The sequence below is a fragment of the Bombina bombina genome, chromosome 2, assembly GCF_027579735.1.
Source record: "Bombina bombina isolate aBomBom1 chromosome 2, aBomBom1.pri, whole genome shotgun sequence".
Classification (NCBI taxonomy): domain Eukaryota; kingdom Metazoa; phylum Chordata; class Amphibia; order Anura; family Bombinatoridae; genus Bombina; species Bombina bombina.
Window position 1 is genome coordinate 1,402,764,321 of NC_069500.1, and position 72,089 is coordinate 1,402,836,409.

General features: G+C 38.7%; 1 protein-coding gene across 1 annotated transcript; it reads right to left on the minus strand.

Annotated features, from left to right (window-relative positions):
* Positions 1-12,062: 12,062 nt before the first annotated feature.
* Positions 12,063-52,404, minus strand: ANKRD53 (ankyrin repeat domain 53). The gene is made up of 6 exons (XM_053700338.1): positions 52,388-52,404; positions 45,587-45,734; positions 34,327-34,526; positions 28,686-28,850; positions 19,315-19,435; positions 12,063-12,764 (listed from the first exon to the last, which is right to left on the minus strand). The coding sequence occupies exons 1-6, from the start codon at positions 52,402-52,404 to the stop codon at positions 12,063-12,065; spliced, it is 1,353 nt and encodes a 450-aa protein (XP_053556313.1).
* Positions 52,405-72,089: the final 19,685 nt, after the last annotated feature.

Below are 72,089 nucleotides of genomic sequence, written 5' to 3' on the forward strand. Positions count from 1 at the left end.
ATTTTATTCCAGGGTTGACCACACAAACCTTCAGGGTCTGGGAAGCTCTAGGACTAAATGTAGTATCCAAGTTACTGGAGGGAGACGGGAGGACGATACACACATTTGCATACTTGCAGGAACGATATGCTCTACCGAGATCGCATCACTTCGCATATCTCCAGGCGAGACACTATGTAACCATGCTTCTAGGGTCTGACACTTTTTTGGGGAATGAACAGGCGATCTACCAGTTATGTAAACTATACACACAAGGGATCACATCGATCACCCCACTTTACAAAGCACTGACAAAGGCAAACAATGAGAACACACAAAAACATATTAGTGATAGATGGTCCACACTGCTAAATGACGAGGTCCCGGTTGCTCAAGTTAAACATAGTATTCAAAAGGTTCAAAAAGCCACATTGTCCATGGATCACAGGGAATCTCACACCAAGCTATTGGAAATGGCTTATATCACACCCAAACTATACAAGACTTGGGAAGCAGAATCCGTAGGGACTTGTCCGAAATGTAAACAAGCCAATGCAGATCTCCTACACATGATCTGGACATGCCCCAAGCTGGCGAGGTTCTGGGGGATGGCCCAGCACTGGATGCGATCCATTGGAGTCACAGTGGCCACTCTGACGGTTAGATCAGTTGTTTTCTTAGATTGTCAGAACTTAAACAAAACAAACACACAATTCGCGCACATGGTGATTATACAGGCTAGGAAAACTGTTCTTAAAAACTGGTTAAAATGTGAGGCCCCAACCTTAGCTCAGCTAAAGAGAGAAATACATAGACAAATGCTCTATGAGCAGGTGGACACCATGGGTGACGCCCAAAAACGCACAAAACGTTTCATGGGAAAATGGGAGGTCTATTTGCATACACTAGATCAGAATCAACAAATACAAGTGCTATACCCGATTCGTAACACTGACTACATTCTTAAAGCACAGCTAAGGGGGGAGTGGCAGCTCAACTTCGATAGTAATGCTCCATCTCGAGAAGATAGGCACTAATTCACTTAAAGCAGAGAGATATGATGACACCCCGGGGATGAGGAATAGTGTTGGAGGTAAAGTTTAGAAGGAGGATAGGCAGGATAGAAAATTAAAGTTAAAATACAAGGACGTGTGTTGGTCCAGTTCATTGTCTTTCATTGTTACTTTTTACCCTATCTTTTACTGTAATGACGTCTCTGTAATTGGAATTGATGTTCATATCTTTTTACTATGTATGTCAGATGTCAAAGTCTACTCGGTGGACTGGAATTGATGCATGTTTTTGAATAAATATAAGATTTTCAAATAAAAGATAAGAGGTGGCCTTCAAGGTCTGAGAAATTATCATATGAGCCTATCTAGGTTTAGCTTTCAACTAAGAATACCAAGATAACAAAGCAAAATTGGTGAGAAAATAAAATTGGAAAGTTGTTTAAAATGACATGCCCTACTTGAATAATGAAAGTTTATTTTGGACTTGACTGTCCCTTTAATGAATAATTCCATCTTTAATTTACAGACTTCTCAATGGGCCTCCTCCAAAAGAAACTCTCCAGATGCCAGTGCAATATTATTTTTTGCAGCATTTGTTTATTTAGACTTTATTCTCTCTGAATAAATTTATTGTGGCTGAAACAGCCCACTGGGATTAGACACTTGGTAAAAGCCCTATTGTGAAGTCCTGAAGATGCCCTGAAGATTTTCTGGCCACAAAAGCAAATTGGAGTCCGTGTCCCTCCCTGTTTTCTCACAAAGGCCTATGCAGATGTATTCTGGCTAATTTAATGACAACTACCTTTCCGAGTTGCTATGCACAAAAATACATTTGTATTAGTTTCAATACCAATATAAGCTTATTTAATGTATTCTTTATCCAAAGGTAAAACATTTTAATATATATAACTGCTGCTCTTCAATACACATGTTTTTTATTTTTTTATTTACACGTTAATGTTAACTTTATTTAGCTTTGCATTATTAATTAGTTATACACACAATATATCCTTACAATATAACTGTGCATACACATACTACTAACAATTCAGTTAAATATTACAAATAATTTGCAAAGACTTAAAGGCTACTGTGCGATCTGTGCTTGAGAGTGTGTAAATATGAGTTCACTGTGAGTACTTATTACTAGATCGTATGAGAAAAGCTAAGGTAAAAGAAGCTTCTAAGGTAATTTACCAAAAATGTATATGTTTTAAGCTTGTCCCACACAGCCAAATAGGAGATACAGCCTAATAAACAATACTCAGATTAACTGATTTTATTAAGATCACCTTATTGTTTCTAGATACATGATTTATTGTGTAGTGTTATTTTTATCTTACCTGATCATCCGCCATGCAACAAAAAAGTGCAAAAAGTGACAGACGTTCTCATGCCTCCCTCCCAAAAAAGTGATAAATATTGATTAAGGAACTTTGCAATCATGTTTTAAGATCATAATTTACATATCTTAAAATGACGTATCTGAACCTTAAAAATGCTCTTAATTTCAAAACATGAAAACCAAAACTGCATGCTTCAGCGAACTCTGTTTATATAATATAGTTTCCAATCCGTTTATTGGCTCTTTCATAAGGAATAAATGTGCCTCTGGTTTTTTTTTTCAAATTCTATCAACAAGATACATTGTAAGGGTATCAAAGTAGTGTATTAAATAAACATACTTAAACATTTTCTGTCATCCAATTAAAATAGCTGTTTTTTTGCCCCTGTAAATGCTGTTTAAATTTATACTAATATACCAGTACCGGCCTCCCAAGTATTCAGGATCCAGGGGGATTTTCATGATTTGGGAGGTCTGCCTGCTTTCCCATCTAAAGTATCTCTTGCTAGTACAAAAGTCCCAGGTTTTAGGGATGGTTCTGCCCAAGGCAAGCCCAACTCTGCTCACAACATCTCCTGATGCCACCCATGACACAAATATGATCCTGCCTTCAAAACATTAGTTGGCCACTTCCCATAAGTTCCCTCACCTCCATGACCCAGAAAGCCTCAGTGAAATGTTGAGAGGTTTGCCAGTGTCACTTGTGTATTTCTTACTAATGCTAATTGATGTATAGGTACTTCCTACTAATACTCAATGAGTATTAGCAGGAACTACCTATTAACCAGTGAGGATGCAGTTATCAGCCAATGCGAAGTAACTGGAAGTGTCTGTCAGGTAATGAGAAGTAAAAGCGAGTGTCTATCAGTAGTGATGTCACAAACCTAAAATTTTGCGTTCGCGAACGGCGAATGCAAACTTCCGAAACTGTTCGCGAACCGGCGAACCGGGCGAACCGCCATAGACTTCAATAGGCAGGCAAACTTTAGAACCAACAGGGACTCTTTCTGGCCACAATAGTGATGGAAAAGTTGTTTCAAGGGGACTAACACCTGGACTGTGGCATGCCGGAGGGGGATCCATGGCAAAACTCCCATGGAAAATTACATAGTTGATGCAGAGTCTGGTTTTAAGCCATAAAGGGCATAAATCACCTAACATTCCTAAATTGTTTGGAATAACGTGCTTTAAAACATCAGGTATGATGTTGTATCGATCAGGTAGTGTAAGGGTTACGCCCGCTTCACAGTGACAGCCAAACTCCCCGTTTAAAGGTACAGTCTACACCAGAATTTTTATTGTTTTAAAAGATAGAATCCCTTTATAACCCATTTCCCAGTTTTGCATAACTAACACATTTATAATAATATACTTTTAACCTATGTGATTATCTTGTATCTAAGCCTCTGCAAACTGCCCCTTTTTTCAGTTCTTTTGACAGACTTCAGTCTAGCCAATCAGTGCCTGCTCACAGATAACTTCTCGTGCATGAGCACAGTGTTATCTATATGAAATACGTGAACTAACACCCTGTAGTGGTGAAAAACTGTTAAAATGCAATCTGAAAGAGGTGGGCTTCAAGGTCTAAGAAATTAGCATATGAACCTCCTAGGTTAAGCTTTCAACTAAGAATACCAAGAGAACAAAGCAAAATTGGTGATAAAAGTAAATTTGAAAATTGTTTAAAATTACATGCTCTATCTTAATCCTGAAAGTTTATTTTGGCCTGTCCCTTTAACGCACTGCAAACAACCAAATTGTAACACTAATTGACAAGTTTAAAGATAGAGGATACAAAGATGAGGTTGTGAATAAGGCTGTGAGTAGGGCAAGGGAAACTGATAAGAGATCACTCCTTTCATACAAACAAAAAAACCCCAATAAAAACATTGAAAAGATTGATGTGCCTTTCATTATTGAATATAATATAGATCATGGCATTATGAGAAAGATTTTAAACAAACATTGGAACTTATTGAAAGCTGGTCCTATATTAGGGAATTTACTTCCAGATAAACCCAGAATGGTGTTTAGAAAAACTAAAAACTTTAAATCTATTCTGGCACCTAGTGCTCGCAATGGAAATAAAAGACAATGCTTCATACAAAAGAATCTGTATGGAGAAAAAATATCAGGTTTTTTTCCCCTGTTATTCCTGTAAGGCGTGCAAGCACAGTGATAAAAGAAGCATAGTAGGTGTACATAAGTCAGGAGAAGAAATTACCATTAAAGAATGCATTAGATGTTCTACTAAACGGGTAATCTATCTTATCAAATGCACATGTGATTTGGTGTATTTTGGCGAAACCAAAAGAATGATCAGGGACAGAATCAGGGAGCATCTCCTATGCATTGAGAAGGGAGTTGAGGACACTAATCTTTACAAGCACTTTAAACAAATACATAATGGCAACACCAAAGATCTGAAATATTGGGGGATATTACAGGTTAAGCAGAATTGGAGAGGGGGAAACATAGAAAAATTCATAAAATTAAAAGAGGCTGAATTTATATATAAATATGACACACTATTTCCTGCTGGCCTCAACTCTGAGTTGGACATTTCCCCTTTTCTACTAGACTAATTATACTATATATTTATTGCAATAGATTAGATCTTCAGTTTTTTATCATCTCATTCCTTATTGTTTGGCCATTTAAAGTCAGGCACACAATGCAGTTATGCAGCTATTAGTTCCCATTATTAAGTGTCAAATAAAATAATACTTTTGGTATTGTTTAATTTTCTGATTTTAGACTATACTATTTTTATTCACATTGCAACTATTTTTATTCACATTGCAAGTATTGGTCTATTTATAGCTATTGGTTGCCTTAGTGTATAGGTTTGCCAATACCATCTTAAAAACTTTGTTCCACCTTAAGTGATTATTAATGGATTTTTTGACCAATGAGAATTGGGAAACACCTTTAAAAGGGTACATGTGTTGTAACTTATCCATCTTGAAAAACCCCTGTATAGGGAGAAACGCGTTGATGTGTTACAACTCTTGAGTCTGTTTTTCTATTTGAAGCTGAAACTATCAGTTTGGACTTGATCACCGTTGGGATCAGCTACCTTATGCACGAGCTATTATCTGAAGCCTGTGAAGTCTGCTGAAAGAAACTGACAAAACTAAGGTCAGCAAGGTCTAACAGGTAGCACAGGACAGATTATTGCATCGCACAGCGATACCACCGCATTTGGGGATTGGGAGCTACCAATTTATTTTCTTCCACACACCATCCTCTCTAAGGTATCCTGCGTGCCGACAGGCACTTAAGAGCAGATACTTTGCTGCTGGAAGTTCAATTCTACATTTGGAGCCGCTACGCCAAAAGACCAATCAGGCGGTGGATCCAGGACAGCGCCCATAAAGGTGACGTCATCCCGCTACGGCGGTAATTTCATTTGCAGAGACCGATAAGTACACACAGGCTGGAGGTAAGCTTGCGGTTGCCGGCAATCCTATACCTATATTTAACTTTGGAACTTTCACCTCGGATGTTTATCTCGGACTGAGCCAAGTTCCAATTTGCTCTATTTTCAAGCCCTATTTTAATTTGTACTACATGTTTTTATATATTGGTGGCAACCTATACTTAGTTAACGGAGACGTCCGTTTTTTACTGTGTCAGTATTTTAATATAATATTATTGTTATTAAATTTGGCATAGCCATATTTATATATTGTTTAACTGGTCATCCTTTATTTCATAATTCACATATGTACGTAGTGGTTTAAGATATCCTCACATATATATGGTTATACACTTGTTATTTAAGTAATACACTTGGTATATAGAATTATCTAGTTTTCTAGTTATGTTTAATACCACTGATATCACTTCATATTAGTCATATGTAATATCACTTGTAATTTGATTCACCTTTAGCTATAGCGCTCCTGCTTTCATTTATTTGTATTATTGTCTATAACCTATATTAGGGACACTTAGGTTATATCAGGAGCTTGGTGAATTCACTCTGCGCTCATATCTAACTTTTTTGATTTGAAGGAAACTGACTGCTTTTAGTTCACAGTTAAAAAAGTGTTTTGTTTTTTTTAAATCTACACTACTGTTACACCAGATATGAGTTGCACTGGGGTGACACTGTGCCCTGGCAGGCAGGCACTGAAACGCACACGTGTGAAGGAAACTGACTGCTATTATTTAACACAGTCAAAAAAGTGTTGTTTTTTTTAAATCTACACTACTGTTACACCAGATATGAGTTGCACTGGGCTGACACTGTGCCCTGGCAGGCAGGCACTGAAACGCACACGTGTGAAGGAAACTGACTGCTATTATTTAATACAGTCAAAAAAGTGTTGTTTTTTTAAATCTACACTACTGTTACACCAGATATGAGTTGCACTGGGGTGACACTGTGCCCTGGCAGGCAGGCACTGAAACGCACACATGTGAAGGAAACTGACTGCTATTATTTAACACAATCAAAAAAATGTTTTTTTTTTTTTTAATCTACACTACTGTTACACCAGATATGAGTTGCACTGGGGTAACACTGTGCCCTGGCAGGCAGGCACTGAAACGCACGCGTGTGAAGGAAACTGACTGCTATTATTTCACAGTCAAAAAAGTGTTTGTTTTTTTTAAATTTACACTTCTGTTACACCAGATATGAGTTGCACTGGGGTGACACTGTGCCCTGGCAGGCAGGCACTGAAACGCACACGTGTGAAGGAAACTGACTGCTATTATTTCACAGTCAAAAAAGTGTTGTTTTTTAAAATGTACACTACTGTTACACCAGATATGAGTTGCACTGGGGTGACACTGTGCCCTGGCAGGCAGGCACTGAAACGCACACGTGTGAAGGAAACTGACTGCTATTATTTCACAGTTAAAAAAGTGTTGTTGTTTTTTTTAATCTACACTACTGTTACACCAGATATGAGTTGCACTGGGGTGACACTGTGCCCTGGCAGGCAGGCACTGAAACGCACACGTGTGAAGGAAACTGACTGCTATTATTTAACACAGTCAAAAAAGTGTTGTTTTTTTTAAATCTACACTACTGTTACACTAGATATGAGTTGCACTGGGGTGACACTGTGCCCTGGCAGGCAGGCACTGAAGCGCACACGTGTGAAGGAAACTGACTGCTATTATTTAACACAGTCAAAAAAATGTTTTTTTTTTTTTTAATCTACACTACTGTTACACCAGATATGAGTTGCACTGGGGTAACACTGTGCCCTGGCAGGCAGGCACTGAAACGCACACACGTGTGAAGGAAACTGACTGCTATTATTTAGCACAGTCAAAAAAGTGTTGTTTTTTTTAAATCTACACTACTGTTACACTAGATATGAGTTGCACTGGGGTGACACTGTGCCCTGGCAGGCAGGCACTGAAACGCACACGTGTGAAGGAAACTGACTGCTATTATTTAACACAGTCAAAAAAGTGTTGTTTTTTTTAAATCTACACTACTGTTGCACTAGATATGAGTTGCACTGGGGTGACACTGTGCCCTGGCAGGCAGGCACTGAAACGCACACGTGTGAAGGAAACTGACTGCTATTATTTAACACAGTCAAAAAAGTGTTGTTTTTTTAAAATCTACACTACTGTTACACCAGATATGAGTTGCACTGGGCTGACACTGTGCCCTGGCAGGCAGGCACTGAAACGCACACGTGTGAAGGAAACTGACTGCTATTATTTAGCACAGTCAAAAAAAGTGTTTTTTTTTTTAAATCTACACTACTGTTACACTAGATATGAGTTGCACTGGGGTGACACTGTGCCCTGGCAGACAGGCACTGAAACGCACACGTGTGAAGGAAACTGACTGCTATTATTTAACACAGTTAAAAAAGTGTTTTTTTTTTTTTTTAAATCTACACTACTGTTACACCAGATATGAGTTGCACTGGGGTGACACTGTGCCCTGGCAGGCAGGCACTGAAACGCACACGTGTGAAGGAAACTGACTGCTATTATTTAACACAGTCAAAAAAGTGTTGTTTTTTTAAAATCTACACTACTGTTACACCAGATATGAGTTGCACTGGGCTGACACTGTGCCCTGGCAGGCAGGCACTGAAACGCACACGTGTGAAGGAAACTGACTGCTATTATTTAGTACAGTCAAAAAAAGTGTTTTTTTTTTTTAAATCTACACTACTGTTACACTAGATATGAGTTGCACTGGGGTGACACTGTGCCCTGGCAGGCAGGCACTGAAACGCACATGTGTGAAGGAAACTGACTGCTATTATTTAACACAGTCAAAAAAGTGTTGGTTTTTTTTAATCTACACTACTGTTACACCAGATATGAGTTGCACTGGGGTGACACTGTGCCCTGGCAGGCAGGCACTGAAACGCACACGTGTGAAGGAAACTGACTGCTATTATTTAACACAGTCAAAAAAGTGTTGTTTTTTTTTAAATCTACACTACTGTTACACCAGATATGAGTTGCACTGGGCTGACACTGTGCCCTGGCAGGCAGGCACTGAAACGCACATGTGTGAAGGAAACTGACTGCTATTATTTAGCACAGTCAAAAAAGTGTTTTTTTTTTTAAATCTACACTACGGTTACACTAGATATGAGTTGCACTGGGGTGACACTGTGCCCTGGCAGGCAGGCACTGAAACGCACACGTGTGAAGGAAACTGACTGCTATTATTTAACACAGTCAAAAAAGTGTTGGTTTTTTTAAATCTACACTACTGTTACACCAGATATGAGTTGCACTGGGGTGACACTGTGCCCTGGCAGGCAGGCACTGAAACGCACACGTGTGAAGGAAACTGACTGCTATTATTTAACACAGTCAAAAAAGTGTTGTTTTTTTAAAATCTACACTACTGTTACACCAGATATGAGTTGCACTGGGCTGACACTGTGCCCTGGCAGGCAGGCACTGAAACGCACACGTGTGAAGGAAACTGACTGCTATTATTTAGTACAGTCAAAAAAGTGTTTTTTTTTTTAAATCTACACTACTGTTACACTAGATATGAGTTGCACTGGGGTGACACTGTGCCCTGGCAGGCAGGCACTGAAACGCACACGTGTGAAGGAAACTGACTGCTATTATTTAACACAGTCAAAAAAGTGTTGGTTTTTTTTAATCTACACTACTGTTACACCAGATATGAGTTGCACTGGGGTGACACTGTGCCCTGGCAGGCAGGCACTGAAACGCACACGTGTGAAGGAAACTGACTGCTATTATTTAACACAGTCAAAAAAGTGTTGTTTTTTTTTAAATCTACACTACTGTTACACCAGATATGAGTTGCACTGGGCTGACACTGTGCCCTGGCAGGCAGGCACTGAAACGCACATGTGTGAAGGAAACTGACTGCTATTATTTAGCACAGTCAAAAAAGTGTTGTTTTTTTTAAATCTACACTACGGTTACACTAGATATGAGTTGCACTGGGGTGACACTGTGCCCTGGCAGGCAGGCACTGAAACGCACACGTGTGAAGGAAACTGACTGCTATTATTTAACACAGTCAAAAAAGTGTTGGTTTTTTTAAATCTACACTACTGTTACACCAGATATGAGTTGCACTGGGGTGACACTGTGCCCTGGCAGGCAGGCACTGAAACGCACACGTGTGAAGGAAACTGACTGCTATTATTTAACACAGTCAAAAAAATGTTTTTTTTTTTTTAATCTACACTACTGTTACACCAGATATGAGTTGCACTGGGGTAACACTGTGCCCTGGCAGACAGGCACTGAAACGCACACGTGTGAAGGAAACTGACTGCTATTATTTAACACAGTAAAAAAAGTGTTGTTTTTTTTAAATGTACACTACTGTTACACCAGATATGAGTTGCACTGGGGTGACACTGTGCCCTGGCAGGCACTGAAACGCACACGTGTGAAGGAAACTGACTGCTATTATTTAACACAGTCAAAAAAGTGTTTGTTTGTTTTTTTAAATCTACACTACTGTTACACCAGATATGAGTTGCACTGGGGTGACACTGTGCCCTGGCAGGCAGGCAGGCACTGAAATGCACACGTGTGAAGGAAACTGACCTTCAGTATAGTATAGGTTGCCACCAATATATAAAAACATGTAGTACAAATTAAAATAGGCCTTGAAAATAGAGCAAATTGGAACTTGGCTCAGTCCGAGATAAACATCCAAAGTGAAAGTTCCAAAGTTAAATATAGGTATAGAATTGCAGGCAACCGCAAGCTTACCTCCAGCCTGTGTGTACTTATCGGTCTCTCTAAGAATGCAGCTTCCAAATGAATCTAAAATGAATGCTGTCCAGGAGGTAGGAGGGTCTGGGAGGGAGGGTCTGTTGCTGATTGGCTGGAATGTGCCTGCTGACTGTGAGGTACAGGGTCAAAGTATTACTCAATGATGACGAATAGCGGGCGGATCGAACATCGCATATGTTCGCCCGCCGCGGCGAACGCGAACATGCTATGTTCGCCGGGAACTATTCGCGACATCACTATCTATCAGCCAGTGAGTAGTAGCTGGTAGTCTCTATCAGCCAATGCGAAGTAACAGGCAGTGTCTATCAGGTATTGAGAAGTAACAGGGAGTTTCTATCAGCTAATGAGCAGTAACAGGAGGTGTCTGTCAGGTAATGAGAAGTAACAGGAAGTGTCTATTAGCCAATGAGTAGCAGCTGGGAGTCTCTATCAGCCAATCAGTAGTAGCTGGGAGTGTTTGTCAGGTAATAAGAAGTAACAGGAAGTCTCTATCAGCCAATGAGTAGTAGCTGGGAGTGTTTGTCAGGTAATAAGAAGTAACAGGAAGTGTCTATCAGCCAGTGAGTAGTAGCTGGTAGTCTCTATCAGGCAATGCGAACTAACAGGGAGTGTCTATAAGGTATTGAGAAGTAACAGGGGGTTTCTATCAGCTAATGAGCAGTAACAGGGGGTGTCTGTCAGTTAATGAGAGGTAACAGGGAGTGTCTATCAGCCAATGAGCAGTAACGGAGTGTCTGTCAGGTAATGAAAAGTAACATGGAGTGTCTCACAGCCAATGAGCAGTAGCAGGAAGTGTCTGTCAGGTAATGAAAAGTAACAGGGAGTGTCTATCAGACAATGAGTAGTAGCTGGAAGTCTCTATCAGACAATGAGTAGTAGTTGGGAGTCTTTATCAGCTAATGAGTAGCAACAGGGAGTCTCTATCAGTCAATGTGAAGTAACAGGGAGTGTCTATCAGCCAATGAGTAGCAGCTGGGAGTCTCTATCAGACAATGAGTAGTAGCTGGGAGTCTCTATCAGACAATGAGTAGTAGCTGGGAGTCTCTATCAGACAATGAGTAGCAGCTGGGAGTCTCTATCAGAAAATGAGTAGCAGCTGGGAGTGTCTATCAGCCAATGAGTAGCAGCTGGAAGTCTCTATCAGCCAATGAGTAGTAGCTGGGAGTGTTTGTCAGGTAATAAGAAGTAACAGGAAGTGTCTATCAGCCAATGAGTAGTAGCTGGTAGTCTCTATCAGCCAATGCAAAGTAAAAGTGTCTGTCAGGTAATGAGAAGTATCAGCCAATGAGCAGTTACAGGGATTGTCTATGAACTGATATAGCTCAATTAGTTTAATCTTTAATTTAAAAATATTTCACTTACAGATTTGTTCATATTTGTTCAAAAATAAGCATGCCTAGCTGCTGTTCTTCATATGGATAGCAGATTTTGATTTGAGCATAATATCCTAATAAATAAAAACTAAATATTACACAATGATAAAATATTCATGTTATACTGCTGTTTGGCAGTGAACATTGTCTCGGTTTATCATACTTAAGGTCAATTGTTCTATGCAAATGAAAAACAATATCAGACACCGGCCTTTTGCGCTCTAATGGTGGCCTCTTTTTTGGTAAATCAAATACGTATTTGGCTTTAAAGTCCTGGGGATTTTGTATCCTCTCTTGGGAGTTGGCATTCGGGAATAAGCACCTCTTTATGACCTCGCACGGTAAGTTGGGGACACCGGTGAGGACTTCACCAATTCTTGTTTTTATCTGTAGATGCCCATTCTTATCCTTGGAGAGATATACATAATTGCTCAGGTCATGCATGGTTGTCTCCTCACAATTAGTGCCCAGTCTTACCATGGAAGTACGACAAATTTCTGAGTTGGGTGGCATAGAGAGGCTGACACATGGATTCCAACTATGGGTTAAGGTCTTAGATGACTTTTTCTGGTGAGATTTTTTAGTTTCTTGTCCAGAGATTTTTGTGGTTTTCTTTAGATCATCTCTTGGAGGTTTCCTTTTAGGTTTCGTTGAAGTCCCTTTTTTATTTTCTATGGGCATCATAGTGTGGTTCTTATTTTGTTTTGACTTTGATGAAACTTCTGGTTGAAAAATACCCTTTTTTAGTCTTTCCGGCAAACCTTTCTCATCAATCCACTCACAGAATCGCAAATGCTGAAGACTCTCCAGTTCTTTCTAAAAACAAAATGATAAAACATAGATGTAACTAGTACCATGCCTAGATCTAAAAGACTAGCGATTTATCATTAAAGGGACAGAATACTTCAGAAGTTTAATTGTTCAAAAAGATAGATAATCCCTTTTTCTTTCCTAAAATATGGTGAGTCCACGAGATCCAATCTGTTAAGTATCACTCCCCTTCCCACAAACCCGAGTCATTCTCTTTGCCTTCGGTACAAGAAGGAGGTGAAGTTTTAGTGTCTGACAAAAATTGGATTGCTTCGCTACAAGCAAGATTTTATTATTTTGAAAGCCAGAGTAGGTTTGCTCTGATCTTTCCTGTGTTCTGGGTATAGCTGTAGTCAACGTTAATATCTTTAGTAGAGTAGTGGTCGCTTTAAAGCAGTTAGGAACTTGTGGGTGGGCCTTGCTGCATTTTCCTAACATTGTTGCTGCCCTTAAATAGAAAGCCAGAGTAGGTTTACTCTGTTCTCTCTTTTTTTCTACACGTCTCTATGAGGAGTGGCACCCTCTCATACCGGGTAGGCTGTCCTCCTGCTGTACGGCTAGATGCAGGTGCCTTTTTTTTGTCTTCTGGGACAAGACTGGCACTGAGGGGGTAGAAATCCCTGAGTCTGCAAGCATTTTTGGGGCTAGAAACCTGTGAGAAGGGTTAATTGGACAGTAGCAGGCACTTTGCTTGTGGGAAGAGACAAGGGGTTAAACTCTTTGGTCATAAGGGTTAACTTTATTGGTTGACATTAGACACTTATTTCTTTGGTTCCATCTAGGAACTTAGCTTGGAATGAGTTTATTGTGGGGGCTTTTTATTTCCTCCGTTTCCGTAGCGGAGTGCCACAGGAAACGGTTTCATTTTGGCCCCTTTTCTTCCGGCTGGAAGCGCGCCTTTAGAAACTAGTGGCACAACTTAGAAGCTGGTCACATGATCCCTGGCCGTTTCCGGGTTAGTTTGTGCAGATGCTGTAAAATAAGCAGTTGCACTTCAAGCTGAGTGTGTGGTTTTCTCAGGAGCCCAGCAAGCGTATCTGGTAGTCCGTCTCACTTTGAGGGGGCAGGTAAACACTTCAGTCATAGGGGCCTATCTATCAAGGTGTCAACCGCAAATACGCCAGAATTCTATAGCGTAATTGTTGCGAGCTTGATCCGACTTAGTTATCAAAGCCTACAGACCGGCAAATGTAGAAATTTGTGACGTAACATACGATCCGCCGGTCTCAATCCGACGCAGATCGATGCTTACATCTTTACAGATGTTCCAAATACACATTCGGCTCTATTTGACACTTTTTCCCAGTTATCAAACGTTTAACAGGTACGCTCACGGTTATTCCGACGCAGCATACCTGGTTTTCAATCCGCCACCCTGGAGGTGCGGATGCCATAGAAATCAATGGGAGTCTGAAAGCACCGAAAGCTTATGTTCGATACTGCCAGATATCCCATTGATTTCTATGGTTACACCTAACACCCTAACATAAACCCAGAGTCTAAACACCCCTAATCTGCTGCCCCGACATTGCCGCAACCTAAATAAAGTTATTAATCCCTATCCCGCCACTCCCCGACCCCGCTGCAACCTAAATAAAGTTATTAACCCCTATTCCGCCGCTCTCCAACACCGCCGCCACTAAATAAACGTATTTACCCCTAAACCTCTGGCCTCCCACATCACTACCACTAACTAAACCTATTAACCCCTAAACCATCAGCCCCCACATCGCCATTAAATAATTTAAGCTATTAACCCCTAAACCTAACAACCTCCTAACTTTAAATTAAAATTACAACATCCCTATCTTCAAATAAATTAAAACTTACCTGTAGAATTAAAATAAACTATTTTAAACTATTAATTAACCTACCCTAACTATTTCCTACAATTAAATGAAAATACTAATTAAATTAAAAAAATATAGATTAAAAAACCTAACCCTACTCAAATTAATTAAATATACTATTAAACATTCTTAATAGTACTAAATTACAGAATAAAACAAACACTAGGTTACAAAAATAAACAAACACTAAATTACGAAAATGAAAAAAACACTTTATCAAAAATAAAAAAGAATTACACCTAATCTAATAGCCCTATCAAAATAAAAAAGCCCCCCAAAATATAAAAAAAACCTAGCCTACAATAAACTACCAATGGCTCTTAAAAGAGCCTTTTGTGGGGCATTGCCCCAAAGAAATCAGCTCTTTTACCTGTGAAAAAAATACAAACACCCCCCAACAGTAAAACTCAACACCCAACCAACCAACCCCCCCAAATAAAAAAACCTTTCTAAAATAACCTAAGCTCCCCATTGCCCTGAAAAGGGCATTTGTATGGGCATTGCCCTTAAAAGGGCATTTAGCTCTTTTACATGCCCAGACCCTAATCTAAATATAAAAACCCACCCAAAAAAACCTTAAATAAACCTAACACTAACCCCCGACGATCAACTTACAGTTATTGAAGTCCCGCTTGAAGGATCCATCCAGCCGGCAAGACGTCTTCATCCAGCGGCCTCTTTGATTTTCATCCAGCCGGCGAAGTCTTCATCCAGATGGCATCTTCTATCTTCATCCATCCGGCGTGGAGCAGGTCCATCCTGAAGACATCAGGCACAGAGCATTATCTTCATACGATCGCCACTGTAAACTGGAACTTCAATGCAAGTGACGCCATCCAAGATGGCGTCCCTTGCATTGCTATTGGCTGAAAGATTTCAATTAGCCAATAGGATTAGAGCTGCTAAAATCCTATTGGCTGTTCCAATTTTAGCAGCTCTAATCCTATTGGCTGATTGAAATCTTTCAGCCAATAGAAATGCAAGGGACGCCATTTTGAATGGCATCATTTGGATTGAAGTTCCAGTTTACGGCGGCGACCATATGTAGAGGATGCTCCGCGCCGGATGGATGAAGATAGAAGATGCCGTCTGGATGAAGACTTCTTGCTGCCTGGATGAGCACTTCACCGGCTGGATAAAGATCGAAGAGGCCGTCTGGATGAAGACATCTTGCCGGGTGGATGGATCCTTCAAGCGGAACTTCAATAACTGTAAGTAGATCTTCGGTGGTTAGTGTTCGGTTTATTTAAGGGTTTTTTGGGTGGGTTTTATTTTTAGATTAGGGTCTGGGCATGTAAAAGAGCTAAATGCCCAGACCCTGTGGGTTTTACTGTTGGGGGGTGTTTGTATTTTTTTTTAACAGGTAAAAGAGCTGATTTCTTTGGGGCAATGCCCCACAAAAGGGTCTTTTAAGGGCCATTGGTAGTTTATTGTAGGTTAGGGTTTTTTATTTTGGGGGGCTTTTTTATTTTGATAGGGCTATTAGATTAGGTGTAATTCTTTTTATTTTTGATTAGGTGTTTTTTTTCATTTTTCATAATTTAGTGAGCGGGTTTTGTAACTTTTGTTTAATTGTATATTGAATTAATTTGAGTAGGGCTAGGTTTTTTTAATATGTAATTTATTTTATTTAATTGGTAGTTTAATTTAATTGTAAGATAATAGTTAGGGTAGGTTAATTAATAGTTTAATATAGTTTCTTTTAATTCTACAGGTAAGTTTAAATTTATTTGAAGATACGGATGTTGTAATTTTAATTTAAAGTTAGCGGGTTGTTAGGTTTAGGGGTTAATAGCTTAATTTATTTTTTAGCGATTTGGGGGGCTGACGGTTTAGGGGTTAATAGGTTTAGTTAGTGGTAGTGATGTGGGAGGCAAGAGGTTTAGGAGTTAATACATTTATTTAGGTTGCGGCGGGGTCTGGGATCGGCGGGATAGGGGTTAATAACTTTATTTAGGTTGCGGCAGGGTCGGGGAGCAGCAGGATAGGGGTTAATAACTTTTTTTAGGTTGCGGGGGGTCGGGGAGCAGCGGGATAGGGGTTAAACATTTAGTATAGTGGCGGCCTTTAGTGACGATATAAATAAAGTTTGGAAAAAGCCAATAGACGCGAGATTGTTGGCTGCTAGTTAACAACAATCCGATGCTCATCGCCCCTTACTTGGTGCGTATCTTTTTGCCGGCTTTTTTCATAACTAAGGAGAGCGTCTTGAGATATGCGGCCACAATGTTAGGCGAGGGTATTGATGCCAGTGAATGCAAAACAGTTGACGGCTTGATAGATATCCCCCATAGACTGAGGTGTGGAAGTGCTTGTTAGGCAGGGTCTTCAAAATAGACAAATTAATTTTTTTGTAGCGGTTTATGTGTGTCAACACATTGTTCTCACCGCAATCAAATTTAAAGAAACAGTACTAAAAATTTTTGTTCATTGGCTAAGCTTTTTATACATGATGGATCAGGATTCCAATGTTATGGACTTATGTAGCCTTTGCTTGGATAGTCAAGTGTTGCCTCCTATGCAATTGTGTTCCTCTTGCATAGAGAGAACTTTAAAAAATAAAGATAAGCTTTTGTGTCTGAGCCAAATGTCTCTCAGGATGATGCTGTTCAGGCTTTGCCAAAGCTTTCTCCTCAACCACCCCAAGCCTTAATGGTGTTACATGCAGTGCCCTGTGGTTCCTCTCAATCTCCTGGAGAAGTTTATTTGCAAGCAGAAATTGCTGCCCAGATATCTTCTGCGGTATCTGAGGCTTTAGCTGCCATTCCCATGCTTCAGGGAAAATGCAAGAGGAAAGAATTAGGCCTGTGTTGCTCCTCCTTGGAGCCTTAACCTTGTTCTTAGAGTTTTGCAGCAGGCTCCGTTTGAGCCGATGCATTCCATAGATATTAGGTTGTTATCTTGGAAGGTTTTGTTTCTTATTGCTATTTCTTTTGCTCAGAGAGTCTCAGAACTCTCGGCTTTGCAGTGTGATTCACCTTACCTTATCTTTCATGCTGATAAGGCAGTTCTTCGTACTAAGTTTGGTTTTCTTCCTAAAGTTGTCTCGGATAGAAATATTAATCAGGAAATTGTTGTTCCTTCTCTATGTCCTAATCCTTCTTCTCATAAGGAACATGTGTTGCACAACCTGGATGTTGTGCGTGCTCTGAAATTCTATCTACAGGCGAATAAGGATTTTCCCCAGTTTTCTGCCCTGTTTGTTTCTCTGGGAAACGTAAAAGTCAGAAAGCTACTTCTCTTTCTCTCTGGTTGAGAAGTATAATTCGTTTGGCTTATGAGACTGCTGGTCAGCAGCCTCCTGAGAGAATTACAGCTCATTCCACTAGGGCTGTCTCTTCTTCTCAGGTTTTCAAGAATGAAGCTTCTGTGGAACAGATTTGCAAGGCGGCAACTTGGTCTTCTCGGCATACTTTTTCCAAATGTTACAAATTCGATATTTTTGCCTCGGCTGAGGCTTCTTTTGGGAGAAAGGTACTTCAAGCAGTGGTGCCTTCTGTTTATGTCTACCCGTCTTGTCCCTCTCTAGTCCTCTGTGTACTCTAGCTTAGGTATTGGTTCCCAACAGTAATTGAGGATGCCGTGGACTCACCATATCTTAGGAAAGAATACAAAATTTATGCTTACCTGATAAATGTATTTATTTCCGGATATGGTGAGTCCACGGCCCCACCCTTTAATTTTAGACAGTATTTTTGACTAAACCTCAGGCACCACTACACCTTGTGTTGCTCCTTTATTCTCCATTTACCTTTGGTCGAATGACTGGGGTTTGTGGGAAGGGGAGTGATACTTAACAGCTTGGCTGTGGTGCTCTTTGCCTCCTCCTGCTGTGCCAGGAGTGATATACCCAACAGTAATTGAGGACGCCGTAGACTCACCATATCCAGAAATAAATAAATTTATCAGGTAAGCATAAATTTTGTTATTACCCATTCCCCAGTTTTGCATAACCAACACTGTTATATTGATATACTTTTTACCTCTGTGATTACCTTATATCTAAACCTCTGCAGACTGCCCCCTTATTTCAGTTCTTTTGACAAACTTGCATTTTATCCTATCAGTGTTGTCTCATAAATAACTACACATGAGTGAGCATAATGTTATTTATATGGCCTGCATGAACTAGCAGCTGTCTAGCTGTGAGAAACTGTCAAAATACACTTATATAAGAGGCTGCTTTCAAGTGCTTAGAAATTAGACTGTCCCTTTAAAGCAAATATTGGGACCTTATCAGTAATATGGGATTCTTTTAAAGGAAAATTAACTTATTCTATTTTTTTGGCAATGGATTTTGCTTTACTGTGTGTGTGAGTTTTGCTTAACAGCCAGTTAGTTTCTATCCCATAAACCAGTATTACACTGTTAGTTTAAAAAAAACAAAAACAAACATTTTTATACAAATAAATTAATCAATAAAGAAAATAATGTTTAAAGTTACAAAAAAATAAAAAGCTGTGTGCCCTTTCATATTCATAACAGCTATATTTGGTGTTTAAAGTCCTTTTTACTCCAACTTTGATACATTAATGTTTATTTAGACAGCCACCCACTGAGGTATTGAACATTAGCGTATTTTAATTCTGGACTTAATTGCTGTTGTTTTAAACATAGCCTGGTAAATTAGATAGTGCAACGTGCTTCGCTAAAACCAACATACTCTGCTACACAAAATTATGCAGGAAACCGAAGTGTATTTTTACCTTAATTTGTACATTTTCATTTTGTTCAGCTTCCTCTAACGTACATTTTATTTTTTCCATTTTCTTTAACTCATGTGCAAAGTTATTTTTATTCTTCTTCCACATGGCATTGCGAAGGTACCTAGCGCAGAAAGAAAGAAATAGTGAAAATGGTCTGAATTCCAGTCTTACTACTAAACTTGTCTTGTAAACTACTAAACTTGTCTTTTAATTATCTATACTATAATTGCGTTCTTTCACCACCCTGCCATTTTCGGAATCCACTGGGATGCAGCGTAAGCTGCATCCTGGTGGATTCCGAAAATGGCAGGGTGGTGAAAGAGGATTCTTTCACCACCCTGCCATTTTCAGAATCCACCGGGATGCAGCGAAGGCAAACAAAGCATTACAAAAGCAACACCTAATCGCCCACATTAAAGTATTTAAAAAAAAAAAAAAAAAAGCGCCCCCATCAAGTATTTAAAAAAAACAACTAGCCGCCCGCATCAAGTATTAAAAAAACAAACAAAAAAAACGCCCGTATCAAGTATTAAAAAATAAAAATAAATAACCGCCCGCATCAAGTATTTAAAAAAAAAAACACACCGCCCGCACGAAATATAACAAAAAAAGTAAACCGCAAAATGCCTATATCGCAATAAACCTATTTACCCTATTAACCCCTAAACCGCAAAACCCCTACATCGCAATAAACCTATTTACCCTATTAACCCCTAAACCGCAAAACCCCTACATCGCAATAAACCCTAACCATTAAATAAACCCAAATTACCTAAACTAATACATTCTAAAGTTACAAAAAAAAAAAAAATTTACAAAAAAAAAATCGAATTACCAAATTTAACAAAATTAAACCTAATCCCTATGAAAAAAGAATCCCCAAAATAAAAGCACCCCCTACTTTAATAATAAACTACCAGTAGCCCTTAAAAGGGCTTTTTGCAGGGCATTGCCCTAAGATAATCAGCTCTTTTACAAAAAATATACAAAGCCCCACCTAACATTAAACCCCCCCCCCAAAATAAAAGAACCTAACACTAAAAAACCTAAACTACCCATTGCCCTGAAAAGGGCATTTGTTTGGGCATTGCCTTTAAAAGGGCATTTAGCTCTTTTTCTGCCCATCCCTAATTCCCCCCAATAAACCCTTAAAAAATCCTAAGTCTAACCCCCAGGTTGGTACTCAAGGTTCCTTAAGTACGGCGGAGAAGGTCCTGTTCCAGGCGGTAAAGTCTTCTTCCAAGCGCAGCCTCTTCTTCTTCCAGGAACATCCTGCACGGAGCGGAGCTGAAGAACTGCGACCCAATAGCATGAGAGCAAGTGAAATTCTATTGGCTGATTTGAATAGCCATTATAATTTCACTTGCTCTCATGCTATTGGCTAATTTAAACAGCCAGTAGGATTTGAGTAGCTTTCATCCTATTGTCTAATTTGAATTGGAAGAATCAAATCAGCGAATAGGAATTCAAGGGACGTCATCTTTAATCACATATCTTGAATTCACTATCCAGTGTACGGTGGAGATCGTACAAAGAGGATCCTCCACGCTCCATGGCTCCGCGGTCGCCGGTCTTCAGTTACAGAGTCACCAGTCTTCAGCTCCACTCTGTGCAGGATCTTCCTGGAAGAAGAAGAGGTTGCGCTTGGAAGAAGACTTCACTGCCTGAAACAGGACCTTCTCTGCCGGACTTCAGGAACCGTGAGTACCAACCTGGGAGTTAGACTTAGGATTTTTGAATGGTTTTTTTGGGGGGATTTGTTTAATTTAGATTAGGAATGGGCAGAAAAAGAGCTAAATGCCCTTTTAAGGGCAATGTCCAAACAAATGCCCTTTTAGGGCAATGGGTAGTTTAGTTTTTTTAGTGTTAGGTTCTTTTATTTTGGGGGGTGGGGGGTTAATGTTAGGTGGGACTTTGTATATTTTTTGTAAAAGAGCTGATTATCTTTGTCAATGCCCTGCAAAAAGCCCTTTTAAGGGCTACTGGTAAGTTTCTTATTAGAGTAGGGGGTGTTTTTATTTTGGGGGGGCATTTTATTTTCATAAGGATTAGGTTTAATTTGTAAAATTTGTCAATATGATTTTTTCTTTTCTGTAATGTTAGCCTTTTTTATTTTTTGTAAACTTAGTTATTTTTTTAATTTAGAATTTATTAGTTTAGGTAATTTGGGTTAATTTAAGGGGTGTTAGGTTAGGGGGAGTTAGGTTAGGGTGATTAGTTATTTCTGTAGTTTATTATATAGAAAATATTTTTTATATATTTAAGACAGTAGTCCATTAAAATTATAGTATTGCTACACCTGTAACTTAAATATTTATATAAAAGAAGAGTTACAAAATAGGTTGCTTCTACATCTGTAAATAATTAGACTACCCTCTGGGCAGGCTTATCGACTAGAGTAGTTAATAATTATAATGTGTATTTATAAGGAGTGACCATTTTCTGTGGTACAAAAACAGGGAGGTCTGCAAATACAATACACATTATGATACAACTAGTTGGTAAGCCTGCCCAGAGGGCAGTCTATATGTTGTAAATAAAACAAATAAAAAATAGAACTACAGAAAAAAATAAACACATTATCCAAAATAAAAAAATTAAACCTAATCCCTATGAAAATACCCCCTAAAATACCCCCCCCTAATCTAATGCTAAACTATCAATAGCCCTTAAAAGGGCTTTTTGTAGGGCATTGCCCTAAGTTAAACAGCTCTTTTACATTAAAAATAAACAAAGTCGGGGGGGCGGAGCTGGCAGCCTAAGCAACAGGACGTGTCTATGCAGAGCTCCTGTTACCGGACCAAATAACTCATCATTATACTTTAATTCAGGTGTATCTGCACTTGTATCTTTCTTTTATTGGACCCTAGAGCACAGTACATAAGTTATAGCTCACAAAGGCGACGTCTTTCAAGCCACAGCAACATAAAGATTATATGGCCTGAAGTAATCGTTATCCCTGGGGCCAGCCGCCATCTTGGATAACGCATTTAGATGGGTGTCGGAGTAATTTATATTATACCTAGTTTCAGCACTCAACTCTGATATGGAAAGCCAAATTTTGTTTTCGCTGCGAGGCTTACTGCTCTCCTTAGACTCCCATCACCACGCACTGATCATGGAGCTGAGAGAGGTCATGGGACAGAGAAAACATACGTCAACAACATATGGACTTGAGGGAGAGACTAGACATCACGCATCAGTTATCTCTGCTTGGGGAACAAACAAGACCCGAGACCTGAAGGATATACCTGCTATCCTCCGACAGAAGCGTGAGTCTAATGCGCTACACACAATGGATTTCCGCGAGGAGCTGAACCCCTTACAGCCCAGCTCAATCGATGCAGAAAAACTACTACGCAGCACTCCATCTGCTCAGAGTCCCGCGATCCAGGCTGGCGTAGTGAAAATGCAGAGTCACTCAGCATGTCAGTCTGATCTACCTAGACCTACGAAGCCCCTTACGTCTCTTATCCAAGTTAGGAAGGTGGAACTTGGGACAGATCATGGGGACATGAAAAGGACCTTGTGGCCTAATACCCGGTCACGAGTAATGTTAAGAGCCATGCATCCCGGCTATTCTAGATGGAATCTTTACGCCAAACATACCCAGGTCCCCCATTCAACACACAAGGACCTGTGCTACACATACCGATTTGACTGCATGCTCCGGAGAGGTATCGGTTGATCAAGGTGACACTGTCAGTCAGTTTATACGGGGTACCAAGTTACTCACTTCTTTAGGACTGGCCACGCATATTGGCTTTACTGAATGCTCCTCTTTCCTTGTTATTAATCCTAAGACTTGAGCTTCTACACACTTAAGGGCTCATGGACATCCCTGCTGGGTTTTGGATAACCCCTAGTCAATTTTCATAAGCAAGGATTGATGTTATTTTTAATCTTTATCTTGCTTGAAGTTGGATGGTAGACTGTAACTCTACCTCTATTTTATCAATGCCCATGTCTGCTAGATGTTAACTAGGGGAAGTTTATTTAAAGCAGCATCATAGCATAGGGAGAAATATATCTTGTTAGTTGTTTAACACAGTTAGCACTTTTACTAACCTTGTCTATTCTACCCACCTAACTATAGTCTGACATTATGCTCTACATAGTTTTAGCAACTGGGGTGCTAAGATTTGATCCAACTGTGTAAGATGTTATTCACTCTTATAAGACAGTTAATAACAGTTCATTTTACTTTATAGCTATTATCTTCACCCTGCAACTGTATGTACCCCTCTGACCTATTTGGTGTAGATCTGGTTATATGTTTTTCTTTTAACTTACTCACGTGTACATTATACATGCTGTTCTGTGTTGGCCTTAAGATAGATACTCTACCTCTCAATTTGATGTTATTCTCACTAGATGTTTAGAGGTCTCTGTTATAATGCTTATATGTATAAGGGTAGAGCAATGTTTCCTGCTAAATGTAGTTATTATATCTCATCTAAGCTGTGCATTTGCTCGCTCATCTCGTTTTATATACTACCATACATCTTCCTCATCTATCATTACACTGGCACATACCCTGACTCTCTTTTGGGTGACTCACATCACAATATATCCTTCTATAGGTTAAATGTTCAAGTTGTTAATTGTTGTTTTCATATGTTGTTTATCTGTCTTGTTTATGCATTGCTTTGTTAGGCCTGCACCCCCTCTTCTGTCGTATAGAGATGATGTCCACATTACCTAAAACCCTCATTTAGAGAGGTGCTGTTTCTACCGAACTGAGAGAGCATAGCTCTCTTTAGTATATATCTACATACCTCCTGTTATGCATTTAGTCTTATCGCACTATACCCCCTGTGTACTACCAGAATAGTTTTGGGATCTCTGGTATCTGAAGAATAGCCTTGTTGCCACTATCTATATACTAAACAGAAAGCCAAATGAATATTTTAGCGTAGCCACTTATCCCCTTCTAGACTATAAGCTTGCATTGTGACTGCCCCACTAAATATGGCTATTTCCATCTAATGGCTTTAGAGTACCTACTCAATATTCCGTAGTACCCCTCTGATTTGGTGCCTTAAGCCAGAATTGGTTACATGTGATACTGGCTTTAGTTCTAGTTGTACTTCCATACACCAGTTTTATAGCCCAGAGGTTGGGGTGCATAGTTATCAGACACTCATAGGCTAGAAGTTAGTTTAAACATACAAGTAATATATATTACTCAATACTAATTGCTTTAGTTCTCCACGTGTATAGCAGTCAATGTATGTTTGTATATCTATATTTGTCTATGTATGTGCTATCATTATTATTGACTGTAGGACTGTCATCACAAGCCTTTTCATAGTTCTGCCCACGTTATCAGTACATATTACTTGTTCAGGTTAAGCCTCTCTCCTCCCTTTCCCGCCGGTACTTACTGCCTGCGGGTCATATCCCTACTCCTTTTTCCAGCTTTGTCTTTAGGTGACACTCCCCTAGGAGAGGGGCCCATCCAGAGATTCCCTATATCTTGAACATTCTAATGCCCTCCTCTCCACATAATATTACAGAGGGACTGCAGAGCCCCATCACTTCCCATAATTAAGTTTTAGATTTATCTAGGTAGCATATTCTACACATTTGCTCTTACTATCTCATTATATGAGCATAGCACCTCACTTAGATAATTACTTTACCCAGATAAAGCCATGCCCATCCCTATTGGTTTTGTAAACAACAGGTCTCTCCTGCGAAGCCCACCCTTATAACCATCTAATAAGTCCTTCCATACCTATTCTCCTGTCCTGTATGGCTCCGCCCCTCCATTCCCCTCCCCACTCCACTTTGAGCGGCTTTTGCCCGCTGCATTCCCTTACCCCTTTCCCCGCTAATTTGGTCCATAAGTGGCCAAACACAAGCTAATCCACATCTGTCCTACTTTTACCAGATTATATAACGCTACAAATGCTCTTTAGGACAATGTGGAGAATATACTCTATTTCCCCCTCCCTTTACCCCCATAAAACCACCACCCCCTTGCTTCTATATTTCTTAAATAAATATTTTACAGTGTATCTAACCATCACAAGGTGGGGTCACTTCTAGTCTACATATCATATAAAATATAAAACTGAGGTCTTAATCTTGATAGTCCAAACTTTTTACTAATGCCTTTAAAAAGTGGGATTTATATGCCCCTTCTATTTAGCTCTACTGCCTAGTAAACCTCCATGCTCTTACACAACACTAACCAACTATAGCTTCTCCATTCTTTTATTACTCATCATAGTGTTCCACTCTTTAAACTCATACTTGCATACTATGTTGGCTTAACCTGAGTTGTTTACCTGGCAAGATCATGGTATTAGTATTGTATTTTTCTTCCCTGTCACTATTGTTGGACGTGTCATTATTGTTATATTTGTTTATGACTTCAATAAAAAACTATTTAAAAAAAAAAAAAAAAAAAAAAAAAATAAACAAAGTCCCCCTAACAGTAAAACCCCCACCCACCAAACCCCCCATAATAAAAAAACTAACACTATAAAAACATAAACTTATCCATTGCCCTAAAAAGGGCATTTAGCTCTTTTACGAAAGCCCAAAAAACCCTGTTAAAAAATATTTTTTTAATTTTTTTTTTAAATAATCCTAACACTAAAGCCCCAAATAAGTACTCATGGTTTCAGAAGTCCGGCGGAGAAGGGTCCATCATCTTCATCCACAGCAAAGGCGGGTCTTCCCAGATGTGGCGATCAGCGGCATTCCTCGATGACATGGAGGTTCCACTTCATCGGATCGTCCATGGTATACTGAAGAAAGAATGCAAGATACCGCAATCAATTTGGGGTACCTTGCATTCCTATTGGCTGAATTTTTCAAAACAGCTAATAGGAGTAGAGCTACTAAAATCCTATTGGCTGTTCAAATCAACTAATAAGATTTCAGTAGTTCTCCTTCTATTGGCTGCTTAATTTTTCAAAACAGCCAATATAATGAAAGCTACTGAATCCTATTGGCTGTTTTTCAGTAGCTCTCATCCTATTGGCTGATTTAGAAAATTTAAGCCAATAGAAATTCAATGTACCCCAATAAATATGGGGTACCTTGAATTATTTCTTCAGTGTGCAGCGGATGATCACATAAAGAGGAACTTCCACGCCTTCGACGAGGACCGCCACTGCCGCCGAGGATCACCACATCTGGGAAGACCGCTCTGGACCTCCGCACCGCCTTCGCTGTGCATTTAGATGATGGACCCGTCTGGAAGAACACCTCCGCCGGACTTCTGAAACCGTGAGTACCTATTTGGGGCTTTAGTGGGGCTTTCTTAAATGAGCTAAATGCCCTTTTAAGGGCAGTAAAAAAGAGCTAAATGCCTTTTTAAGGGCAATGCCCATACAGATGCCCTTTTCAGGGCAATGGGCAGTTTAGGTTTTTTAAGTGTTAATTTTTTTCTTTTTGGGGGGGGGTTTGGTGGGTGGGGGGTTTTACTGTTAGTGGGGACTTTTTATTTTCAATGTAAAAGAGCTGTTTAACTTAGGGCAATGCCCTATAAAAAGCCCTTTTAAGGGCTATTGGTAGCTTAGCATTAGATAAGGGGGTGTTTTTATTTGCGGGGGCTTTTTATTTTCATAAGGATTAGGTTTAATTTTTTATTTTGGATAATGTGTTTATTATTTTTTGTAATGTTAGCCTTTTTTTTATTTTCTGTAATGTTAGCCTTTTTTTATTTTCTGTAATGTTAGATTAAGGTAATGTAATTTTTTTTTTATAGTAATGTAGTTTATTTTTATTGTAATTTATGGTTAATTTAGGGTGTGTTAGGTTAAGTTAGGGGCTTTAGTCATTAAATTAGGGGTTTTTTTGCGTTGTGGGGGCTGGCTGTGTAGGAGTTAATAGGTAAATTAGGTTTAATGCGTTGTGGAGGGTTGGCGCTTTACAGGTTGCGATGTTGGGGTTTGCGGATTTAGGGGTTAATAATTTTATTAGGTAGTTTTTTTTTAATACTTATTGCGTGCGGTTAGGTGATTTTTACATACTTATTGCAGGCATTTTTTTTTTGTAATGCTCCGTTTGTCTTCGCTGCATCCCGGTGGATTCAGAAAATGGCAGGGTGGTGAAAGAATCCAGAATCTTTCATCACCCTGCCATTTTCGGAATCAACCTTGTTGCAACTTCACTGCACCCAGGTGAATTCTTTTGGCTGCTTTGCGCTGCCAACATTCCTTTGAGGATGCGTGCACAACTGCCGACAGCGACGGACATTACAAATGCAATTATAGTATAGATGGGTAATAACTTGGAAATTAATGAAAAAGTCAAAATATTTTTCTGATTAGTTTTTCTTGTGTATAAAACTGAGCACATTCCTACTCAATGTAAATCACATTCTGAATAGAAACTCTGGATATATTTCCAACATTCCAGCAGTCAACTCTATGCCCTTGGTTCTGACCTTGGTTGAGTAAGTTAGCAGTTTATTCTTGCAATTGTATGGTGTTTAAAAAATGGGTATGCAAACTTAGCTGTAGGTGGTACTAATGCTACTAATGTCTCAGATTTTCTTTTATAAGTCCTGCTTTTTCACTGTTCTGTTCTGTGTCCTGGGGGGAAAGGGATATAAACAAGACACTGCCTTGCAAATTTTTGGCATGTCACAGTGATGATTTGAAACAAATGTATATTTTTATAAAATTTTGACCAAAGTCATTGTCTCAACTACATTTTAAAAGGAAATTTGCCTGCTTCAGAATTTAGCAACACTATCAGTTCCTGGACCTTGTTAAATAAACATCATTATACTGTGTATAAGCAGGTTAAATGTAGACTTGTGCAGCAGCCAAAGATTTGGTTGGTCCTAATCTTTTGGAATATTCAGAAAAAATAGTTTCCTGAATATTAGTCAGCTGCCCTATTCTGTATTTGATTTATTTTAAACTAAACAAATACTGTACATTCGTTGAACAATTACATTTATTTTCTTTAAACTAATGTAAATGCTCCTTTGCTAAAGGTGAAAAATAGTTTAGCTGTAGCGTTATAACTACCTCATGAGCGCAGGAGAGTGGCGCTAATCCCAACCCTTCATTACTAGTTTTGCAAATCAAGAACACTTGTAGGTGTAAATAAACAAGTTCTGAGGTAACCAATCACTGTTCAGAATTTTGCCCTGGTAAATGTCACCATAAAAGCAACAAAAATCACATAATTAATGAAAGTATATTGAAGTTGCTTTTTCATGAGGAATAAAATGTTAAGTTTAATCTCCCTTAAGGGAAGCATACATTGATATGTGATAAAATCAGAAGGAGCTATAATCCTTGACCAGGGCATATCCACTTGTGTATATGAGTTATGGCCTTAAAGGATGTAAATGTGAGATGGATATAGAAGTGTGAGACAAACAGTATTGTGTGTACCTAACACATGATCTATGACCCCAGATCTTGCACAAGTCAATAGGTTCATATCCTTGTGAATCCTTTGCATGGACATCTGCCCCAGCCTGCACCAATGCCACAAGACAGTCGTAGAGCCCTTCGCTGGCTGCCTGGTGCAGGGGAGTCACATTGTTTTTATTATATCTGTAAATGCAAACACACATTATTACAGGTAGTGTTCGACCCATGTATTTAGCCTTCTGTTACACAGAGATATAAGGTATTGTACCAGGCAATAATGAACAGGAGTTGTGAAAGATAACATAATTATAATGGTTCAGCTAGAGCATATCATTTTAAGATATTTTTCAGTTTACTTCTGTTACGAAATTAACTTTGTTTTCTTGGTTTCGGTTGTTGAAAATCATATCTAGATAGGCTTAGTGCTGCAATGCACTACTGGGAGCTGGCTTGTAATTTTTAGCTCCCAGTGGTCCATAGCTGCTCTGGGAATGACATTAACTGAGGGACATTTACTGGGGTTATACACTTAGTTACAAATAAGCAATGCTGCAATAAGAAAATGCTCTAACACAGTAGATCATTTTCATTTTCCACTTTCATGTCCCTTTAAGAAAAATTGGAAAATGACCAATAAGCAAATCCTTTACTGTCATATAATAAATAGGAATCAGACTGCACTGCCCAATAAAGTACATATAACAATGTGCCTTCAAGAAAGAGACACAAACAGTTAAAACCCAAGTGTCCTCCACTTGTGTGAATGGTACTCACACTCTAAGTGATTCAGAGTAATATTAATTAGTCCCTGGCTTTTAGATCTGACCAGATATTCACTCCAAGGTTGGCTTTTTTCTTTTATTAAAATATTCAATTAAAAGCAATAAAATATAACATATTATGTGTATACATAGACTTTGAACAAAAGCAAATCAACTTTTTTAAAAGAGTGAATGGAGCACACTTGGGCCTAGATTTGGAGTTCGGCGGTAAAAGGGCTGTTAACGCTCCGCGGGCTTTTTTCTGGCCGCACCATAAAATTAACTCTGGTATCGAGAGTTCAAACAAATGCTGCGTTAGGCTCCAAAAAAGGAGCGTAGAGCATTTTTACCGCAAAAGCAACTCTCGATACCAGAGTTGCTTACGGACGCGGCCGGCCTCAAAAACGTGCTCGTGCACGATTCCCCCATAGGAAACAATGGGGCTGTTTGAGCTGAAAAAAAACCTAACACCTGCAAAAAAGCAGCGTTCAGCTCCTAACGCAGCCCCATTGTTTGCTATGGGGAAACACTTCCTACGTCTGCACCTAACACTCTAACATGTACCCCGAGTCTAAACACCCCTAGCCTTACACTTATTAACCCCTAATCTGCCGCCCCCGCTATCGCTGACCCCTGCATATTTTTTTAAACCCCTAATCTGCCGCTCCGTAAACCGCCGCCACCTACGTTATCCCTATGTACCCCTAATCTGCTACCCCTAACACCGCCGACCCCTATATTATATTTATTAACCCCTAATCTGCCCCCCACAACGTCGCCGACACCTGCCTACACTTATTAACCCCTAATCTGCCGAGCGGACCTGAGTGCTACTATAATAAAGTTATTAACCCCTAATCCGCCTCACTAACCCTATCATAAATAGTATTAACCCCTAATCTGCCCTCCCTAACATCGCCGACACCTAACTTCAATTATTAACCCCTAATCTTCCGATCGGAGCTCACCGCTATTCTAATAAATGGATTAACCCCTAAAGCTAAGTCTAACCCTAACACTAACACCCCCCTAAGTTAAATATAATATTTATCTAACGAAATAAATTAACTCTTATTAAATAACTTATTCCTATTTAAAGCTAAATACTTACCTGTAAAATAAATCCTAATATAGCTACAATATAAATTATAATTATATTATAGCTATTTTAGGATTAATATTTATTTTACAGGCAACTTTGTAATTATTTTAACCAGGTACAATAGCTATTAAATAGTTAAGAACTATTTAATAGTTACCTAGTTAAAATAATAACAAATTTACCTGTAAAATAAATCCTAACCTAAGTTATAATTAAACCTAACACTACCCTATCAATAAAATAATTAAATAAACTACCTACAATTACCTACAATTAACCTAACACTACACTATCAATAAATTAATTAAACACAATTCCTACAAATAAATACAATTAAATAAACTAGCTAAAGTACAAAAAATAAAAAAGAACTAAGTTACAGAAAATAAAAAAATATTTACAAACATAAGAAAAATATTACAACAATTTTAAACTAATTACACCTACTCTAAGCCCCCTAATAAAATAACAAAGCCCCCCAAAATAAAAAATTCCCTACCCTATTCTAAATTAAAAAAGTTACAAGCTCTTTTACCTTACCAGCCCTGAACAGGGCCCTTTGCGGGGCATGCCCCAAGAATTTCAGCTCTTTTGCCTGTAAAAAAAAACATACAATACCCCCCCCCCCCAACATTACAACCCACCACCCACATACCCCTAATCTAACCCAAACCCCCCTTAAATAAACCTAACACTAAGCCCCTGAAGATCTTCCTACCTTGTCTTCACCATCCAGGTATCACCGATCCGTCCTGGCTCCAAGATCTTCATCCAACCCAAGCGGGGGTTGGCGATCCATAATCCGGTCCAGAAGAGGCTCCAAAGTCTTCCTCCTATCCGGCAAGAAGAGGACATCCGGACCGGCAAACATCTTCTCCAAGCGGCATCTTCGATCTTCTTCCATCCGGAGCGAAGCGGCAGGATCCTGAAGACCTCCAGCGCGGAACATCCATCCGGACCGACGACTGAACGACGAATGACTGTTCCTTTAAGGGACGTCATCCAAGATGGCGTCCCTCGAATTCCGATTGGCTGATAGGATTCTATCAGCCAATCGGAATTAAGGTAGGAATTTTCTGATTGGCTGATGGAATCAGCCAATCAGAATCAAGTTCAATCCGATTGGCTGATCCAATCAGCCAATCAGATTGAGCTCGCATTCTATTGGCTGTTCCGATCAGCCAATAGAATGCGAGCTCAATCTGATTGGCTGATTGGATCGGCCAATCGGATTGAACTAGATTCTGATTGGCTGATTCCATCAGCCAATCAGAAAATTCCTACCTTAATTCCGATTGGCTGATAGAATCCTATCAGCCAATCGGAATTCGAGGGACGCCATCTTGGATGACGTCCCTTAAAGGAACAGTCATTCGTCGTTCAGTCGTCGGTCCGGATGGATGTTCCGCGCTGGAGGTCTTCAGGATCCTGCCGCTTCGCTCCGGATGGAAGAAGATCGAAGATGCCGCTTGGAGAAGATGTTTGCCGGTCCGGATGTCCTCTTCTTGCCGGATAGGAGGAAGACTTTGGAGCCTCTTCTGGACCGGATTATGGATCGCCAACCCCCGCTTGGGTTGGATGAAGATCTTGGAGCCAGGACGGATCGGTGATACCTGGATGGTGAAGACAAGGTAGGAAGATCTTCAGGGGCTTAGTGTTAGGTTTATTTAAGGGGGGTTTGGGTTAGATTAGGGGTATGTGGGTGGTGGGTTGTAATGTTGGGGGGGGGGTATTGTATGTTTTTTTTTACAGGCAAAAGAGCTGAAATTCTTGGGGCATGCCCCGCAAAGGGCCCTGTTCAGGGCTGGTAAGGTAAAAGAGCTTGTAACTTTTTTAATTTAGAATAGGGTAGGGAATTTTTTATTTTGGGGGGCTTTGTTATTTTATTAGGGGGCTTAGAGTAGGTGTAATTAGTTTAAAATTGTTGTAATATTTTTCTTATGTTTGTAAATATTTTTTTATTTTCTGTAACTTAGTTCTTTTTTATTTTTTGTACTTTAGCTAGTTTATTTAATTGTATTTATTTGTAGGAATTGTGTTTAATTAATTTATTGATAGTGTAGTGTTAGGTTAATTGTAGGTAATTGTAGGTAGTTTATTTAATTATTTTATTGATAGGGTAGTGTTAGGTTTAATTATAACTTAGGTTAGGATTTATTTTACAGGTAAATTTGTTATTATTTTAACTAGGTAACTATTAAATAGTTCTTAACTATTTAATAGCTATTTTACCTGGTTAAAATAATAACAAAGTTGCCTGTAAAATAAATATTAATCCTAAAATAGCTATAATATAATTATAATTTATATTGTAGCTATATTATGATTTATTTTACAGGTAAGTATTTAGCTTTAAATAGGAATAATTTATTTAATAAGAGTTAATTTATTTCGTTAGATAAAAATTATATTTAACTTAGGGGGGTGTTAGTGTTAGGGTTAGACTTAGCTTTAGGGGTTAATACATTTATTAGAATAGCGGTGAGCTCCGGTCGGCAGATTAGGGGTTAATAATTGAAGTTAGGTGTCGGCGATGTTAGGGAGGGCAGATTAGGGGTTAATACTATTTATGATAGGGTTAGTGAGGCGGATTAGGGGTTAATACATTTATTATAGTAGCGCTCAGGTCCGCTCGGCAGATTAGGGGTTAATAAATGTAGGCAGGTGTCGGCGACGTTGAGGGGGGCAGATTAGGGGTTAATAAATATAATATAGGGGTCGGCGATGTTAGGGCAGCAGATTAGGGGTACATAGGGATAACGTAGGTGGCGGCGATTTGCGGTCGGAAGATTAGGGGTTAATTATTTTAAGTAGCTGGCGGCGACGTTGTGGGGGGCAAGTTAGGGGTTAATAAATGTAATACAGGGGTCGGCGGGGTTAGGGGCAGCAGATTAGGGGTACATAAGTATAACGTAGGTGGCGGTCGGCAGATTAGGGGTTAAAAAATTTAATCGAGTGGCGGCGGTGTGGGGGGACCTCGGTTTAGGGGTACATAGGTAGTTTATGGGTGTTAGTGTACTTTAGGGTACAGTAGTTAAGAGCTTTATAAACCGGCGTTAGCCAGAAAGCTCTTAACTCCTGCTATTTTCAGGCGGCTGGAATCTTGTCGTTAGAGCTCTAACGCTCACTTCAGAAACGACTCTAAATACCAGCGTTAGAAAGATCCCATTGAAAATATAGGCTACGCAAATGGCGTAGGGGGATCTGCGGTATGGAAAAGTCGCGGCTGAAAAGTGAGCGTTAGACCCTTTAATCACTGACTCCAAATACCAGCGGGCGGCCAAAACCAGCGTTAGGAGCCTCTAACGCTGGTTTTGACGGCTACCGCCGAACTCCAAATCTAGGCCCTGGACTTTAACAGTACTTCACTAATGTGTGCATTTCTTTTTTTTTTTTTTACAGGCAAATGAAATCTACTTCTCCAATTATGATTAGCAGGAAGTGGTCATCAGTCAATGATCATTAGCAGGAAGTATTTATCCGCCAATCAGTATTAGCAGTTAGTACCTATCAGCTAATAAACATTAGCACACATAAGTACACAACTGATATTGATATATTAGTTTAAAATTAAATATAAAAAAATCTAGTTTCACATTTAAGTCCCCACCCCAAAAATAAATCTATATGTTTTAATGCTGTACTTTTATATGCCACACTTTTATGTCTCTTTAAACTTTAACAATTTACTGTACACTTCTTTTTATTGCAGATTTCTAAGTGTCTTTCTTTATATAAATTCACATATGTGGTTATGGAAAATAGAAAGACCCAGTTAAAAGTCAGAATTACCCACACATTGACATCACCTCCTTGTTGCAGAAGATACTGCACACAGTCCAGGGCTCGAGATCCGCTCTTTGGACTTAACACCAGATGGAGGGGTCTCCAACCATAATAGCTGGGCAAGTTAACACTCACTGTGTAATCTTCAGCTAGCAATCGTAAGCACTGAAGCTGACCATGGAGAGCTGCTAAATGTATGGCTGTGAACCCCTGTAAAAAATAAACACGTTATTTACCAGATAAATTAATATCTGCTCACTCCTTTCCCTAGGCTATCAAAGATGTAATGAAATACAATAAAATATTTAAGCTTGTACTAACCAGAGAAGAGATAATAGGGTATCTGAATAATTCAAAAAAAATTATGAACATAAATAAATAAATAAAATAAGTACTATAAAACCACACAGTTTTTTTTTTTTGCACAAAATGTATGTTGAAATTTATCTCAGTCCATCTATTGAACTTTCTAGAAATCAGGCTAATCTATCAAGTCTTGATCCACTTTCAACCAACTCTACACGAGGCAGCTATAAAAATTGTGATGTCCTAGCTCTGCTTCAAATGACAAACTTAAAGCTATCAAGTCATTAATGAGTATCTCAATAAAAGCTAAATTTGAATGGCAGCTGAAAGGGACTGTATTTAAGATGATAAACAGCAAGTGGGACCTGTCCAATATTCATATTCCTCCAGTACCTCTTAATCCTTAACATCTGTGCAACATGCATTGTATTCTTTGCTTTCTGGTCTCAAATACATTGGTTCCAACTGCTGGGGCAGTTAGCCATTCAACCATCTTAGATGCTCTTGACAATCAGGGACCAATACTGTACACTAATCCTGCAACCAAATATGAAATTAATAGCATGTTTGCTAAATTCTCAATTCTCCTTTACTTAATCCTTTTCATCTTTTTTGGTTATTTAGACTTTATTTCAATCTTTGAGATCTTTTTCACATCACACTGTCTCCAGAATCATACATTTTGTTCAAACATTGGCTCATATTCTATCTGTTTTTAGAGCTTTCACCCTAACCTCCCTTTGGAATCAGATGTTATGATAACTACTCCATTTGAACCTCTGTGAGACGTTTCTCTTTGGTTCATCATGCTAAAAATGTCTTTCCTAGTAGCTATTACATCAACTTGAAGGGTATCTAATCTCCATGCTGTTTCAGTGAAAAAGCCCTACATTACTTTCCCTGAAGACAATGTGGTTCATTCCACTGTTACTGATTTGTTACCCAAGGATGTTTCTTCCATACTAATAAAAACATACTCTGCTCATCATTTTGTCCTGACACTGAAAAAAATGTCAAATCTCTTTACAGACTACTTTTATCAGATCGATCAAGGACATCAGGAAAATTAACAAGCTCTTTGTTATTCCCCATCCTCTTTGCAAAAGCATGATGCTGCTCTTGAGAACTGTTATTAAGAGCATTACAGTCATACCAATATAGACAAGAACCACCAGTTCCAGAGGTACATAAAGTGCAGCTCTTCCAGCCTACCTCATGGGCTCAACAGGAAGATGCTTCTCTGGATGAAATTTGTCAGATGATTGTGTGGAAATCATCTGAAACTTTCATCTCACATTACCAGCTCGACATCAATCAATCCTCTTCATCTAAAGTTTGATGCAAGATTTCTTCTGTTGACTCTCAAAAACAGATTTAATTTTACAGCTTTATTTCCCCACTTTTTTTTACACCCATTTAAAGCTGTGCATTGCTCTGTTCTCATGTCACTGAAGGGTATTACACAGGGACAGCCAAGATAACTAACAGTAACTTCTTTATCTGTCACTCGTATCCCTGGACTCATCAGGTTCCTCTCTACTGACCTTTCCATTGTGAAAGCTAAAACTTACAAATGGAAGAGTGGGATGCTATAGGGATTGTATTTATATGGTAGGTTTGGTGAGTTTTATTTTCCCAAAGGGGAGGGTCTCACTGGTTAATATTATTCAGAGATTGTGCCAACGTAATTAAAAAAATGCTATATTTTAGATGTTTAGTTCTATTTTTTTTAATGTTTAGTTAAAGTGGAACCTCTAATAAATGTCCATAACCTCTTCAACACACTGATCAGTAATGTTTGTCTATATTACAATTAATTATAATAGAAACTGTCCTAATTAAATTATGTAAAATATGCAAACCTGGGTGTTTTTTATGTCTCCTATTTTTCCTAATTTGTTTCCCCATCACTTGACCCTGTGTAAATGCATTGATATCTTTTTAAAAAACAAACCATCCTGGGTGGAATCAGTGCTAGAAAATTGTGATGATGCTATTATATTTCTGAAGCAAGACAATTTATCAGGAGTGTACTTAAACCTCACTGGGCAGAGGCAGTGGTGGGCACTCCCATTTCAACAGTGCCCTTTCCAGGTGTTTTTTTTTTTTTAGCAAAAGCTGAGTTAATAGCCATATAGGAGCAAGAGGAGTTGCTGAATAACCCCCCCCCCCCCCCCCCCGCCGATGTTAGCCAGGTTTTTCTATATACTTGCTCTATGACAACTATGACAACCATCTTGTAAACCCTGCCACCATATTTGTAAAGGCAAATCCATACACTTTACTTGCACTTTGAGCCCTGTTTTGAAGGGAGGGGGCAAGCAAAGGGATCCGGGCTCCCCTAGAGCCCCTGTAGCAAACCTACAGTAGGTTTCGGCACTCTTGTAAAGTTTTACAGGAAATTATTCCATTGCTCGAAATTTGTGAGACCATTCAACGCAAACACCAAGTGCAGAAACATATTTAAACATCAAAATCAAAATTAAACTTTCATGATTCGGATAGAGCATGTAATTTAAAAATAAATACTTTCCAATTTACTTCCATTATCAAAATATGCACAATCTTTTTGTATGCACACTTTCTGAGGCCCCAGCTCCTACTGAGCATGTTCAATAGTGCACAGTATATATGTATATGCATTTTATGATTGGGTGATGGGTGACACATGATACAGGTGGAAAGAAAACGGAAATAACATTGAAATTTGCCCTAAAAAAACAAACTATTGCTTGATTATGTAATTCTACTATATTTAATGGTTCTTTAGAAGGGAAAGTAAAAACTTTGTTATTACAAGACATTTCCTTCCAACATCTGCAGGATAATTTATGGGATGTGGGAGGTTAAAAGCTTGTGGGCATTGGCCCTATCTGTAATTTATGGGTGGGGCTGTGCATGGGAGGGATGGAGTTATAGTTGGTCAGGGGGTGTGTCTAGAGGTCCATGGGTGTGTCCAGGCAGCCGTGGGTGGGGTAGCAGGCCATACATCTTAACTCATGACAATACCGCTATACGGTTTAAATGTCTATCCAAAAAACGGTGCTGATTGCACTGTGAAAGGCATTACAATTATAGGCTATATATGCATGGTGCATGTTTTTAACTTTGTTCATCTTGTCCTATGTTTTTCATAATGTACACTGTGAGGTTACTATGGTGAACTGCAACACAATGATGATGTCAGTGGCTGGTGTTTTTATGATTTGACACAGGGGGACAGTATTTAAAGTGTTTTCATGTATTTCTGTTTAGTCTGAGGAAGGTGTCACATTGCCCTGAAATTATACTTAAAGGGATACTGATCCCAATTTTTTTTTTCTTTCATGATTCAGATAGAGCATGCAATTGTAAGCAACTTTCTAATTTACTTATATTATCAATTTTTCTTCGTTCTCTTGGTATCTTTATTTGAAAAAGCAGGATTGTAAGCTTATGAGCCGGCCCATTTTTCTATTCAGCTACTCGTTAGTGCTTTCTGATTGGTGGCTAAATGTAGCCACCAATCAGCAAGCGCTACCCAGGTTCTGAACCAAGTATGGGCCGGCTCATCAGCTTACATTCTGCCTTTTCAAATAAAGATACCAAGAGAACAAAGAAAAATTGATGATAGGATGAAATTAGAAAGTTGTTTAAAATTGCATGCTCTATCTGAATAATGAAAGAAAATATTTTAGTTTAGTGTCCCTTTAAATAAAAAAATAAAAAAAACACATTTATTTTGGTGAGCACTATCTCTTTTAGATGCTAGTGGAGATTTGGGATGCTTTTTATATACTGTAGAGATCTCCTTTTCAGCAGTTTCAGTTACTGCATTTCATACTAGTTTAATACATTTCATTATGAGCTGCGTTTACTTATATTGGTGCATTATTTTAAATATTTTATAGCACATATATTATAGAAATGTTTTAAGTGCAATGGCCCTTTAAAGGGACATGAAACCCAAAATTTTTCTTTCATGATTCAGATAGAGAATACAATTTTAAACAACTTTTCGATTTTCTTCTATTATTTAATTTGCTTCCTTCTCTTGTTATCCTTTGCTGAAAGGTTTATCTAGGCAAGCTCAGGGGCAGCAGAGAACCAAGGTTCTAGCTGTTGATTGGTGGCTACATATATATATTGATTTTGATTGGCTCACCCATGTGTTCACTTAGAAACCATAAGTGCATTGCTGCTCCTTCAACAAATAATACCAAGATAATGAAACAGATTAGATAATAGAAGTAAATTAGAAAGTGGTTTAAAATTGTATTCTTTATCTGAATCACGAAAGAAATTTTTTGGGTTTAATGTCCCTTTAAGTACGTTGTTTATCTGCTTTCCCAAAATTGCATTTTCATTGTCAGTATTTCTTTTTTTAACCCACAGACAATGTAATATAGGAAACCCAGAAGCTTACAGATTGCCAAGTGCAATCAGGATTAACCTGGTTTTGCAGTTGATATTCCCCTATTGTCTTAGTACAAAGTTACTTTTAAAACATATGCACAGTGACTTTATTCCAAGACAGAAAAATGCAGGAGAGTGGGTTCCTGACAATTACAATTAATGTACTGTGCACTTTTGGAAATCCATATTTAAATGGATTTATAATTCGACAATGGCCAATAACGATCTGTTTGTGAAACTGATTTCTCACTGGAGTAACTCGCTGCAACATCAGCTATCAAAAAATGCAGAATTTATAAAGATTTGTACCCCCCCTTCATCACAGTGCGTTCTGCTCTATTGTATACAATTCCTTGCAACCGTTCTTATTGCATACAACGTGTTTCACTGTCTAGGATACTGGGTTCACAAAACATTACTAAAAAACAAACAAGCAAAACAATCCACTCTATGCAAAAAAGAAAACCGTTCAAGAAAAATAAAAGGAGAAATAAATGAAAAAGAAGATAACCCTGTCAGCTGTAAGACATTCAAAAAAGTGAACCCCGAGGGGAACCAATTGCGGGGTGCGCTAAATGTTATAAACAAGTCTGTGCACAAACCGTGAATGGAATACATGTAGACAGGTAAAAGTAGGGCACAAATGTGAAGCGGCGGCTCCTCTAGTCCTCGGAGTGAAGATTCTGAAAATTAGAAATAAAAAAGAGGGCGCCACATAGCGTGATATTGTTGGATCTAAGTCGGAGTGAATACAATCAAAAGGCTTACCGAAAGGATATGCACTGTACTGTGACCGGTGCTATCAGGCAGACTAACACTCTCAGTGGTTAGCACAATGGTGGGTCACTGGTATACTGCGTCTGGACCAAGGCAGGTGAATCTCTGTGTGGCTCTGATAGAGGTGAACAAACTTCTTGTGAAGAGTTGTATTGCAGGCTACAGTAAAAGTCAAGTCCGTAAAACCTTTTTATTATTCTATTCCATGGAAGTTGTCCTTCTTTTTATCTCAACTCTGAAAGGGTTTACGGACTTGACTTTTACTGTAGCCTGCAATACAACTCTTCACAAGAAGTTTGTTCACCTCTATCAGAGCCACGCAGAGATTCTCCTGCTTTGGTCCAGACGCAGTATACCAGTGACCCACCAGTGTGCTAACCACTGAGAGTGTTAGTCTGCCTGATAGCACCGGTCACAGTACGGTGCATATCCTTTCGGTAAGCCTTTTGATTGTATTCACTCCGACTTAGATCCAACAATATCACGCTATGTTACGCCCTCTTTTTTATTTCTAGCTGTAAGACATGACCGTGAGACAAGAGCATTGCGTCTCTATAAATTCTGGAAAATAAAACATATATAGACAGAAAATTAATAACAACAAAAACCAACCAATGATATTATCAAACTGGTGATAGTTAAGAGGCGCCCTAAATAATGAATATGTGAGATATTAAAAGATGAAATAATAAGTGATGTGATCTAATAGTAGACAATATATATTGTGTTCCTTCCCTCCTATAACTTATGAATAGGACGTTCAAGTGAAGTAAACCTAAAATATGTATAATATCCTGATCATGTCAGGAATGTGACTGTTAAAATAGATAATATTGGGTGGTATGAATAAATTAAATAATATTAGGTGTTAAAAATAGTTAAGTATCATTAAACATTAATCAAAATTAATTAAAAATAATAAAGTGTCTTAAAATATGACCAATGTGTAAGGAAAGAAGTGTTCCAAAAGTGTTCCACAATTGACCACAATTGATTAATAGATCAAAATGTCCTAAAATATATCCAATGTGCAAAAAGATGTGTTCCAAAAATGTTCCACAGGTGCTGGCAGCTCCTCTGGTGTGTTATGCCACAATAACACGGTCACAATATCCTAAAAAACAAAACATAGAGGGCGCCACATAGTGCAGATCAGGTGATCAAGATCCAAAGCGATATAAATGGCCAAATAGCTACTCACATGGTGTACTGCACAGTTGTGCAATATAAGCAAACCGGAACCACAAGTCGTCAGGTAGTCGCTCAGGCTGTATACAGGAAGGTCCCACAGAGGGTGATCACGATGTCCTTTATCCCACCAGGGGGAGTCCAAGATCCAATTGGATAGAGAGAAAATCAGGGGTCCTTAGCTGTTACAAAAAACACACCTTATCCCACCAGGGGGATTCCAGCAGTGGAGGATGACCCTTTAAATATGACCTGATAGATCATATATAGGATGGCCAGTCAGATAGCCAGTGCAAGCTCTAAAGCAGATATGGCAGTACTGGATTCTCCAAAAATAGTACACTGCAACAGCAGATAGATGTATATAAGTTGTTTAATAAAAACAAATATTTTAAAAACAAAGTGGGTTAAAAAGCAACGCGTTTCTCCGTGTCACAGCACGGTTTCATCAGGCTGTATATCATACGTACCACCTGACAGGTTTCTTCGTTGAGTCTGATCGTAAGCAATTCAGCAATTTAGCTCATGAGCTTGAGAAAGAAAGTAATTTGAAACGCGTTGCTCACTCTCGCTTCCCTAGTGAAGCACAGCTGTTAAATTTCTGAATTTAGGTTTTGGCAAATAAACTCTTATAGTGGTGCAATAATTACTGCTGCAGGCAGACCCGAGGGCTTTCCTGATTTGTTGCTTATGATCAGACCCAACGGAGACACTATCTGCAGCCACTGAGTTTTCCGCCGAATCCTTGTATAATATCTGCATACTAATTTGCACCTGTCAGGGTGGTACGTAGGATAGTGGCGTGTCGGATGATATACCTCACACAAAGTCCTTCTTTTGGGAACTTGTCCTACAGTGAAATTGGAGTGATCTATATTAGACGCCGACATGAGCAGTCTTAACTGTGAGTACGGATATTGTTTCTTATCCACGCTATCCTATGCTACACTAAAAGGAACTCCCCTTCTCTATGGGTGGAATTACACACGCAATACAACTTTACGAAGGACAGCTGCTGGAAATCAGCCAAGGCCGCAATATACCATCCTGCACTAGGACTCCATTCCTTTTTTGGGACTCAATATACATTTTGATATTGTTACCCTTTATCCACAAGTACCTTTGATACACAGTGCATTTTATTAGTGTATTACAAAATCTTTTATACACAGTGTTGTATTATTGTAAGAGTATTGTAATATTTTAGTAGGTCAACCTAATAGTGTGTTTTACAGATGTTTTAGTGTTTTATGTATGTTATTATTAATTTATTGTATGACTTATATGTAACCAGCACCTTCAATCAATTCTGGGATTTATTATTAATTCTACTTACTATTTAGTATTATATTTAAATTTGTTAGTTTTGGAACATATACTGTTCCTATATTGTTGTTTCTTAACTAATCAAATAACACTTGCAGTTTATCTTCTACACTTGTTAACTTTCTTCAGTGAGAGCAATCTGATACATTAATTTTCTGTCTATATATGTTACACTTTGGCTTATTTTAGCGCTCCCTAGTCTCTTTTATTTTCCATTACTGTTTTCTGTAGGGCTTTTGGAGAGATCCCTATTATCTAGTTGGAGTTTGCTGTAAGTTTTTTTTTATTTGGCGCTGGTCACACCCCTTTCTTTCTTTTTTAATTTGTGTCTATAAATGCTACATGCTGTGTAGTGGTTCAGGTGAAAAATCAGGACCACACACCTCAAGCACACTGCGGAATTGGCCATGGTCAGTCTCTTGCTGGAGCCTGCCAAGACAAATTTCATTCTAACCAGTGAGAACGCTTTGTTGTAAGAAAGCAGACAAATGATTATTTAAAGGGACAGTGTACTGCAAAACTGATCCCCCCTTAACGTGTGTACAATGACTTGTTATACCAGCTGCATAGTTTAAAATGTATGGAAAATTGCTTCTTTGGGTTTATTTTTCTATATTAAATAGCAATTTATGCTAATTAAATTCACAACTCAATACAATAGGCTGAACTTGTAGGGAGATTAAATATTTACACAAAGTCTTCCTTATCTTATTTCGCACTGTTTAGTCTTATGCATTGATTAGAGAGAAAAATTGATAATTAGCATTTTAGTCCCTCTCTGTCACACCCACCAATGAGAGCATTATTTCATCTAATGAAACAACATAGAAAAGGAAGTGGGGATTTCACAATAAGAAATTCCCAAAAGTCTAGGTAAATCCAGCACAACTGTAAAAATAAAATAAATACACAAAAAGAGCCTGTATGTCAAAAACGATATAAATATTTATTAACTAAATGCACAATACACACATTCACATTCATACAGTGGATCCCACACAAAACAGTGTTATAAAGTACTGGCCAAAAAATTATTATCTGGTGCACCAGGGAAAATCAACCAAAAACAGTCCGTTTAAGATTAGCAGATATTTGTAATCCAACAGGTGCAGCGTTAATGCAAAAAATGGATGCAGTTATACAGTCCCCGGTGTATAGAGACCAGTCACTTCAGACTTGAACCCCAATTGTTACTGAGTCAAGTAGTGCTTTAAAGGCATAGCATAGGAGGAGCAATAGAAACACGCGTCTTTATTCACAGGTGCTGTTTTCTTTTAAGACAGTAGTATTCAGTGTACAGATGTGTAAAACATATTCTACCTGTATTTGTTCACGCGGTCGCCCCTCCTAGCTGCCTCGTTCTTAGAGCGTCCAAACATCAGGGGTAAGTCAGGATGAGCAGGGGATCTGCTGTAAGGGCTGCCAAGCACGACGAGTCCAAATGCTCGTTTCGCTCCTTCAGTCAGTGCAGCATGGAGCTTCTTCAAGGTGTCGTTAGCACCTGGAAGAAGCTCCATGCTGCACTGACTGAAGGAGCGAAACGAGCGTTTGGACTCGTCGTGCTTGGCAGCCCTTACAGCAGATCCCCTGCTCATCCTGACTTACCCCTGATGTTTGGACGCTCTAAGAACGAGGCAGCTAGGAGGGGCGACCGCGTGAAGAAATACAGGTAGAATATGTTTTACGCATCTGTACACTGAATACTACTGTCTTAAAAGAAAACAGCACCTGTGAATAAAGACGCGTGTTTCTATTGCTCCTCCTATGCTATGCCTTTAAAGCACTACTTGACTCAGTAACAATTGGGGTTCAAGTCTGAAGTGACTGGTCTCTATACACCGGGGACTGTATAACTGCATCCATTTTTTGCATTAACGCTGCACCTGTTGGATTACAAATATCTGCTAATCTTAAACGGACTGTTTTTGGTCTATTTTCCCTGGTGCACCAGATAATAATTTTTTGGCCAGTACTTTATAACACTGTTTTGTGTGGGATCCACTGTATGAATGTGAATGTGCGTATTGTGCATTTAGTTAATAAATATTTATATCATTTTTGACATACAGGCTCTTTTTGTGTATTTATTTAATTTTACAGTTGTGCTGGATTTACCTAGACTTTTGGGAATTTCTTATTGTGAAATCCCCACTTCCTTTTCTATGTTGTTTCATATGTATTTTTCTAGGAAGCACCTGTTCTTTAGTGAATTAACTTATTAGTGTGCAACTCTTTTCTTGTGTCTTTTTGTCTACATTATTTTATCTAAACCTTCTTTTTACACAGTTTAACCAGTACTTACATACTTAAATTTCAGTATATGGGGGATGCACCAAAGCTATTTCAAATGACAAAATAAAGGCAAATAAGCACTTTGTAAACACTTTAATATACTCCAGCAGGTCAAATATATAATTGGGAACAAATTAAAGGGGAGGAAAAAATACAGTATACTGTCCCTTTAACATTTAACTCATCCATAGAACCCATATTGCAAACATGTTTCCTAAGCTGTGTGGTTGTATTTATTGTTTTTCCATATTGCTAGAGGTTCTTGTTGGTGCAAGATATCATGCACTGGGCACCTCATGCTTCCATATATGTAAATGGCACGAACACCCACTGGCAACAGTCTGGAAAAGACTGAACAAGGAGATGCCTTAAAACCTAAGAAAGCTTATTGTACATCATGCTGATCACATGCCCCACTGTTTTTAACCTGTCCGGGAGCTGTATTTTTGTGACTTTGAGATGGCAGCAGATTTTGTTTACCGCTTTAACCATTAAGGACTTTTAAAAAAGACATTTAAGTGTACAGTATTTTTGTGAACAGCCTGTTAAAATACTGGACTGTCTGGGTGAATACTGGACAGTGGACACCTGGCAACACTATTTTTCTGTAAAATTTAAAAAATGTATTTAAATTTGCCGGTCTCCCATGTGACAGCCATCAGCCAATCACTGACTCATATACAAATACATTACAAACTCATGCACATCAGTAGCTGGTGCCTCAGAAAGTGTGCATATAAAAACTGTGTGCAATCTGATAATTAAAGTAAATTAGAAAGTCACTAAAATTTGCATTCTGTATCTGAATCTTAAAAGTTTAATTTTGACTTTTACACTTCTGTATCTAGTACTTGCAGACCTGTCACCTGTTATACTATGTAAAATAAAACACTGGTCACATGAAAGGCCATTTTTCTAGTAAAACGCTGTTTACTTTGTGCCAGAAAATCTCCCGCTATATAAAACAATGGTATTCTGTCACTTACATGCCTGTCTGTTTTGATTTGATTGTTAGTATTTTTTATGCTGAGCTGTAACCAGTTCACGTTTCCAGTGGCAGCAGCTGTCAGTTGATCTCTTTCTAAATTCCCCTTGTTGAGAGCAGTCATTGATTTTGTGCTGAGTTGAATTGTTCTGGTGGGTGGGAAATAAAAAAAGGAAAGAATCATATTTAAATGTGAAATTTGATAGCCCCATGACCATGAATCAATGAATTTGTAAAATCCAGGAGTGTTGGTAAATTCCAAAAATAATAGGGGCTTCAGCCCATGAGTACATCCAATGACCTTTCTCCAAAACACTAAGCTCCACCCCCCCCCCAATCCTGTCTGTGATATGAAACCCCTTGGGTGGCAATAAAGTGAACATAAGTGATTTTACCCCCATATCTTGCAAGAAACAAACTTTACTTTTTAAAATGTCAGTAATACATATAAAGTAGTGATATTAACACTTTCTGACAGCAACACACATTGATCATTTATTAACTGCTAGCAACACAAAGCAATGACTTCCCCTTTTTGAGCCAGCAGCATATTGAGTCTACTTACCTGTTAGAGCAATGTACCAGTACCAGCACCTAACAGACCACTGATTACTACCTTAGCTATACACATAACAATGACTTATGTTCTAGTATCACATACAGACCAGTTATTTTATATATTTACCTGCCAGTACTACACAGAGTAATTAAACCCCTTATGTCACTGAAAAACAAGGGAAAGGATGTTATACAAGTGGTGGTACAACTTAATTTTTTGTAGTCTCCATTATGTGTAACTTATTGCACACAAATCACTGAAGCCCCGTCCTTTATAAATATGGATTTTCCAAGATGACACTGAACATGTAAATTTTTCCTGGGTCAGTTACCATATTTTTTAAGAAACAAAAAGGTAGGTGATAGTTAGGTCTGTTATACACAATTGCTTCAGTGTACAAATAGGGTGTTATTGCCCAAGACTCATGGCTATAGCCCCTAGTAGCCACCCAGCAACACCACTGGCTGATGTATATGCATAAATAAAACTTTTTGTTCCCTGTGACATATCAGAGGCTCATTCTGCTAAGTTATGCTGTCTGTACTGGTCTATGCATCCTCTAATTGGTTGTTGTCTTCATAGCTGAACAAAGGAATAAAAGCTGTCAATTACTTTATACCCTTTAGTGATAGTACAGCAATGCACTACTGTGAGCTAGCTGTACACATCAGGTAAGCCAATGAGTAAAGGCATATGCGTGCAGCCGCCAACCAGAAGCTACTCTAGCTTCCAGTAGGGCATTGCTGCTCCTGAGCATACTTAAAAGGGACAGTCTACATGAAAATTCTGTATTGTTTTAAAACGTTTTGCATAACCAACATGGTTATATTAATATGCTTTTTACCTCTGTAATATCCATTTATCTAAGCCTCTGCAGATTGCCTTCCTTCTTATCTCAATTCTTTTGACAAAATTGCATTTTAGCCAATCAGTGCTGACTCATACATAGCTCAACGAGAGTGAGCAGAATGTTACCTATATCAGTGTTTCTCAACCTCGGTCTTCAGGTACCCCCAACAGGCCATGGTTTTCATTATAGCTGAACCAGTGCACAGGTGAAGAAATCATCTGGTGGGTGAGAGCAGGTTAGTATCCATGGTTACTGATCAGCTGATTATTTCACCTGTGCACTGGTTGTTATAATGAAAACCTGGCCTGTTGGGGGTACTTGAGGACCGCGGTTGAGAAACACTGACCTATATGACACACATGAAGTAGCGCTCCCTCACTGTGAAAAACTGTCAAAACACACTGAGATAAAAGGCGGCCTTCAACATCCTAAAAAATAGCATATGAGCCTACCTAGGTTTAGCTTTCAACAAAAAATACCATGCGAACAAAGCAAATTTGATGATAAAACTAAATTGGAAAGTTGTTTAAAATGATATGCCCTATCTGAATGATGAAAGTTTAAGTATGACTAGACTGTCCATTTAAGTTTGCTTTTCAGAAAGGATAACAAGAGAATTAAAGTTTCATTTTGATAAAATGTTGCTTCAAATAAATTTGTTAATTTATTTTTGAAAATGTTTGTATTTCTGCTCGATCTGCATGTTCTGTTTTTGCAAAGGAAGTAATGAGCTAAAAGTGAAAGTATCTGACGATGCCATTCAATAGGTGACATTACTGGTTAATCATTACCCTAATGCTATGTACAGTTGTATATACCAACCTGATCATTTGATTCATGTGATCAACAAATATATATTGGTTTAATGGATTTAGTCTCAGCAATATTTTTCCTTTAAACTTAGCAAACACTATTGGATATTTTATTGCCACAATTCAGAAAAGTTCCTTTATCTCATTAACCTAATTCTTTTATTGAAAGAATAATTATGTTTTAATCCTGTACAGATTTGAAAAATTGCTCTAAGATTACAGGTTCAACCAAAGGTCTCCAAAGCATTTCTACAAAAGCATTTGCCAAGTAACTGGAGCCAATGCTGGTGATAAAGTAAAAAATCAGAATACTGAGATCTTAACACAGTTGTGTTAATTAAGTATTTTGTTATAAAGTATCTACGTATTTGTAAGACTGGGACAGAAAATCCATATATAGGAGCGCTCATTTTTCATAAATTCGCCCGTTTATGGGAACGCGATAAATAACCATTAGCAATTAACGCTCAAAACAATGACCAGAGCTCAGCTTAATTTTTAAAATGCAATTGGCCCAAAGTGCAGTGTAAGCAGTTATAAGGGGTCACAAGTGTGTGGGTGTGTGGTGTTAGAAAAAAACAGCACTGAAAAGTGCCTTTAAAATGTAGTCTATGGGGACTGTGTGTTCCCTATATTTGCTGCCGATCATCGCTGCACGACTTAAAGGGACAGTCTACACCAGAATTTTTATTGTTTTAAAAGATAGATAATCCCTTTATTACCCATTCCCCAGTTTTGCATAACTAACACAGTTATAATAATATACTTTTAACCTCTGTGATTATCTTGTATCTTAGCCTCTGCAGACTGCCCCCTTATTTCAGTTCTTTTGACAGACTTGCAGTTTAGCCAATCAGTGCTGACTCCCAGGTAACTTTACGTGCATGAGCACAGTGTTATCTATATGAAACACATGAACTAACACCCTCTAGTGGTGAAAAACTGTTAAAATGCATTCTCAAAAGAGGTGGCCTTCAAGGTCTAAGAAATTAGCATATGAACCTCCTAGGTTAAGCTTTCAACTAAGAATACAAAGAGAACAAAGCAAAATTGGTGATAAAAGTAAACTGGAAAATTGTTTAAAATTACATGCTCTATCTGAATCATGAAAGTTTTTTTTGGACTAGACTGTCCCTTTAAGAACGAGGCTCCTTTTGGAGCCTATGGAAGCCTGCTCTTGTGAGCACAAAGCTTCTGTGCAATGCGAACGCGAAGTCGCATTGCACTTAACTTGTAATACCAGCAACATTTGCATGCGCTGGTATTTCTAAGTTGAGCGCAAATATCACTTTCGCGGAAGCAAAATTTTTTGTGATCAACTTGTAATCCAGCATTTGTAAGATAGGCGTGATCTGTTATACAGTTTCACTACATGAGAAGTGTAACCAGTTATACAGTATAAGAGGTTTAACCTCCTGATACGGCTACATTGTACTGCACAGGCGCTTATACTGTCAGGTGTATTTTATATAACAAGTGCTCCCATATTACATAAATATTGTATTTTACAAATGCTAGACTAAGAAATATATTATCTATTGCACAGCTATGGGTGAGATTACATTTGCGGCATTGCCTGCAAAAGCCGGCGACGCTGGTTTTTAGTCCGGTTTTGCTTTTGCATATACGGCGCCTCATATAAATGCGGTGCGTATATTTCACCCGTCGCCCAATATTTATACTCCCATAAGCGAACTTAGAACCGTGTCGCAAATTGGTATCACATATTCAGTGCAGTGAAAATGGAGAAATGTAAGCAGCGTAACCCCCTGAGACTAACACCTAATGCATGTGCAATATCTATCTACCTGTCAACCGCCAACCACCACTGCAATAACTAATAAAACTATTAACCCCTAATCCACCATTCACCCACATCGCAATCTACCTAATAAAACTATTAACCCCTAATCCACCATTCACCCACATCGCAATCTACCTAATATATGTATTAACCCCTAATCTGCCATTCACCCACAATGCCAACTACCTATCAACACTAGTAACCCCTAAACCTCCAACCCCCCACAACGCAAATATACCTAGTTAACCTAAACCGCCAACCTCCACAACGCAAATAACTAATTTAATTACTAAGCCCCCCTAGCCTAACACTCCCTTAATTAACCACAATTACATTAAAACATACTAAATTACAATTAAATAATAACTATACTTTATAAATAAAAAAAAAACGAAGTTTAAATTAATTTAAATTTACAAAAAATAAAAAAGTCTACAATCACAGAATAAAATAAACACAATTATCAAAAATAAAAAAATTAAACCTAATCCCTATGAAAATAAAAAAGTCCCCCCAAAATAAAAACATCCCCTAATCTAAACTACCAATAGGGCCTTTTGTAGGGCATTGCCTTAAGTTAAACAGCTCTTTTACCTCTACAAAATACTAAGTCCCCCCAACAGTAAAACCCCCCACCCACCAAACCCCCCCCAAAAAAATAAACCTAACACTAAAAAAAACTAAACTACGCATTTGTATGGGCATTCAGCTTTTTTTACAAGTGCCCAGTAAAATCCCTAATCTAAAAAAAAACACCCCCCCCCAAAAAAAAAAGTCTAACCCCTAAATAGGTACTCACAGTTCCTGAAGTCCGGTGGTGAAGTCTTGTTTCAGGCGGTGAAGTCTTCTTCCAAGCGATCAATATCTTCTTCCAAGCGGCAACCTCTTCTTTCTTCATCCAGGACCAAGCCGGACGTGGAGATGATTGGAACTGAAGACCGGCGACCACGGAGCCATTGAGCTGGGAGGATCCTCTTTGTACGATTGCCGCCATACACTGACTATTGAATGCAAGTTACTCGTTTAAATATGGCGTACCTTGCATTCCTATTGACTGAAAAAATTCAAATCAGCCAATAGGATGAGAGCTACTCAAATCCTATTGTCTGATTTGAATTAGCCAATAGGATTTCAGTAGCTCATGAACTGCCGGCGGGGTTTATGTGATTCCCCGATGTGCAAGGTGAAATTACGGGCATCGCGGGTTTCAGCAGTTACGCTGAAGCCTGCGCCGTACATGTAATCTCGCACTATAGGTGTAATGTTTTCAACAGCTATTCTCTAGTTACACAGATATTCCCTTTCTTTACAACTTTAAAATGATGTAAAACTCAAATTTAACTGTGTAGTAAACATACTCTGCAGCGTAATTTCATTATTTATTTTGCATAATTTTCCTGTAATTTTTTTTTCTTTTCTTTTCAATGTCCTTAAGGGGTCATTTTAGTAGAGCATGTCATGTCTGCACTACTACCTGTGGAATTCTGTTTAACCCCTGAAAAGCTGTGTTCAGCTCAGAAGCTGCAGTGCTTGCAGTTCTTGAGCAAGACTTTGCCTATGTGTTTATAAAGCGATATTAAACACTGAAGACATTTTATAATCAAAGTATTGAGAATATTTCCCTCTCTCTCTAGTCATAGATGCTGTCATGTAACATCTATCATTCACTGTATTCCAGTGCTGATGTGTTTGCACATGTGCAACAACACTTCTTCAGATACCTGCATTGTAACCTAGGTTTCAAAATGGAGGCACCTATAACTAGTTGGCAGTGCATGAAATATATTTAGCATGTAATGTCCCTTTAACCCCTTTGGGAATGTTAAAGACAGAGTTCTGCAGCAAAAAATAACGTTCTAACAAATCAAAGCAAGTCATTTTACATTGCAATGTCCCTTTAAGAGATTATGTAGCCACAGAATGTATCTCTGCAACATGTTAACATAGTGATTGATCTGTGTATTAGCTCATTTATATCTGTCCTTAAAGGGACAGTAAAGACACAAATAATCCTTCATGATTTAAACAGGGCATGTAATTTTAAACAACTTTCCAATTTACTTTTATTACCAATTTTGCTTCATTCTCTTGGTATTCTTAGTTGAAAGCTAAATATAGGAGGTTAATGTGCTAATGTCTTAGACCTTGAAGACTGCCTCTAATCGGAAAGCATTTTGACAGTTTTTCACCACTAGAGGGCGTTAGTTCATGTGTTTCATATAGATAACATTGAACTCCGGCACGTGAAGCTCCTAAGAGCAAGCACTGATTGGCTAAAAATGCATGTCTGTCAAAATAACTGAAATAAGGGGGCAGTTTGCAGAGGCATAGATACAAGGTAATCACAGAGGTAAAAAGTATATTATTATAACTTTGTTGGTTATGCAAAATTGGGGAATGGGTAATAAAGGGATTATCTATCTTTTTAAACAACAACAATTCTGGTGTTTACTGTCCCTTTAATAAGCCACAGCAGAGGAAATAAATACAAACAAATGTTTAAATAGTATATACCTGGATTGCAAAACAATTAGAAATTTGCTAACCAAATGACAGTTTTAAATACTTTTTAAGCATTTATTTAGTATATAGATCTTTTGCACTGCATTGATTAATTGCTGACATATATTAGGCTCATATAAAAAATAGTTTGATGCCCCTTTAATCTATTTGACAAAGCCCTTGCTTGTTATATTTATCACCAATAGTGCAGGTTATATTTTATTGCTGGTTTATTCTATTATTCAGGGATTTTCACACAGAAATCTCTAACTTACCTCTGGGGAGCAGACATTGTGGACAGGTGTCAACCTTTTGTCTCTAAGTTATAATAGACATATTTGTAGTTATTATACAAGATGTAAAAAGTTTTCATGGGACCTTGGTGAAGAGCCTAAGAAATGTAAAACATAATACAAAGGATTTACTGTGTATATCACATCCATGGAGACCAACCCTAGAGAAATCAACTTAGTCTCCAAGCAACTATACTCAATGTGATATACTTCAGATCTGTGAGTGAACCATGTGATGTGACCTTGCATGCAGAACAAGGAATATACGGCTCAGTGACCAGTCAGGAAAACAAAAAAAGCAGCTCATCATAGGTCGTTTTGCAAATGAGGCCAAAACTCCTGAACTTGTAAATCAATTTCTTGATTTGCTTATTTACATACTTAACACAATTATTAAATAGCTCTGCTATATTTTTATTCCATTTTAAAATGTCACTTTAATATTTAATTTCAATGTTTTTATTATATTGTTTCATATGTTTGGTAATATTAATTACATTTTTGTTATAATCATACACAACATGGGGCCGATTTATCATGGCCCCGTGTGCTGCAGTTTCAGCGCGAGCCTACAGGCTCGCGGGAAACAAGAGTTAAGAAGCAGCGGTCTTAAGAACATTGCTCCTTAACTCATATACCACCTTTGAGGCGACGGACAGCAATCATCCTGATCAGATACGATCGGATGATTGATACCCCCTGCTAGTGGCTGATTGGCCGTGAATGTGCAGGGGGCGGCATTGCACAAGCATTTCACAAGAAATGCTTGTGCAATGATAAATACTGACAGCGTATGCTGTCGGCATTTATCGATGTGCGGCGGACATTATCCACTACAGCGGATAATGTCTGCCCGCACATTGTTAAATAGGCCCCCATATGTTAAACTGTAACATCAGATTTGTCTCTTTAGAGACACTCATGAAAGTAACTACAAATCCCCTGCATCCTGTAGGCTAAATCTCACTCCAGTCTCAAAAAAGGAGCAATTATTTAAAAAAAAAAAACAATGAAATATGTGTTTTCATACGGTCTCCATTTAAAGGCTGTATCACAATATCTTTTGTATTTTTCAGTAAAGCTATTTCCATGTCACTAAATAATAGTGACCATTACCACTCTGGGCTACACTTTATTAACCCCTTAAGCACTGAACCCCTAGTTTATCCTTAAGTTTACCTCCCCCAGCTTTCCATAATGCACTGGACCCCCTTCCACTACTAACCCTGCAGTAATTAGCCCGTAATAAGATAGTTTACCTTTTTTTTTTAAACTTATACAGTTTTATAAATTGGAAAAACCAAAACAAGACAACATAAACAACATAGAGTAACACATTTCTGCAAATTCCTGCAAATTCATATTTGCTCCCGCATCGCCTCTAAAATATACTTGTTAGGACTAGCTCCCTCCCATAATAACAAAAACACTATTAACAATTAACTCCAGGGTATCAACATGAGGATCATACCCCCTGTCAGTCCTCCCACATGATGACTAAATATTGGCTATGAATGTGTACCACATAATCTTCATCTGCATAAAAGTGTCACCTCTACCATTTTTCAAATATGCAAATTCCTCAAGGGACAGTATAAAATAAAATTAAGAGTACCAAGTTTCCATAATCGGAACATTTTGAGATTTCCAGTTTGTTACAATCAATTTTTTCATGCTATTACTAGCTATAAAGATCAGTTTTTTTTCTTGTGTGTTGGGAGTTTGTTAGGTATAATATTGAGTAGCCAAATACGAGGGTCTAAAGATAGGTTAAGTTCTAACATTAAATTTGTTGCATTGACTATGAAAGACCACCAGACCGGGGATATCAACGAACAGATCCACCATATGTGTATCATGGAACCTATCTCACTTCCACACCTCCAACACTTATGGGAGGCTGAGGGGAATAATTTGTTAATCCTAACAGGGGTAAGGTACTATTTTTGAATTATCTTAAAGTTTAACTCTATGAGTTTACTAGATATGGAGACCTTGGTCACGTTATTGAACATTTTAGATATGTCTAGTATTGATAGGTCATTATCTAAGTCTTCATTCCACCTATCTATGTAATACGGGGTATAGCCCATGGGGGGTCTTTGCAGCAACGCGTATATTAAGGATATGGTTTTTCTAGTAATGGTATCGGATTTACACAAGGATTCAAAGGGAGTAAGGGGCCGGAGCAGATTACGTCTATCAGGGTGCTTAAATATGTATGAGTGACATTGATATAAAATAAACCAGTTATTGAAAAAGGTTAGGCCTTCTTTCACCAACTCCCCCTGAGTATGAAGTTTTGTTTTGTTGCCTATATGCACTATTATTAGGGTTCATAGTGGTTTATCTATGTGTTTAATTTTTTGTAAGAGGCCTATGGGGAGTGCAGCATTTTCGGTAATAGGAGTGAGTGGAGAAAATTGTGAGGTGAAATTTGGATATTCTCTCAAAATCCCTCTCCAAACCATCAAGGTCTCCATTAATATATCATTCTGTCTAAACTCTGTGGATAGATGTGGCTTTATCTGCCAACACACCGTACCTAAGTGAGATTTTCCGGCGATGTCATGTTCCAAAGGCATCCATGCCTTCGTCTCATAGCACCAAAACCAGTCCACCACTCTCTGTAAAAAGACCGCCTGTCTGTACTTAATTAGATTAGGAACCCCTAGGCCTCCCTCAGCAACAGGCAGGCACATTAACGTTTTATTAATTCTCGCTTTCTTTTTATCCCATATAAAGTAAAAAATCTTATTTTGTAATGTCTGCATGAAGCCCCTGGTCAAGGGAATGGGCAGTGTTTGCATCAGGTATAAGATCCTGGGGAGTATGTTTATTTTGATTGAATTTATCCGACCAAGCCATGAAATACCCGTAGATCTCCAAGAGGAGAGGTCGGCTATAATGGTTCTATGCATAGCTTCATAATTAGCTTTAAACATCTCCTGAGTGGAGGGTGCTATATAAACCCCTAAATATTTTAAGTTTTTTGTTCGCAAGCGGAAGGGGCATATTTGTGTTAGTTGTCCGTGTATAATAGTAATTTATGTGTGTTGTTATTTATTTGGATCCCAGGGATTTCCTTGTTTGCTCTAATAGTGGTAGCCAGGGTCTCTATTATACAAGCGAAGAGGAGTGGGGACAAGGGGCATCCCTGCCTGGTACCGTTGGATATTTGAAATGGGGCAGACAATAATCCATTAACTCTGATTTTAGCGACTGGGGAACTATATAGGGCCATGATTTTATAAATAAAATGTGATCCCATCCCAAACCACTCCAGGGTAGATCTCATGAAGTGCCAACAGACGCGGTCAAACGCTTTCTCCGCGTCCGTTGACACCATCACTGAGGGATTATTGCTTTGGCTAATATAGCTCAAAAATATGAGAAGCCCTAACCATGTTATCCCGTGCTTCTCTTGACTGTTTGAAACCCACCTGGTCATTACTCATAATACTTGTTAAAATATGGGACAATCTGTCCGCAAGGAGCTTCGCGTATATTTTAAGATCCGAGTTAAGGAGCGAAATGGGTCTAAAGTTTTCAACACAGTCCATAGTTTTCCCAGGTTTTGGAAGAACTACTATGTGGGCTTCCAGAGCCGTAGATGAGAAAGGGTTATTTTCTGATATCTCGTTGAAGAGTTTCATTAAGTGCGGGACAAGTATCGTTTTATATGTCTTATAGTAACTGTTGGGATACCCGTCAGGCCCTGGGGCCTTGCCATTGGGGAGGTTCTTGATAACTTCAAGTTGTGGAAGGGTAATTTTATCTAGATAATTTTGTATTAGGGAAAATTTAGACTACTTTTCCATTGTAGAGTTATGGGATGTCGATGTTAGGTTATATAACTTTTTATAATATTCCCTAAAAGCATTTGCAATTTGCTGTGACATGTGCACCCGCTCCCCTCCACTAGACTTAATACTAAGGACATATTTATTTTTTTATTCCCTTGATAATTTTCGTGCAAAAAGAGAACTGCTTTTGTTCTCATTTTCAAAGTGTACTTGCTGTAGTTTAAGGGCTTGTCTCTTACACTCCACATGGAGCATGTATTTGATACGTAATTTACAATCAGTAACCTTCTATGAAATAGCTGAATTTGTTGGGTCTGCTTTAAGTTGTGTTTCGAGATTACTAAGGTCAACAAGAGCATCGCCCATCAACTTCCTGGCTTGTTTATCATGGTGTGCCTTTATACTAATCATCTCTCCCCTAATAACTGCCTTGTGGGCCTCCCAATTTAAATTACTAGCTGTTTCCAAACTATTATTGATAAGAAAATATTCCTCTATTGCCTTCTCTATTCGGGTTAGTGAGACCGGGTCGGATAAAAGGGAGTCATCCATTCTCCATATATATTGGCGAGTGGAGATATGCGGCCAATCTAATGAGCAGCTGACCACCGCGTGGTCAGACCATACATTAGGGACAATTTCTATCTTGGTGACTCTGATAAGATTAGTAACAACCGTCATGATGTAATCTATTCTAGAGTGCCTGCTATGAGGGTTCGAGTAAAAAGTATAATCTCTAGATTCGTGATGTATAATCCTCCAAGCATCGTGTAATGTAAGGTCTTTAAGGTTTTGTTTTACCGAATTAATAACTTTGTGAGGGGCAAAGGACAAATTATTAGAGTTATCTAAACCTGGGTTTAAGGTTAGATTAAAGTCTCCTCCCATAATAACGACTCCTTTAGCTAGCTCCAATATTACATTAGTGAGTTGTCTAAAGAATACGTCCTGCTTTGAATTTGGGGCATACACAATAACGACTGTATTAACCAATTTGGCTACTATAATGATGTATCTACCTGTTTTATCTCTATATTTTTTAAAGAGGGTAAAAGGGATTCCTCTCTTAATTAGGATGGCTACTCCATTAGTTTTCTTTCGCCTAGATTACGAGTTTGGCGTTAGCCTTAAAAAGCAGCGTTGAGAGGTCCCAACGCTGCTTTTTCCTAACGCTGGTATTACGAGTCTGACAGGTACAGGCTCACCGCTCAATTTTCTTCCGCGACTCGAGGCTACCGCAAATCTCCTTACGTCAATTGCGTATCCTATCTTTTTAATGGGATTTGCCTAACGCTGGTATTACAAGTCTTGGAAGAAGTGAGCGGTAGACCCTCTCCTGTCAAGACTTCTACCGCATTTAAAAGTCAGTAGTTAAGAGTTTTATGGGCTAACGCCGGAACATAGAACTCTTAACTAAAGTGCTAAAAAGAACACTAACACCCATAAACTACTTAGTAACCCCTAAACAGAGCCCCCCCCCCACATCGGAAACACTTAAAATAAATATATTAACCCCTAATCTGCCGACCGGACATCGCTGCCATTGTAATAAATATATTAACCCCTAAACCGCCTCACTCCCGCCGCGCAAACACTAGTTACATTTTATTAACCCCTATTCTGTCGTCCCTAACATCGATGACACCTACTTACATTTATTAACCCCTAATCTGCCACCCCCAACGTCGCCGCTACTATATTAAAGGTATTAACCCCTAAACCTAAGTCTAAACCTAACCCTAACCCCCCCAAACTTAAATATAATTTAAATTAAATTAAATAAATTTAACATAATTAAATAAATTAATCCTATTTAAAACTAAATACTTACCTATAAAATAAACCCTAAGCTAGCTACAATATAACTAATAGTTACATTGTAGCTAGTTTAGGATTAATATTTATTTTACAGGCAACTTTGTATTTATTTTAACTAGGTACAATAGTTATTAAATAGTTATTAACTATTTAATAACTACCTAGCTAAAATAAGTACAAAATTACCTGTAATATAAACCCTAACCTAAGTTACAATTACACCTAACACTACACTATCATTAAATAAATTACCTAAACTACCTACAATTAAATACAATTAAATTAAATAAACTAAATTACAAAAAAACCCCACTAAATTACAGAAAATAAAAAAAGAATTACAAGATTTTTAAACTAATTACACCTTATCTAATCTCCCTGATAAAATAAAAAATCCCCCCAAAATAATAAAATTCCCTACCCTATACTAAATTACAAATAGCCCGTAAAAGGGCTTTTTGTGGGGCATTGCCCCAAAGTAATCAGTTCTTTCACCTGTAAAAAAAATACAATAAACCCCAACATTAAAACCCAACACCCACACACCCAGCCCTACTCTAAAACCCACCCAATCCCCCCTTAAAAAAACCTAACACTACCCCCTGAAGATCTGCATAACTTGAGACGTCTTCACCCAGCCGGGCACAAGTGGTCCTCTAGAGGGGCAGAAGTCTTCATCCGATCCGGGCAGAAGAGGTCCTCCAAGCGGCAGAAGTCTTCATCCAAGCGGCATCTTCTATTTTCATCCATCCGGAGCGGAGCGGTTCCATCTTCAATCCAGCCAACGTGGAGCCATCCTCTTCAAACGACATCCTAACACTGAATTGAAGGTTCCTTTAAATGACGTCATCCAAGATGGCGTTCCTTGAATTCCGATTGGCTGATAGGATTCTATCAGCCAATCGGAATTAAGGTAGGAAAAATCCTATTGGCTCATCCAATCAGCCAATAGGATTGAAGTTCAATCCTATTGGCTGATTGGATCAACCAATAGGATTGAGCTTGCATTCTATTGGCTGTTCCAATCAGCCAATAAAATATGAGCTCAATCCTATTGGCTGTTCCAATCAGCCAATAGGATTTTTCCTTCCTTAATTCCGATTGGCTGGTAGAATCCTATCAGCCAATCAGAATTCAAGGGACGCCATCTTGGATGACGTCATTTAAAGGAACCTTCATTCAGTGTTAGGACGTCATTTGAAGTGGATGGCTCCGTGTCGGCTTGATTGAAGATGGACCCGCTCCTGATGGATGAAGATAGAAGATGCCGCTTGGATGAAGACTTCTGCCACTTGGAGGACCTCTTCTGCCCGGATCGGATGAAGACTTCTGCCCCTCTGGATGTCCACTTGTGCCCGGCTGGGTGAAGATGGCTCAAGGTAGGGAGATCTTCAAGGGGGGTAGTGTTAGGTTTTTTTAACGGGGGATTGGGTGGGTTTTAGAGTAGGGTTGGGTGTGTGGGTGGTGGGTTTTAATGTTGGGGGGGTATTGTATTTTTTTTACAGGTGAAAGAGCTGATTACTTTGGGGCAATGCCCCACAAAAGGCCCTTTTAAGGGCTATTTGTAATTTAGTATAGGGTAGGGAATTTTATTATTTTGGGGGGCTTTTTTATTTTATTAGGGGGATTAGATTAGGTGTAATTAGTTTAAAATTCTTGTAATTCTTTTTTTATTTTCTGTAATTTAGTGTTTTTTTCGTAATTTAGTTTATTTAATTTAATTGTAATTGTGTAATTTAATATAGTTGTGGCGATGTTGGGGGGCAGATTAGGGGTTAATAAATATAATTTAGGTGGCGGCGATGTTGGGGGCAGTAAATTTGGGGTTCATAGGGATAATGTAGGTGGCGGCGGTGTCCGGAGCAGCAGATTAGGGGTTAATAATATAATGTAGGTGTCAGCAATAGCTGGGGCGGCAGATTAGGGGTTAATAAGTGTAATATTAGGGGTGTTTAGACTCGGGGTTCATGTTAGGGTGTTAGGTGTAGACATAGTTTTATTTTCCCCATAGGAAACAATGGGGTTGCGTTAGAAGCTGAACGCTGCATTTTTGCAGGTGTTATGCTTTTTTTCAGCCAGCTCAGCCCCATTGTTTCCTATGGGGAAATCGTGAACAAGCTTGTTTAGCCAGCTTACCGCTACCGTAAGCAACGCTGGTATTGAGGTGAGATGTGGAGCTAAATTCTGCTCTACGCTCACCTTTTTGCGGCTAATGCCAGGTTTAAAAAAACCTGTAATACCAGCGTTGTCTTAAGGGAGCGGTGGGAACAAAAAGGCTTGTTAGCCCCGCAAGCCTTACCGACAAAAACTCGTAATCTAGCCGTTTGTGTTTGAGGCATAATATTTATCTCCGAATTTATATGTAAAGGTTTTTGGCTCCCTACAGGACACAAAGTGCGTCTCCTGTAAAAAGATTACGTCACCCTTGCGACGCAAGATGTTGCGGATAGCTATGCTATGCTTGTGTGGACAGTTTAACCCCATAGCGTTAGCTGTGATAAAGTTCAAGTAGCTATTTGTCTGCCTTATTAAGATGGGTAGAGGTGAAATTATCGTTTAATAATGCAAAAATGTGTGTGCTAGTTCTAGCGTGAGAGAAGGATGTATATGGGAGGATTGATAAACCCATGAGCCGATCCACACAAATGAAAATAGTCATCATGTGAACATATACTCTGGCAGGACACTGTGGGAGAGGTGCAGAACAATTCAAGCAATCATACGTACAGAAAACAAAAAATGTATAACAATAACAATAACAACAATAAATGCAAGTAAGAACAATGACCATGTCATTAATCATGACAACAACAAAGAGGGGGGAATGCTCAGTGCAAACTACATAGCTTTTACATGTATTTAAATGTACAAGTGAAAGTCATTCAATAACGTCCAGTCTAGGACTCAGTAACCTCTCTGTATTACTAGGGGGAATAACCAGCACAGGGGATATGTAGAAAAAACAAACTCTCTTTCCTCAAGTGTTGTCGTTCTTTCTATCCTATACCTGAGTTACCTAGTAAAGTTTGAGATTATAAGCACAGTCAATGTGTGAACTTATTCCTGCAAAATAAGGATAGAGATAAAAGGAAACCCTGGGGGCATAAATACATTAATAACTGGAAAGATCTCACCCGATCTGGTAGATATCTGATTAATCATGTCACAAAGTCAGTATTTAACTCCACCTTTGGCTTGGGTGATTTGGCGTTGTTTTTCTTGTGGGAGACTTTCGTCCAGCCTGTGATCTTGGACTTGCTTGGTGCTGATTCCTCTGGGGTGTAGCCTTTGATGGAGACATCTAAAAGTTGAGGAGCTTGAAATTTAACGTTTAATGCCTTTGAAATCATCTCCAGGTCTTCAGATGTTCTGTATATGTATGATTCTCCCTCATGCGAGATGTGCAAACTGAATGGATAACCCCATCTATACTTAGTGGATTGCTCTTGTAGTTCCTTGGTGATGAAATGCACATCTTTACATTTTTGAACTGTAACCGGGCTTAAATCAAGATACACTTTAAGGGAATGATCCAAGTACATAATACTTTGGGACTTCCTAGCTTGTTGCCAAATCTTCTCTTTGTCAGTGAAGCGCAAGAATTTCAAAATAACATCTCTGGGTGGAGAACCTGAGAAAGGCGGTGGTCTGAGGGCTCTATGAGCTCCTTCCATCTCCATGTCTGGAGCCTGTGGGTCTTGAAGTAGAAATTTGAAAAGTCCCAGTAGGTATTGTGATAAATCACTAAATGTGATAGACTCCGGAATGCCTCTAATTCTAACATTGTTCTGCCTCCACCTATTATCCAAGTCCTCCACCTTTTCTTGCAAGACTTCAATTTGTGAGCTAGTAACATTAGCGTATGTGGATAGATTATCATACATAGTGCTGAGAGAATCTTGTGAGTCTTCAACATACTCCATGCGATGTCCCAGATCCTTGATATCTTTTTTCATGTTAACTAGTTCAGATGTAATTAGTGCTTTGAGGGCATCAAAGTCTGCCTTTGTAGGTAGATTTGCTATATTGTCTCTGAGTTCCCTGACACAATCTTCTGACATAGTAGTGGTTATAAATGAGTCCTCTGTAGGGGTCTCTGTTTGAGACTGATTTGTTAATGCCATCGGAGGAGATATAGGTCCTTGGAAAAAACTACTGACAGGTTTAATGCCGGGTGTTTGAGCTTTCTGTGTCTTATCAGATCTAGCAGACCTTCTGGACATGGTACTCGTTATATCTTACGGTCTATGACTGCAGATATATTTTCTAGTGTACCTGCTTTTATTGTTAGGGCCAGTTACACTTCTGACAAGCCAAGGCACATGTGAGTAAACCACTATATCATATCATGGTAGTGCGCATATAAATTTGCTACATCTCGCACGATGATCTCTAGTTGCATGTATTTTATAAGGCACGATCACTGTTGTTTGCTATAGTCCTCCATTTTCCAAAATTTGGGCCTATTATTTGTATGTGATACTGTTAACAGCTTAGTTCATCATCGCAATCAATTCGCACTTTGGGAGTACTGATTGCTACAGGAATCGCCTCTGAATATCTCCTAAGGACCGTTAATCTGATAGCTATGGTAGTGCTTTAGCCATGTGTTGCGCAGCTAGCCAACGTGTCCCAATCCGGATAGATCTCCATTATAAATACACAAGTGGGTCCCCACAGTATGTGTATGCAACTGCCAGTAAATGTCATACCTCATTTACCCCCTGTGCTGTGTTATTTGCAGAAGCGGATCTTTGATTATCAGGGGTATTAATATTAAAGCAGTCCGTTTTCAGTCAAGATGGCGACCGTAACTCACACGGAACAAATCAGCAGCCACAGCACCTCGCTTATCCGTCCGAGGCTAGGTATAGCTGATCCCAACAAAACAGGGACCTTTGTGCTTCAGTTAGGTGCAAAAATGATGACCTTCATCTTGCGATCTGTTCGATGTAGTCTTGCACTAGCATGGAGCTTCAGACTACTGCGGCCATTCACCAGCATGGCCAGGCTCTGCCCCCAGATAGTTTACCCTTTTTATGAGCTCCCTTGACTCCAGTAACTCTAACTGCATCAGATCCTCAGCACTATTAACCCGTTACTCCCTAACCCACTCCCTAACCTTCTGGCTCTCACAGAAACTTGGCTCTCTCCCTCAGACACAGCTTCCCCTGCTGCACTGTCATATGGCGGTCTCCACTTCAGCCATATCCCAAGGCCTGAAAACAGAGAAGGAGGTGGTGTAGGTATTTTATTTTCTTCTTGTTTCACCTTGAAACAAATACAACCCATCTCTTGCCTCACATTTTGTTTCTTCAAACACACATGATTAGCTTATTCTCTCCTCTTTCTCTACGTGTTCTGGTTATATATCGCCCTCCCTGGCTCCTCAACTCAATTTCTCGATCACTTTTTATCCTGGCTACCTTATTTCCTCTCCTCAGACATCCCTGCCCACGTTCTTGGGTATTTCAACCTCCTTGTCAACAATACCGCTGCCCCTGCTGCAAAAAACTTCTCCAGCTCACTTCCTCTTACGTTCTGTCACAATGCTCCTACTCTCCCACTCACAGAGATGGATGCCCCTTTGATATTATTTTCAGCTATTGATGCACTCTCTCAAACTTCACAAATTCCCCCTTTCCTCTTTCTAACCATCATCTCCTTACTTGTAACATCACAGCACTTTCTACTGCTCTCCCTCCTTCTAACCCTCACACCAAACTCCACAGAAGCAATAAGTTGCTTGATCGGCAACATCTTACAAACTCTCTCAAACTTGTGCTCTCTTCCATCTCCTCCTTTTCCTGCCCTGGCCAATCTATCTGTCACTTTAATTCCACTCTTACAGTGGTCCTTGACAATATGACACCTCCTACCATAGCTCAAAAGTCACACACTCATCCTGAGCCCTGGCATACTCCTCTGACATTCTAGCTATGTAGATGTTACGGCACTGCTGAGCAACAATGGAGAAAATCCTGGTGTTCAGCTGACTTTTTTCATTACAAGTTCATCTTAAACGCCTACTATTCAGCCTTTAAGTTCTTCAAGCAGGATTACTTCTCTACTCTTATCTCTACTCTTTCTTCAAACCCAAAATGTCTGCTCTCCACTTTTAACACCTTTCTCTGCCCTACTCCCTCAACCGTTCACCAATGTCCAAAACCCACAAAGCAACAGATTCAGCTTTATTGCCCCTGCTACTGAGGAAGAAGTTTCTGCCCTTAAATGTATGTATGTATTGGGTACTTGTAAAGCGCGGCTAATCACCCATAAGGGTATCAAGGCATTTTTAATTTTATTTGGAAGGATGAAAGGCTGAGTGAACTTTGCCAGGGATCGAACCTGCAACCCTTGGGTTGCTACAGACCTCAGCCACAGTGCCTTAGCATGCTGAGCTATCTGTCCGGGCATCATCCTCTCACCTCACTACCTGTCCCCTTGATCCCATCCCCTCACAACTACTGACATCCCTCTCTCCTACTTTTACTCCAATCCTCTCACATATTTTTAATATCTCCCTCAGCACTGGTATATTTTCCTCATTTCATAAACATGCATTAATCACACCTATCCTGAAAAATCTTCTCTCAAACCATTATCCCCATCTAGCTTCCGCCCTATTTCCCTACTGCCCCTTGTCTCCATTAAACTCCCTGCTTTATCCGTTGCAATCTGGATTTCGCCCCCAATGCTCCACAGAAACTGCAATCATTAAGGTTATTAAAGACCTGTCCTAATTACAGAAAAAAACAAAAGGCCACTTTTCTCTGTTAATCCTCTTGACCTGTCTACAGCCTTTGACACTGTTGACCACAATCTCTTGCTTCAAACCCTCCAATCCTTCCGCATCTGCAACACAACCCCTCATGTGGTTCTCATCTTACCTGTCTACCTACCTTTAGTGAAACCTCCTCTGGAACATCCTCTGACCCTTTACAACTTTCTGTTGGCTGAGTTGGCTCTGTCCTTGGTACCCTTTTTTCTCAATTTATACATCATCCTTAGGTTCCTTAATACAGTCCTATGGGTTTCAATACCATTTGTATGCTGATTATACCCAAATATACGTCTCTGCACCAGACCTATACTTCCTAACTAACTCATGTCACAAACTGTCTTTCTAATGTTTCATCCTGGATGTCATCTCACTTCCTTAAGCTAAATCTCTCACAAACTGAGCTCCTTATTCCCCCCCCCCTACTTTTAAAATCCCTACACCCAACTTTCACTAACTGTTGATAATAACATCATTACCCCAACCCCGCATGCCCGATGTCTTGAGGTCACACTTTCCTCAGATCTCTCTTTCAGTCCCCACATCCCTTCTTTGGCCAGTTCCTGCCACCTCCACCTTAAAAACATCTCCAAAATTCGCAACTTCCTTACTCAAGACACAACTAAGACTTTAATCCACTCTCTCATCATTTCCCGCCTTGACTATTGCAACTCCATCCTCTCAGGCCATCATAATCCTTTCTATGCTGTAACCTCACATAACTTTTTACCCACAACCAGTGAATCCCCACAAAACCCATGACACAAACACACTAGTGTAAAAGAAAACCTTTAGCATTCCTCCCCTGGCAACCCCTTACTGCAGCTTAGGGGACTCTTGAAGCTTTCATGAGCCCCTCTAGCACCTACATGATGCTCTTACTGCTAAAATTGCCTTATGAGCTTCCTATTAGTAGTGTGAACTGCAGTTTTTTTAAGCAGTACTTTGGTCGCTTGTGGCTCACAAGTGCTTGTGGAACAGGTGCTGGTAGTTACTGCTCTTGTCACAAATAATTGAGACGGGATTGAGATTGGACACTTGACATATAGAGCGCACACTGCTATCATACTGTAGGCGATAAAGCTAAACTTACTCTTACAGTCTATGCTCTGGTGCGTATGTCATTATTATTATAAGTAGTAGTAATATTATTGTTTCTTTATAATGCACCAACTAATTACACATTGCTGTAACAATAAGCACACAATTATGGGGTACAATAAACAGAATACATTTACATAAAACATAAGGGTAGAGTCACTGTAAGCTGTAAATCATCTTTACATAAAATGATCACCAGGATAGGTGGACTAAAGAAAGTACATGGGGAAGTTGAGGGAGGGAAAACATAAGCAGCAGAGGTCCCATCACGAGTACATTAACCACTTCATGCCCGGGCAAGTGTTTAACATTGGAACAAAGTTCTGATATAAACAATTGCTTGAAAAAGGAAATTCCATGATTGTCAATGCAATCACTTGAGTTCAAGGCCTGGATTGGATCATGGGGGACTGCTTACAATGCTAGGCACTCCTCAAATTCCGATTATACTTTTACTTAAAGCATGAGGCTGCAGTATGCCGAATAACATAGAGCGCTCCACGCCGTCCTGAGAGAGTTAAAGCCCATGGTTGTTAGGATGGCATGGAACATCCTAAGGGCATTAAGGGGTTAAAAGGTAAGGTTTTTTTTATGGGCCAAAAATGGAAGTAGTTGCAAACAATGCCAAATGAGCATTAAGTTCCGTCAATCAAATAATACTAGTTTGTACTCAGCCATGTTTGTGTAGAGGAATGAGCTATTTTGCAGAGGATTTAGGTAGTGAGACATCTTCTCCACACTCACATTAAAGAGACGGTAAAGTCAAAATTAAACTTTAATGGATTGGATAGAACATGTCATTTTAAACAACTTTTCTTTTTATTAAAGAGTAGTCCTAGGTGAGATTAGGAGTGTACACGTGTCTTTAGTCATCTGGCAGTAGTGTTTGCAACAATGTTTATATCAATGTTATACATAGTTACATACACTGCTGACATGGAATGCTACAGACACTCTATGGCAGGAAAGTTTGCATCGCTCTGTCACTCTCTCTCTCTCTCTCTCTCTTCGCTCTCTCTTTTCTTTCATGTAATTAACAAGAGTCCATGAGCTAGTGACGTATGGGATATACATTCCTACCAGGAGGGGCAAAGTTTCCCAAACCTTAAAATGCCTATAAATACACCCCTCACCACACCCACAAATCAGTTTTACAAACTTTGCCTCCAAGGGAGGTGGTGAAGTAAGTTTGTGCTAGATTCTACGTTGATATGCGCTCCGCAGCAAGTTGGAGCCCGGTTTTCCTCTCAGCGTGCAGTGAATGTCAGAGGGATGTGAGGAGAGTATTGCCTATTGAATGCAGTGATCTCCTTCTACGGGGTCTATTTCATAAGGTTCTCTGTTATCGGTCGTAGAGATTCATCTCTTACCTCCCTTTTCAGATCGACGATATACTCTTATATATACCATTACCTCTGCTGATTCTCGTTTCAGTACTGGTTTGGCTTTCTACAAACATGTAGAAGAGTGTCCTGGGGTAAGTAAATCTTATTTTCTGTGACACTCTAAGCTATGACTTGAATTCTGAAAGAAAAAAGCGCAAAGAGAGACTCAAGTGCAATAAATAACACAGACGCTGCTGCTCTTAAAAAAATGCACTTACAATGTTTATTAATAATAAAGCAGGTATAAAACAGTTTTCTCCTTCAAGGTAATTAATCCAAATACTCAGCTGCTCCGGTCTGTTTTCACAGCCTTACAATGTCCGCTCCCTTCTGATGTCCACCGGAACTTTCAGTGTAGGGGAAATCCTTGTTGATGGGGCTACGGTAGCCCTGAGAGTCCAAAAAGCAGAGTGTTCTATTCTTAGAACTACGGCTCCTCTGCAGATCCAAAATTCAGTCCTGTGGTACCTCTACGCGTTTCTTCTGCTATCGTGCAGACTTTCTCAAGAGGATGAAGAGTCTAATGCTGAGTGGATTCAATATCCATCCCAATAAAAACCCTCATAGTAAATCCTATTGGTTGAAATTTCCTCTGTGTAATATGGGTAAGAAATGCTCACTGGGTCCTAGAGACCAAGTTATAAAATGCTACGTTCCTTTTGCACATAACAAATAATGTGTACAGTTAATTACAACACATCTATAGTTAATAAAAGCAAAAGACAAGGGACAATTATTTTGCACAAAAAATTATAACAATAATACAAAACTCCTACCACTAGGTAAAATTTAATAAAGCAAAAAATATATTAAAAGTTGATACAACGTGTGTTAATGCATATACTAAAAATCCCTGCAAACTAAACAATATTCATCTATGTATACTTAATATCTACACATCCAAAATTAGTATATGTTGCAATCCCAAAAAACAAATAATTAACCCAACAAATGTAACAACAATACTCTGATCCTACAACTAGGTTTAATTCGATAAAGCAAATATAATTAAAAATTAAAACAAGATATATTTATGCGCATATCCTTGCAGCTTAAGCAAGATTCATCTCTATATATGATGAGCATTCACAATCTGGAAAACACATTTTTTTATTCTCTATGTATATATATGTGTATACCTTTCCTACTAAAAAGGAGTGATTTAATCCTAAGTATCCAAGTTGATCTGGAGTATAGAGGGATGGATCTACAAAAATGTGTTTAGAAAATTTGATAGTATGTACACTGTCATCTCTATTTAGGTATCATCCAATTAATTCTATACAATTATTAAAGGTTGTTTAAAATTTATTTAAAAGTTGTTTAAAATGGAAGGGAAAAGAGGAGGAAATAATTATTATATAAACAAGAATTATTAAAGGAACCTTAAGAATATCTAAAAAATGTCAGATTTTTTTATATATTAATTACATAAAAGCTGCTATGTCAATGTCTATGTTTAATCCTTTTGGATGTAAACTATTGAGCTTTTGGATCCAAAAAGTTTCTTGTTTTCTTAGGCTCATCAACCTATTGCTACAACTCTTAGGTATCCAATCAATTGCTTGAATTTTTAGAGACCTAGAGTCTCCCCCATGATGTTCCAGAAAATGTAATGGTACACTGTGATTAACTACTTTCTCTTTTATATTATATAGATGTTCTGTCAGTCTACTTCTTATCTTTCTTTTGGTGCGCCCTACATAAATTTTATTACACCCACAAGTTAGGAGGTACACTACATATGTGGTGTCACATGTACACCTACTCTTGATATTAAAAGACTTAATGCCTTCGCTGTCTTTAAAATGACTATCCTTATTGATATGTTTACACATACTGCAAATTTTCTTTCCACACTTGTATGTGCCTGGTTTTAGACTCAGCCAATTACTCTTCCTATCAATTTCTGTTATTTCCAACTTCCTCAATTTACTGGGAGCTAGCAGATTTTTCAAACTTCTCCCTTTCTTAAAAGTAAACACAGGTTCTTCTGTCAAGATAGGGGCCAGTACAGGGTCCGTCTTAAGAACTCCCCAATGTTTTTTAATTACATTCTTGATGATCTTATGACCCTCGTTGTAAGTAGTAATAAACCTTAAAGTATCCTTATTATCTTGAGTTGATTTATCCTTTTTAGGTTTTAAAATAGAGTCTCTATCAGTTTCTTGTGCCCTATTATATGCTTGTTCTATTGTATTTCTGTTATAGCCCTTTTCTATGAACTTAGTACTCATATGTTCAGCCTCTTTTTTAAACATCTCTATATCTGTACAGTTACGTCTGAGTCTTAAGAACTGCCCATAAGGCACATTGTCTTTCCACCTCTTAAGGTGGGCACTTCCATTGTCTATGTAACTATTTCTATCAGTAGGTTTACTAAAATTACTCACCGCTGTTTTTAAGTTGGCATCTACATATAACCAAAGGTCTAAAAATTCAATTCTTGTTCGTGAATGTTTACCTGTAAAATTTAAGTTAAAATCATTATTGTTCATATGTGTTAAAAAGCTATTAATCAATGATTCGTCACCCTCCCAGAGGATGATTACGTCATCTATGTAACGATAATATTTTATAATGTTGTTTATAAACGGATTATTGTTCCAAACCTTCTCAATTTCAAATCTGTGCATATAAATATTAGCATACGATGGGGCAAATGTAGTCCCCATCGCTGTTCCTTTGACCTGTTTATAGAACACATTTTCAAAAATAAAATAATTGTGCTCTAAGATAAATCTCGTGCAATCTAGGATAAAGTTTAATTGCTCTGCTGAAAATTTCCAATTCAACAGTTCCATTTCAAGGGCCTTCAATCCTTTCTCATGGGGGATAGAGGTATAAAGCGCAGACACATCGCACGTTACCCAACAATAATTTTCTTTCCAGTTTAAACCTTCAAATATATTGATGGTTTGTGTGGTGTCCTTGATATATGATTTAGTATTCTTGACTATTGGTTGTAGATAAAAATCAATATATTTAGAAACTTTATCGCTCAGGGAATCAATCCCTGAGATTATAGGTCTCCCAGGTGGCTTATGTATATCTTTATGCACCTTTGGCAGGTGGTAGAATATGGGGATCCTAGGTTCATTTTCCTGTAAGTATCTAAACTCATCATTATCAAGGACTCCTTCTGTTTTTGCTAGCACTAATATTTTATTAAGCTTATTTTGGTATTGTTTCGTGGGATTCCCATTGATAACTTGGTATGTGTCTATATCTTTTAATAGATTATAAGCTTCTGCTAAATAGTCTTCCCTCTTCTGTATAACAATCCCACCCCCCTTATCTGCTGCCCTAAAAATGATATCTTTATTGTCCATCAATTTCTTAAGAGAGTTTCTCTCCTGGGAGGTTAAATTGTCATTATACTTATTAACTAAATTCTTTCTTTTCTTGTGGAATAGATTAAAAACCTCGTCCATAACCATCTTTGTGAAGACTGGAATTTGGTCCCCCTGTGTTCCAACTGGATAAAATGTGGAAGGTCTTTTCAAATTACTATGGTGAATCTTAGATTCTTCCTCATATATGGAAATATTAAACAATTCCTCTATTGTATCGATACTCTCATTAACATCCTGGCTATCAACACCCATATCTTCTAGGGATTTTAGAATGGTTAAAGTTTCTATATCTTTCCCTTCCAAGTGATCTTTATTAACCGCTGATTTTAAATTGCATTCTTTTTTGGCATAAAATCTTTTTAAGACTAGCTTTCTAACAAATTTCTGAATGTCGATGAAAACTTCAAAATCATTCGGTAGTGTTTTGGGTGAAAAGTTGAGACCTTTATTTAAAAGTTTAATATCATTGGCATCTAACTCTATATTAGCCAAGTTAAAGATGTCTAATTCCTGTCTTCTTCTCGCCTCTGCCTTCTGTTTGGTTGTTGTAACTCTGACCCCTCCTCTCTTTCCTCTCCTTGTTCTAAAGTTTGTGCTAGATTCTACGTTGATATGCGCTCCGCAGCAAGTTGGAGCCCGGTTTTCCTCTCAGCGTGCAGTGAATGTCAGAGGGATGTGAGGAGAGTATTGCCTATTGAATGCAGTGATCTCCTTCTACGGGGTCTATTTCATAAGGTTCTCTGTTATCGGTCGTAGAGATTCATCTCTTACCTCCCTTTTCAGATCGACGATATACTCTTATATATACCATTACCTCTGCTGATTCTCGTTTCAGTACTGGTTTGGCTTTCTACAAACATGTAGAAGAGTGTCCTGGGGTAAGTAAATCTTATTTTCTGTGACACTCTAAGCTATGGTTGGGCACTTTATTTATAAAGTTCTAAATATATGTATTCAAACATTTATTTGCCTTGACTCAGAATGTTCAACTTTCCTTATTTCCAGACAGTCAGTTTCATATTTGGGATTATGCTTTAAATTATCATATTTTTTCTTACCTCAAAAATTTGACTTTTTTCCCTGTGGGCTGTTAGGCTCGCGGGGGCTGAAAATGCTTCATTTTATTGCGTCATTCTTGGCGCGGACTTTTTTGGCGCAAAAATTCTTTTCCGTTTCCGGCGTCATACGTGTCGCCGGAAGTTGCGTCATTTTTGACGTTATTTTGCGCCAAAAATTTCGGCGTTCCGGATGTGGCGTCATTTTTGGCGCCAAAAGCATTTAGGCGCCAAATAATGTGGGCGTCTTATTTGGCGCCAAAAAATATGGGCGTCGCTTTTGTCTCCACATTATTTCAGTCTCATTTTTCATTTGCTTCTGGTTGCTAGAAGCTTGATGTTTGGCATTTTTTTCCCATTCCTGAAACTGTCTTATAAGGAA

Coding starts and splice junctions, on each gene's coding strand:
- ANKRD53 (XM_053700338.1), bottom strand. Junction 28,851..34,326: donor CAAGGAGGTGATGTCAATGT/GTGGGTAATTCT, acceptor TTGCATTTACAG/ATATAATAAAAACAATGTGA. Junction 19,436..28,685: donor GGTCATAGATCATGTGTTAG/GTACACACAATA, acceptor TTTCTGCGCTAG/GTACCTTCGCAATGCCATGT.